Consider the following 72,089-nt stretch of genomic DNA (forward strand, 5'->3'; position numbering starts at 1 on the left):
AAATTATGTCTGTAATTTACAGCTCAATGTTGTTAGAAAGTGATACACTGAATAAGGTCAGCAGCAACCAACTCATAAATTCACCAGCCATGTATGTGTAAAGTAAATAAATGAAAAGACAAAATACAAAAATACAACAGAATTGAGATCTTATTCCAAACACATGTATAGCATTTGAATTTCTGTAGTGTGTGCTAGGATCCTTCTTCATTTCCATAACTCCTTCCCCTTGTAGCCTCTTCCCTTCCCCCATCAGTAACCCTTGACAACAGAAGTGTTACTTCAAGTCCAGGTTGCTTTTGCTGCTTTCCAGACCTACCTTACAGATTACATCCTTGTAGGGAACCGAATTAACTCTTACAAGACTGAGAAGTAAATGAAGAGTTTCCTTCAGCAGTTAGAAAATCCAGCATTCTTAGGTGTATTTCCAAAGTTTTCAACAAACACATATATTGGAAACATCTGTGACCACTAATTCAATGTGAAAAGACATGATCAATTGGCATTACATCAGAGTCAATTTGCTGCATTTCCCCATTACTATTATGTCTCTGGAATAGTCTTTTGAAATGACATTTTACACAGAGTTATTACAATCACTTTAGCCCAGGTTAAGAAATTTTCAATTTACAATAGAGTTAACATAAAAATATCAAGATCTGACTGTATTCGGTATAAGAGTTTAAAGGACTCATTATCTGTAAAAGAGAAAAAGGCTGTTATTTGGTCTAGTAAGGAAAGCACAATGACCATGCAAAGTTGAATGGAGATGACTGATAGTCAATTCTTTTTTTAAAACAAGTATATTATTGGTCTTTCAAGTTCTTGCTACAGGTGGACTTGAAAGAATAATCGTTTGCAGTCTCAGTGCAAATTAAAAGTTCTGCATTTAGTGAATATCTTTTCTAGAACTGAGAAAATATGTGTTTTATTCAGGCAGAGCTTGTACAAAATTAATGCAATTTATCTATGACTATAATTTAATAGAGAAGTTGAATAGTGGACAAATATGATACTGCATAAAAGAAAATAAATAAATAAAAACAAGCCTATTAACACATTTAGCATAAAATTGTTTGATCAGTTCTCACTTTCTGCATAAAAGGCTGAAGCAAATATACAGCAAGGTAACGAGAATCATAAATTCAACTTATGAGTTTTTCAGGAAAAATATATATTCTACATCTTTTCAATGAGTTACTGGTGTCTATCCCAGTTATTCTTATATGTTATGAAATATATAATATATATGATTGCATATAATATATATTTATAAATATTGAAAATATTTTACCTTATTGGATATTAGGGTAATAATTATTTTAAACAATAACATTGATGTCACAAGAGTTTTCATCCTCAGCTATGTAGGGATATCCTTGATCTATTCTTTACTATCTGAAGTATTGTTGGATCCCTCTTTTTGTTGGTGCAATTTTCAAGGACAATATATGCTCTGTCAGAAACTGATTTCCATTATGCCCTTGGATCATGATGACAATACCTTATTGTGGCTAATGTGAACGTCTATAAAAGTTGGAAAGCGAAACACACCTGGCATACTCCTGTATGCCATTACTATAATCAGCTTACTTTCTAAACTTAAATAGGTAAACACGCAATAGTATACCGTTAGGTAAAATTTAATGAGCTCTAATGACATTCAGCTACTAGGCAAGCTATATTTAAAAGTTCTTTGTGTCTTTAATAATTTTGAAATATGTATAGGTTAAAAAATTCCAAAGCCATAGACAATAATTCATTTGTCTACTTTAAATAGAACATTCATTTGTGCCTGATTTTTGACAGATGAAAAGGAATATTAGCAGACATATAAATTATACTTTGAAAGTACAAATATAAAAGTAAGAATGTGATTAAATGGGCATGTTTTTTTCGGGTGTAAATCAGCAATATGTATAATAATTGCTAATTAATATGCTATGATATATTAAATAATTTTGCTAAAATGCCTTCTAAATAATGTAGAAAGTTGCAAGAGGTTATGTTTACATACGCAGTTTATATACTAATTTGGATTAATTGCTAAATCAGGTAAAGAAAGTACAACTCAAAAGTTAAAAATAAATCTGCATAAGATAGTAAACTTGAGAAGAAATAAGGAACTTAAAAAAGGTGAACTAGGGGCTTCCCTGGTGGTGTAGTGGTTGGGAGTCCGCCTGCCAATGCAGGGGACACAGGTTCGAGCCCTGGTCTGGGAAGATCCCACATGCCACGGAGCAACTAGGCTTGTGAGCCACAACTACTGAGCCTGCACGTCTGGAGCCTGTGCTCCACAACAAGAGAGGCCACGATAGTGAGAGGCCCGCACACCATGATGAAGAGTGGCCCCCGCTTGCCGCAACCAGAGAAAGCCCTCGCACAGAAATGAAGACCCAACACAGCCATTAATTAATTAATTAATTAATATTTTTTTAAAAAGTGAACTAAATTTGATACTTAGTAAAAGAGATGAGAACTTCATGGTACCATAATTTTGGTAAGATAATCACCATGAATGGAATGTTCGTAATATGTAGAATTCTAATAAAAATTGGCAAGAAAAAGAGGCATGGAGGAGGATAGTTTACTCTATATCAAACAGGATTATAAAGCAAGTAAGATAAAAGTTGACAATAAAAATGTAGAAGTGAAATACTTTGGCAAAAGATGAAAGCACAAACAACAAAACAAAAGAGAAATTGGGTAAGAATCTGTTATAGTACCTTGAGATTAGAGAAAATGTTAATAAACATTGTTTTTATTCAAGTACTAAATTCTTAAGCATATTGTTACCTATTTTCCTACAAAATCTGTGAATAAAAGCTTCAAATATTTTTGCAAAAAATGACCAAAAATGTAAACTTACCTATAATGCTTATAAACTATCAGATAATTTTTAGTTACAGCAAACAAACAAATGAATATGGATGTAGATATCTAAAACACCACTTCTACATATTGGGGGATAAACATCCAATCAATTTTCTGTATGTTTGTTATAGCAAGGCTAATAGTCAGATGTGGTTTGCCCTTCAAAAGATAATTTAGAGGGAACTCTGTACTAATCAAATTCTAACATATTTAAAAGCCACTCATTTAGTCTGTTTTAAGGACTCCTTTAGGACTTGCATAATAAAAGAATTTTAACTATGTTCTATTTATATACCATAGTTCTTAGGCTGTTAAACTCAGTTAAATTGTAATGTTATTTGCTTTTGTCCTAGACCAACCTCTGTCTGTACAAAAGCTAATATTAAAGTTAAGGGTCACTTGCTCACTTAGTGAATACTAAGTCTACTTTCATATGGCATTATGTTGGACACATAACAGTAGATAAAGCTACAAAAGAAATTAAGAGCAAACATTTTTATTTAAAAGGAAAGAGAAATGAATACAACACCAAGATCCTCCAAGAAGGAAGGGATTGCAAAATATATATATTTTAGTGTTAAATAATAGTAAATATAGTAGTCTGTGTTTCCTATGCTGGGAGGTTAATAACAGAAAGTCTCCTTGCAAATAAGGTTCTGTTCCTTTCTTCACTACTTTTAAAATAACTTCCCCTATCATATCTCCCAGAAAGGAGCTTTTTTCTTAAGCAATGTTCAAATGTAGGTAATCAATGTGTACCTAGTTTAGAGCAAAGAATCAAATTTTAGTGGTTTTCAGTCGAAGTATCTGTGCAATACTTAGGCCCAACAAATCAGTTTTCTCACTATTTGGTTTCTTTTCTTCATGTAGTAAATACATCTTAGTCTTCAATTGTATGATCCACTTGTTAAATAATAGTTGCTCTAGACTACATAGGTAGGTAGGTAAAGAGGGAGAGAGAGAGGTGATGATGGATAAAGAGCAATAGAGAAATAATTAAGAAAGTAGATTAAGAGCAGATTTGGACTCTGGAATTGTTGATGGAAAATGACTGTGACATTTTGGTAATATGATTACATTCAGTAAGTTTTTTAGAAGTACTAAATATTCATACAATGTTTGTTTTAAACACAGAGCTCTAAAAATGGAACATGGGTTTTGAAGGGCTGGAGATCCTACTAATTCAGTTCTGACAGCCAAGCAAATTAATATCAAAAATAAAAAATAGGATAAGAATAACAAAATTTTAAAAATAAAGATTGGTTCAGACTGAAAGAATAGGTTTTTTTTGTTTTGTTTTGTTTTTGCGGTACGCGGGCCTCTCACTGCTGTGGCCTCTCCCACTGCAGAGCACAGGCTCCGGACGCGCAGGCCCAGCGGCCACGGCCCACGGGCCCAGCCGCTCCACGGCATGTGGGATCCTCCCGTACCGGAGTATGAACCCACGTCCCTGCATCGGCAGGCGGACTCCCAACCACCGTGCCACCAGGGAAGCCCTGAAAGAATAGTTTTGGAAAGGCTAAAAGCTAGAAGTAAGGCTTGGAGGATCAAAGTAGAGCAGCCATACTCTATTTCCTGAGAGATACAGTACAAAGTTAACAGGTACCTAAAAATTGGGGGCTACTTAGATACGAAGTTTGCTTTTACTCTATTCATTGAGGTAAAACAATTCCAAATTTGAAGAGATATAATACTCATGATTAAGAAGAGATTAAACATATTAAAAATCTTTGATATGTGTGTATTGTAATCATGGGTGACTTTTTTTCTTTTTCTGTTTTTTGTTTGCTTAACATTCCATAAGGCACATATATTAATTTTCTTGTTAAAGAAATAAATTAAAAAGCAAATATGAACATTAAATCAAATAACAAAACACATATTTCAGTTTTATTTCCTATTATCGTAGGAAGGTCACTAGCCTTTTGGACATCGGATCACTGCTCTCTAATGTGGGAATTAAATCTTATTATGGTAAGAATAAAATGTGTGATAAGGTTTTGTAGAGTCCAGATTTTAAAAGTAATGTTGGGACTTCCCTGGTGACTCAGTGGTTAAGAATCAGCTGCCAATGCAGGGGACAAAGTTTCGAGCCCTGGTCCGGGAAGATCCCACATGCCAGGTAGCAACTAAGCCAAAACTACTGAAGCCCGCACGCCTAGAGCCCATGCTCCCCAATGAGAGAAGCCACCGCAATGAGAAGCCCGTGCACTGTAACGGAGAGTAGCCTCCGCTCGCTGCAACCAGAGAAAGCCTGCAAGCAGCAATGAACACCCAATGCGGCAATAAATAAATAAATTTACTTAAAAAAATAAAAGTACGGTTAATCAATATTTAAAAAGCACCTAGCGGTGGAGCTTCAAGATGGAGGAAGAGTAAGATGTGGAGATCACCTTCCTCCCCACAAATACATCAGAAATACATCTACATGTGGAACAGCTCCTACAGAACACCTACTGAACGCTGGCAGAAGACCTCAGACCTCCCAAAAGGCAAGAAACTCCCCACGTACCTCGGTAGGGCAAAAGAAAAAAAGAAAAACAGAGAAAAAGGGATAGGGATGGGACCTGCACCAGTGGGAGGGAGCTGTGAAGGAGGAAACGTTTCCACACACTAGGAAGCCCCTTCGCGGGTGGAGACTGCGGGTGGCGGAGGGGGAAAGCTTCAGAGTAGCGGAGGAGAGCACAGCAACAGGGGTGTGGAGGGCAAAGCGGAAAGATTCCGTCACAGAGGATCGGTGCCCTCAGGCACACACCAGCCCGAAAGGCTTGTCTGCTCGGCCGCCGGGGAGGGCGGGGCTGGGAGCTGAGGCTCGGGTACCGGGTTTCAGTCGGAGCGCGGGGAGAGGACTGGGGCTTGCGGTGGGAAGAGAGCCTGAAGGGGTTAGTGCACCACGGCTAGCCCGGAGGGAGTCCGGGGAAAGGGTCTGGAGCTGCCGAAGAGGCAAGAGACTTTTTCTTGCCTCTTTGTTTCCTGGTGCGCGAGGAGAGGGCATTAAGAGCGCTGCTTAAAGGAGCTCCGGAGACGGGCGTGAGCCGCGGCCAGCAGCGCGGACCCCAGAGACGGGCATGAGACGCTAAGGCTGCTGCCGCCGCCACCAAGAAGCCTGTGTGCGAGCACAGGTCACTCTCCACACCTCCTCTCCCGGGAGCCTGTGCAAACCGCCACTGCCAGGGTCCCGTGATCCAGGGACAACTTCCCCAGGAGAACACAGGGCGCGCCTCAGGCTGGTGCAACGTCACGCCGGCCTCTGCCGCCTTAGGCTCGCCCTGCATCCATACCCCTCCCTCCCCCCGGCCTGAGTGAGCCAGAGCCCCTGAATCAGGTGCTCCTTTAATCCCATCCTGTCTGAGCGAAGAACAGAGGCCCTCAGGTGACCTACATGCAGAGGCGGGGCCAAATCCAAAGCTGAACCCCGGGAGCTGTGCGAACAAAGAAGAGAAAGGGAAATTTCTCCAGCAGCCTCAGGAGCAGATGATTAAACCTCCACAGTCAAATTGATATACCCTGCATCGGTGGAATACCTGAATAGACAACGAATCATCCCAAATTGAGGAGGTGGACATTGGGAGCAAAGATATATATATATATATTTTCCCTTTTCTCTTTTTGTGAGTGTGTATGTGTATGCTTCTGTGTGTGATTTTTGTCTGTATAGCTTTGCTTTTACCATTTGTCCTAGGGTTCTGTCCTACCATTTTTTGTTATTTTTTTAATTTTTAAATATTTTTCTTAATAATAATATTTATTTTAATTACTTTATTTTATCTTCTTTCTTTCTATCTATTTTTTTCTCCCTTTTATTCTGAGCCATGTGGATGAAAGGTTCTTGATGCTCCAGCGAGGAGTCAGTGCTGTGCCTCTGAGGTGGGAGAGCCAAGTTCAGGACACTGGTCAACAAGAGACCTCCCAGCTGCACGTAATATCTAATGGCGAAAACCTCCCAGAGATCTCCATCTCAATGCCAAGACGCAGCTTCACTCAACGACCAGCAAGCTACAGTGCTGCACACTATGCCAAACAACTAGCAAGACAGGAACACAACCACATTCATTAGCAGAGAGGCTGCCTAATATCAAAATAAGGCCACAGACACCCCAAAACACACCACCAGATGTGGACCTGCCCACCAGAAACACAAAATCCAGCCTCATCCACCAGAACACAGGCACTAGTCCCCTCCACCAGGAAGCCTACACAACCCACTGAACCAACCTTAGTCACTGGGGAGAGTCACGAAAAACAATGGGAACTACAAACCTGCAGCCTGCAAAAAGGAGACCCCAAACACAGTAAGTTAAGCAAATTAGAAGACAGAAAAAAAACACAGCAGATGAAGGAGCAAGGCAAAAACCCACCAGATCTAACAAATGAAGAAGTAATAGGCAGTCTACCTGAAAAAGAATTCAGAATAATGATAGTAAAGATGATCCAAAATATTGGAAATAAAATAGAGAAAATACAAGAAACGTTTAACAAGGACCTAGAAGAACTAAAGAGCAAACAAACAATGATGAACAACACAATAAATGAAATTAAAAATTCTCTAGAAGGGATCAATAGCAGAATAAATGAGACACAAAAACGGATAAGTGACCTGGAAGATAAAATAGTGGAAATAACTGCTACAGAGCAGAATAAAGAAAAAAGAAGGAAAAGAATTGAGGACAGTCTCAGAGACCTATGGGACAACATTAAACCCACCAACATTCGAATTATAGGGGTCCCAGAAGTAGAAGAGATAAAGAAAGGGACTGAGAAAATATTTGAAGAGATTATAGTTGAAAACTTCCCTAATATGGGAAAGGAAGTAGTTAATCAAGTCCAGGAAGCACAGAGAGTCCCATACAAGATAAACCCAAGGAGAAACATGCCAACACACATATTAATGAAACTATCAAAAACTAAATAGAAAGAAAAAAATATTAAAAGCAGCAAGGGAGAAACCATGAATAACACACAAGGGAATCCACACAAGGTAAACAGCTTATCTTTCAGCAGAAACTCTGCAAGCCAGAAGGGAGTGGCAGGACATATTTAAAGTGATGAAGGAGAAAAATCTACAACCAAGATTACTCTACCCAGCAAGGATCTCATTCAGATTTGATGGAGAAATTGAAATGTTTACAGACAAGCAAAAGCTAAGAGAATTCAGGACCACAAAACCAGCTTTACAACAAATGCTGAAGAAACTTTTCTAGGCAGGAAACACAAGAGAAGGAAAAAACCTACAATAACAAACCAAAAACAATTAAGAAAATGGGAATAGGGACATACATATCGATAATTACCTTAAATGTAAATGGATTAAATGCTCCAAATAAAAGACACAGACTGACAGAACTGATACAAAAAAAAAGACCTATATATATATGCTGTCTACAAGAGACCCACTTCAGACAAAGAGACACATACAGACTGAAAGTGAGGGGATGGAAAAAGATATTCCATGTCAATGGAAATCAAAAGAAAGCTGGAGTAGCAATTCTCATATCAGACAAAACAGACTTTAAAATAAAGACTATTACAAGAGACAAAGAAGGACACTACATAATGATCAAGGGATCAAAACAAGAAGATATAACAATTGTAAATATTTATGCACCCAACGTAGGAGCACCTCAATACATAAGACAAATACTAACAGCCATAAAAGGGGAAATCGACAGTAACACAATCATAGTAGGGGACTTTAATACCTCAATTTCACCAATGGACAGATAATCCAAACTGAAAATAAATAAGGAAACACAAGCTTTAAATGATATATTCAACAAGATGGACTTAATTGATATTTATAGGACATTCCATCCAAAAACAACAGAATACACATTCTTCTCAAGTGCTCATGGAACATTCTCCAGGATAGATCATATTCTGAGTCACAAATCAAGCCTTGGTAAAGTTAAGAAAATTGAAATCGTATCAGGTATCTTTTCTGACCACAACGCTATGAGACTAGATATCAATTACAGGAAAAAATCTGTAAAAAATACAAGCACATGGAGGCTAAACAAAACAGTACTTAATAACCAAGAGGTCAATGAAGAAATCAAAGAGGAAATAAAAAAATACCTAGAAACAAATGACAATGATAATGCGACTACACAAAACCTATGGGATGCAGCAAAAACAGTTTTAAGAGGGAAGTTTATGGCAATACAATCCCACCTTAAGAAACAGGAAATATCTCAAATAAACAGCCTAACCTTACACCTATAGCAATTAGAGAAAGAAGAACCAAAAAACCCCCAAAGTTAGCAGAAGGAAAGAAATAATAAAGATCAGATCAGAAATAAATGAAAAAGAAATTAAGGAAATGATAGCAAAGATCAATAAAATTAAAATCAGGTTCTCTGAGAAGATAAAAAAAATTGATAAACCATTAGCCAGATGCATCAAGAAAAAAAGGGAGAAGACAAATCAATAGAATTAGAAATGAAAAAGGAGAGTAACAACTCACACTGCAGAAATACAAAGGATCATGAGAGATTATTACAAGCAACTCTATGCCAATAAAATGGACAACCTGGAACACATGGACAAATTCTTAGAAACGCACAACTTTCAGAGACTGAACCAGGAAGAAATAGCAAATATGAACAGACCAAAGACAGGCACTGAAATTGAAACTGTGATTATAAATCTTCGAACAGGGCTTCCCTGGTGGTGCAGTGGTTGAGAGTCTGCCTGCTGATGCAGGGGACACAGGTTCGTGTCCCAGTCTGGGAAGATCCCACATGCCACAGAGTGGCTGGGACCATGAGCCACAGCTGCTGACCCTGCACATCCAGAACCTGTGCTCCACAGCAGGAGAGGCCACAACAGTGAGAGACCGGCATACTGCAAAAATAATAATAATAATAATAATCTTTCAACAAACAAAAGCCCAGGACCAAATGGTTTCACAGGCAAATTCTATCAAACATTTAGAGAAGAGCTAACTCCCATCCTTTTCAAACTCTTCCAAAATATAGCAGAGGGAGGAACATTCCAAAACTCATTCTATGAGACCACCATCACCCTGATACCAAAACCAGACAAAGATATCACAAAGCAAAAAACTACAGGCCAATATCACTGATGAACATAGATGCAAAAATCCTAAACAAAATACTAGCAAACAGAATCCAACAGCACATTAAAAGGATCATAAACCATGATCAAGTAGGTTTTATCCCAGGAATGCAAGGATTCTTCAATATACTCAAATCAATCAGTGTGATACACCATATTAACAAATTGAAGGAAACAAAAACGTATGATCATCTCAATTGATGCAGAGAAAGCTTTTGACAAAATTCAACATCCATTTATGATAAAAACCCTCCAGAAAGTAGGCAAAGAGGGAAATTTCCTCAACATAATAAAGGCCATATATGACAAACCCACAGCCAACATTGTCCTCAATGGTGAAAACCTGAAACCATTTCCACTAAGATCAGGAGCAAGACAATATTGCCCACTCTCACCATTATTATTCAACATAGTTTTGGAAGTTTTAGCCACAGTAATCAGAGAAGAAAAAGAAATAAAAGGTATCCAAATCAGAAAAGAAGAAGAAAAACTGTCACTGTTTGTAGATGACATGATACTATACATAGCATCCTAAAGATGCTACCAGAAAACTACTAGAGCTAATCAATGAATTTGTTAAAGTACCAGGATACAAAATTAATGCACAGAAATCTCTAGTATTTCTATACACTAATAATGAAAAATCTAAAAATGAAGTTAAGAAAACCCTCCCATTTACCATTGCAACAAAAAGAATAAAATATCTAGGAATAAACCTACCTAAGGAGACAAAACACCTGTATGCAGAAAATTTTAAGACAGTGATGAAAGAAATTAAAGATGATACAAATAGATGGAGAGATATACCATGTTCTTGGATTGAAAGAATCAACATTGTGGAAATGACTAAACTACCCAAAGCAATCTACAGATTCAATGCAGTCCTTTTCAAACTACCATTGGCATTTTTCATAGAACTAGAACAAAAAAGTTCACAATTTGTATGGAAATGCAAAAGACCCTGAATAGCCAAAGGAATCTTGAGAAAGAAAAACGGACCTGGAGGAATCAGGTTCCCTGACTTCACACTATACTACAAAGGTACAGTCATCAAGACAGTATGGTATTGGTACAAAAACAGAAATATAGAACAATGGAACAGGAAGGAAAAACCAGAGATAAACTCTAACACATATGGTCAACTTACCTTTGATAAATGTGGCAAGAATATATATTGGAGAAAAGAGAGCCTCTTCAATAATTGGTGCTGGGAAAACTGGACAGGTACATGTAAACTTATGAAATTAGAAAACTCCCTAACACCATACACAAAAATAAATTCAAAATGGATTAACGACCTAAATGTAATGCCAGACACAATCAAACTCTAAGAGGAAAACATAGGCAGAACACTCTATGACATAAATCACAGCAAGATCCTTTTTGACCCACCTCCTAGAGAAATGGAAATAAAAACAAAAATAAACAAATGGGACCTAATGAAACTTAAAAGCTTTTGCACAACAAAAGAAACCATAAACAAGACAAAAAGTCAACCCTCAGAATGGGAGAAAATATTTGCAAATGAAGAGACTGACAAAGGATTAGTCTCCAAAATTTACAAGCAGGTCATTCAGCTCAATATCAAAAAACAAACAACCCAATCCAAAAATGGGCAGAAAACCTAAATAGACGTTTCTCCAAAGAAGATATACAGATTGCCAACAAACAGATGAAAGAATGCTCAACATCATTAATCATTAGAGAGTTGCAAATCAAAACTACAATGAGATATCATCTCACACCTGTCAGAATGGTCATCATCAAAATATCTACAAACATTGAATGCTGGAGAGGGTGTGGAGGAAAGGGAACCCTCTTGCACTGTTGGTGGGAATGTAATTTCACACAGCCACTGTGGAGAACAGTATGTACATTCCTTAAAAATGTAAAAATAGAACTACCATACGACCCAGCAATCCCACTACTGGGCATATACCCTGAGAAAACCATAATTCAAAAAGAGTCATGTACCAAAATGTTCATTGCAGCTCTATTTACAATAGCCAGGACATGGATACAACTTAAGTGTCCCTCAACAGATGAATGGATAAAGAAGATATGGCACATATATACAATGGAATATTACTCAGCCATAAAAAGAAACGAAATTGAGTTATTTGTAGTGAGGTGGATGGACCTAGAGTCTGTCATACAGAGTGAAGTAAGTCAGAAAGAGAAAAAAAAATACTGTATGCTAACACATATATATGGAATCTAAGGGGAAAAAAAGGTCATGAAGAACCTAGGGGCAAGACAGGAATAAAGACACAGACTTACTAGAGAATGGACTTGAGGCTACGGGGAGGGCAAAGGGTAAGCTGTGACAAAGTGAGAGAGTGGCATGGACATATATAAACTACCAAACATAAAATAGATCGCTATTGGGAAACAGCCACATAGCAGAGGGAGATGAGCTCGGTGCTTGTGACCACCTAGAGGGGTGAGATAGGGAGGGTGGGAGAGAGGGAGACGCAAGAGGGAAGAGATATGGGAACATATGTATATGTATAACTGATTCACTTTGTTATAAAGCAGAAACTAACACACCATTGTAAAGCAATTACGCTCCAATAAAGCTGTACAAAAATAAATAAATAAAAAAATTAAATAAAAACATCTAGCTATTTTAACCATAGTCAACTATTTAGTACTGGAAAAAATTTTATATCCCTTTTTGTAAATTACAAACATGATCACCAACTCTGTCTTTAATATTTGTTTAAATCTTTACAAGGAGATATTAAAAAAACACCATGTTTCTAAAATAGTAAATAAACAAATAAGAATAATTCACTGCCAGGAAAATTTCAAGAATAAGCTCTTAAAATAATCTGTAAACAATTAGTATATTTTAGAGCAGAGAGAAAGAGCATAGGTTTATTGAGAAGGAATCATGTATAGCAAAACTTACTTTCTATTTTTTCTAAGTTTAGCAGCTTTTAGATCATGAGAATATCTTAGAAGAAATTTGTCTTGATTCCAGCTAAGCATTTGACCAGGGGTTGAATAATCTCATCGTAAACAAGGTAGAGAAAAATTGGCGGGATGATAGTCCATTTAGGTGGATTTGTAGCTAATGAAACAATTGGATTTACTGTGTTGATTCATCAATATCAACCTGAGGGGACCTCAGATGTCCTGCCACAAGTTTGTGCACTTGATCCTGTGAGGTTTAACATATTATCAGTGAAAGAATCTTCATCAAACGCACAGCTGAGGTATAGCTGAGACAGAAAGCCAACAACTTGAAAAACTGACTATGAAAATGGACACTCAGAACTTAAAAAAAAAAAAAAAAGGCTAAATGCATTAATGCTGAAATATAGCATTGAGTAATAGAATGTTTGAAAATTAAGTTCAGAGGTCAATGAGAAACCACCTGTATGGTTACGCCAGCCACAAGGTCAGTACAGGCTAATGGTGTGATGTGAGACCTAATAATAATAATCTTAGGCTGCAGTCAGCCAAGTTCTGTGTTATGATCAAGGCAGATAGTAGTAAAACTACTCTCCACAGTTCAGAGCATATCAAATTCTAGGCTCCATATTGAAAAAAAGAAAGAAAAGGAAGGAAGGAAGGAAGGAAGGAAGGAAGGAAGGAAGGAAGGAAGGAAGGAAGGAAGGAAGGAAGGGAGGGAGGGAGGGAGGGAGGGAGGGAGAAAGAAAGAAGGGAAGAAAGAAAGAAAACTAGACAGCAAGTTATAAAACAAGATAGTGATGGATCTGACAATGGCATGTAAAAAAGACTTAATAAAATAAAGATGTGTAACCCAGGGAAAATATTTTTAGAAAATATGATAGTTGACTTCTACTATTTGCAGAGCTATCATTAAGAAGAGATGGTAAGACACCCCCAGAAATATTACTCTGGTACTCTTCGAGTCTATGATTCTTTTTTCTATCAAAAAAGAGATATTGGCCATAGACACTCATATATTGAATATAATTTGACCTTCCAACCTAAGTACTTTTCAGATCCCATGCAGGGTTACAAAATCCATTTTACATTTGGACAAAAGATGCTTGTTTAAATTAAGCTGAGTGGCCAATTTATCTGTGAGAGCGTCTCAATTCTATTTATGCACATAAATGTGCAAAAATGCCTAGAAAGAGAGAAATGGTGAAGACAAGAAGGATGAAGACGTGATATGTGTGAGTTAAAATGTTAACTGTATCATTCTACAAAAATATGCAAAATAGCTTAAACATATTCTTTGGTCAGAAAGTTAATGATAAGGGCATGAATTATGATAAATTTCTGTAAATTCTTGGCACAAAATGATAATTCTAAGAAGGTTTACTTTTAAAAACTAAATATAAAATCTTTCACTAGGATAATTTATGTGTACTTTGCCAAATTAAGCCAGTAATTTATTTCTTTCTAACAAGAATATTTAATAATTTTAAAATATTGGTGTGTATTTCTATATCCATTCCCATTAATGAAGAAAGCTCTTGTTTGAAAACTTTACTTAATGAGGGCATTCTAGAACTCTGGATGCAGAATCAACATTAAATTATGATCAGATGGAAAAAAGGTAAAGACAATGGCATTATTACACATGGTATTTTATGATATAGATATGTCCAATTGACTGTTTAATCACATTATTCAATGAACTAAATTATAAAAGTCTTCACTGAAAAGGAATGGACCCCATAACTTAAATTATACAAAAGAGCAAGAACAAATTCAAGTAATAAACAAAGTTAGAACAAATTCAAGTAAGGATAAACAATATAAAACACATGCTGAAATGATATTAGGATGCTAGATTTAACAAAGGGAGTAACTTTTGTTTATGATTATACCTTGAAAATAATTAAATATCCTAGTAAAAAATATCAGGGGGAAAGCGGGGAGCGGGTGGTGGTGGTGGTATGATGAATTGGGAGATTAGGATTGATTTATATACACTAATATGTATAAACTAGATAACTGATAAGAACCTGCTGTATAAAAAATAAATGAATAAAATAAAATTTTAAAAAATCACCAAGGTTTGCAAGAATCATATATTTATCAAGAGAAATAAATAATTAAACTAAATAAGATAAACATACTTGTAAATTTTTTTAGTAAACATGGTTAGATAAAAAGTTCAATAAGCAGAATATCAGGTGAAAAAACTTTAGATTGAATTGCATTTTTAAATTTTAGTTCACTTAATAAGTATTTGGAAAAATATATAACATATATGTTACAACCTATTTATGTACACACATATGGGTTATAGGACACATATAGTGTGTGTGTGTGTGTGTGTGCATGTGTTTTAGATTGAATTATCTCTGTATTAACACCTTTGCATATTTGAACATCTATTATAGTATCCTTTTGCATGGAAGAGAAACTTGAGTATTCCAGGCACCTAAAAAATTGTAAGATACTTTAGCTGTATGTACTAGAGTGGATTAATGTTTGACAAATATTAATTTGCAGCGCTTCTCCCTGCAGTGCCTCTTCTTTCAAGAGGATCACACATCTCTATGTGAAAAGCTATGATCAATGAAATTTTGTCAGGATTTTAAGAATAGCATGTGGCTTATAATGTCTTTTCCCCATTACCTGATGATGGGTTGTGTTTTCAGTAGAGGCTGCTTGGCTTACATGGGTTGGGAATAAAGCCACAAATGACTCATGATGGACATATTGTATGAGTGAAAAATAAACCTTTATTATGGTAAGCACCTGAGACTTGGGGAGCGTTAGTCACTACAGCAGTCTAGGAAATCCTGATACAGTATGGAATTGAAGAAATTAGATTCTATGAACTAATAATACGTTCTGTATACAGTAACTAGAAATATATTCTATTCTCGGTAACCATTTCTTTGTTTTTTTTAATTTTTGTTGGAGTATAGTTGATTTACAATGTGTGTTTCAGGTGTACAACAAAGTGAATCAGTTATACATATACGTATATCCACTCTTTTTCTTTTTTTTTTTAGGTTCTTTTTCCATATAGGCCATTACAGAGTATTGAGCAGAGTTCCTTGTGCTTGGTAACCCCTTCTGAAAGTATTTGAGATGCAATGTCCCCTTAGCTACATCTGTGTAATTGTAAAGACAACAGCTCCAAATCAAGAATAGCCTTAACTCTCCTTTTAAGTCATTTCAAAATTTGCAGTATTTGAAGTTTCCATTCAGTATCTTAATTGAAAACAATATCTATCAAAGAAACACTTAATTTAGGGGCCACAATGATCATGCTACGTAATTTGGGCTCATCTTGGATTTGAATTTTCAAGACATTTATTTTTCCCGTACAAAGTGTAGAAGGCAGAGGAGATAGAAACATATTCAATTCATTATAAAATTCTGGTAATCTTAAAGCCATCATGTTTTGCTTTTAGATACAGGAAGAAATTCCCACAAATAATTTTATATACTATATTCAATATTTACTTTAAAATAATCACACAAAAACAATGGACTTACTGATGTTAAAAAATAACATTAACTTCCTTTCAGATTAAAAATTTATATGAAAATGAAATTTATCACATTATAGAATTATAGACTGATTACTACCCCACTAAAAAAAAGATCACTAAAGCCAACATGTTCAAAACAGAAGAAAATCGTGGAGGTAGTATAAAGGATTAACAATAAATCTTAAAGCACCTAGAATATAATGGAAACAAGTATAAGAAATAGATGCAGATCATGAATAATAAATCTCAACAAAATATGACCACTAATGACTTTGCTTGCTTTACAAAATTTAAAACACAAAGTTTAGTAGACACAACCAAATAAATAAGTCATATACAAATGTTTAGGTAAGTATTACTATGAAAGTATGTTTGATAATTGACTACAAGTAAAACAAAAGTTATAGAAAATCATATGATAATGTATTTCATAGAAATACAGTGTTCAAGAGTGTGCTGCAAAAATAGATAATAAACTCTGTTTCAGTGATGATTTTTGTTAAGGATTTATGAACTAATATAGAACATAAACAGCACAATGTTTAAATTTGCAAAATTTAAATGTTTTGCTTTTTTACTGGGTATATGTATTTTAATAGTAATTAGAGAAAGGTATGTAAAATGGAAAAAATCTATGATTTTGCTATTATCATCATCAAGAGCAACAATGTAGAATATCTCAACAAATTTTGAGAACTAATTTTGCAGAAAATAATTGATTAGGCTTTTATTAACGATTCAGCTAAAATATTTTAAATCTCATATGTTAATTATATTATTGCTCATTCAAGTTATAGGGCATTCTGAAATGAATCATTGACCCATGACAACAAATTACTGCTCTGAAATACCACTATTATTAATATCTTCTGTATCCATTGTGTGGTTTTCCATAGAGGGAATTCTACTTACAAAGAGTTACTAAAATAGCATAGGAAAAATCATAACCCCATCTTCTTATATTATCCGGGAAGGATGTGGTTCATACCATATGCTACTCCAGATTGAGTTTCCAACATGGTCAGCATTACTATAGATCATATTCACAATAGTATCATTACTGTATGGCTGGTCTACAGACAATGCACCAGAGAAAAATAAAAAGGACTTGCAATAGTTCAACCTGGGTTCTATCTTTTGGAATTTATCCTTGTACATAATTCTCTGAGCCTCTAGAAAATGAAGACATTTAGAAAGTTAAGGTAGAAGCATATATTAAAAAGGAATGGACATCACTTTTCTCTCTCCATTTTCAACATTTTTTAAGCCCTCAGTTTTCCTCCGACACTGCCCTTTATCCAGGACTGTGAAGAGTTACTTCAATGGAACACTCCAATCTTGGCTACTATCTTTCCCTACATGGAAAAGGAACTCTCTGGATCTGTCTCCACTCGACCTAACAAATAACCTTATGTACTTTCATTCTCATTATGAGCTGTGACCTCTCCATTGAGATCTAAATATTTCACTTGATAAACATCTCATGTTTTATGTCTGCTTCAAAGATTGGCATTTTATCTGGAAATCTTCATCAGATGCAATGGTCCTCTAATTTTAAGCAATAATTCTTGATAGGCTGTGAAATGCTAGATTCTATGGCTAAGTATGTTTTAATCTCCCTTGAGATTGCTCTAGGTTGGAAAGCCTGAGCATATTTTTTAGGTGGGAAGGAGGTCATTGTTACAGGAATTTAGATAGCTAAAACTACTCCATGATTCCATTCTTAAGTATGATATTCCTTTGGGGGCTTATGTAAGAGCAGTTCCAGGCTAAAGTTGATGAACCAGTTGCTTTTTAAAATTAACTGTACATAGCTGTTCAGTGAACTCTATGGGTCACAAAAAGGTGGGAAAGCAATATATCCTATTAAGAAGCTTATGAAATTGCATCAGGATGCATAATTAATAACATGGTTAGTAAAGTACAACTATGCATAAGTGTTATTGAGGACAACAGAAAAGAGTCATCTCTTGGAGGTGAGATTAGGCTAAGCAGAAATATAACCAGTGAAATTTATTTTAAAATTGACCACAATAGAGAGAAGAAATATAGATTTCTCAATGTGAGAAAAATGTGAACAAATGAAATTTCAGGAAGGAACAATAAAAATAATTAAGGGTCTAAATGAAATGATTAATGGGTGGAGACTGAAAAATAGCAGGCATTTAATTTGGTGAAAAGACTAATGGGAAACTCAATCACTTGAAAGTATCTGTAGAGTAAAAAAGAGGAGAGATGGAGTAAATTTTCTGTTAGTCAAGAGAAAATAACCAGAAGTAATGGAACAGAACTGAGTATAGGAAATTTTTGAGTGACTATCATAGAAAAGGAAGGCTTGTTAGGTCTATTAGGCTGAGGAATTATTTCCTAAAGGACATAGTAAAAAGCCCCTTTGCTTGAGCCATTTATGGAAACCAGACAACGAAGTGGGTAATGGTATAGGAAATAATTCTATATTCACAAAATTATGGTCATTATGATCTAATAGCTCCTACCCTCCCAGCACAAAAAGTCTCTAATGCATATAACCCTTTGTCTTCCAGCTTCTGTATTTTCTCTTTTTAGTGAAAACTGATAGAACACTGAACAGGATCCTGAAAATGAACTTCTTCAATGTACTACTTCAATGGCTTTTGTAATGGCATCACTTCCTTATATCTATATTATTTACTATATTAGTTTTTGTGAATTAAGATTCTTTAAGCAAGAGAGGTATTCAAATTTATGATTTCCAAATAAATTTTGATTTGCAATACAAGAATCTTAGTGACATATTTCATTGATCTACTAACGAACTTAAAATTCAATAAAGATTAGTCCTTTGGTTTGATCATTCCTTCAAGATATCTTACAATCATAATAAACCTGTAACATATCTAGTATTTAAACAACTGAAAAGTTTTTAGCATATAAAATCATTTTCTTTACACATTGCCCCACGAAACTGATAGTCATAAAAATGATTTTGTGATACATGTAAGATATCTTCAGAATCATCTCATTAACAACATGTATAGTTTGGGTTTTTCTAGTGTATTCAATCTGATTTAAAAAGGTGGAAATCTATGTATTTGATGAACATTGTAAAAAGTTATCATCTAAAATAACTTGGTCCCTAGATGTGCTGGACAAATAATAAATGTTTGTCTAAATAACCTAATAATTTTTTTGTTGTTGTTATGAGGGCTTTTATCCAGGAGCATAAAATGATTTACTTGACATTATATATGAAGTAAAGTAGGACTGAGCTGCTAAAATATAGTTGATAATATTTCAAGGTTTTAAAGATATATCTAATATTCTCCTGTGTAATCTTCATTACCATCCTCTAAGGAAACTCCAGCTCAAAAAAGTTAAGTGACTTGCTCAGTACCACTGGGTCAATATCAGAATAGGATGCTGAAATCCTGTCTTTAGACTGTAAACAGTGTTATCTTTAAACCGCATCATTTTATCTTTCATAACAAAATAAGCAGTAGACTTTCTCAAATAATCATTTCATTTTCAGTTTGTGGGATTATCCTTCTTGGATAGGCAACAACACGGAATAACTGAAGAAGAAACAGACTGTAAGTCAGAAGTCTGGAATTCTACCACTGGTTCTGCTGCTGTCATAGCCTGGGTAAATGGTTTAATTTTGTGAGTCTCAGTTTCCTCAACTATCACATGTTTGGTTACATAGAGTTTAAGAATATTATTCCACTCAAAATCTGATTCAAACTCTAATGGCATAGCTTTCAAATAATGTAAGACCATTTAAAAATTATGTATCTGATTTTATCATTACAATTTTGTATTTAACACTATCTTTAATTCTGAAAAGCTCGTCAAAAAACTTGAAATATTCCTCATTTGTCCAATAAATTAAATTAACTCACTAGATGATAGGCATTTTTAATGACTAAGTAAATTGCAATTAATAATGAATATTAAGAAATTTCTGTAAAAATATTTCTAACATTTTCATGTTTTAAATATTTAAAAATTTTCAGCTTTTGAAATGAGTGAGATCAATATTTGTATTTTCTCCTGTTAGATACTAAAAACATGAAGGAAGGGATTTATATTTTTCAAAATATAGGGATTTATATTTTTCAAAAGTAGCAGAGTGATAGAGTTTATGCTCTTGCTCTCGTCTGCATTATCAATTTCCAGACTTGGCACTTTAAGAGGAATATAATAACCTGGGGTATTTCTAGAGAAGAATGACTTGGAGGATAAGGAGAGCCAAAATATAATATGCTTACAATATTGAAGAAACTGGGGATGTTTATATTGCAAAAGTAGATTTAGATAATTTTTGGTAGCCAATAAGTTACTTTTGTCTTTACTATGATCAATATCCTGGAGAAAAAAATATTGTACCAATACAAAGAGTTGCATGCTAAGGCAAGGTCAAATTTTTTCTGTCCCCTTAGCATGAGGGTACACACTTGTGCAACATTAACTACTACACACAAATTCAGTATGATATGATAGTCATATATTAGTGAAAATCACAATTGTCTGTAATTTTTAAACTAATTTATTTATCTGAGAAAGAAAGAAATGGTACCTCTGGAAGATTCATAAATGTATGGAGCTGTCAGGCACTATGTTAGTCTCTGCAGGTACAATATGAAAGAAACCTACACATTTCCTGACCCCATGGATTGAAAGAGATAAATATGAAAACAAATAGAATTCAGAGTAACTACAGAACATGACAATTGATATGAAAAAATGCAGATAGATAATCAAGAAAAAAAAAGACCAGAGTACATAAGATGGGCAGAGAAAGACTCTTTGAGGAAATGACACTTAAGTGAATATCTTACACATAAAAACAAGTCAGCCATGTGTAGAACTAGAAGAAACACAACTCTACAGGGATGAAAGAGGAGAAAAAGTGGATTTAGGAAGCATGATGAAAAAATATCAGTAACTAGGGTAGAGGATTAGGCTAAGAGAGGATCTATATGAATGCATGGGGAAAAGAGCCATGGTGATAATGGATGGATAGGGGCTTGTTATTTTATTAGTGGCAGAAATAAACATGGAGGTAAGATATGAGTGAATGATTCCTGATATCTATGCCAGAGATAGGAGAAGAATGAATTTCAGAATACTATTAAGTCTTGGAAAATTATCTCAGAAGTACAGGGACTTTTGAAAATCATCTTCTCCTATGTCCCATATTCATTATCTACACAAAAACTTGCATACAGATGTCTTTTAGCAGCTTTATTCATAATAGCCAAAACTTGGAAGCAACAAAGGTGTCCTTCAGTGGGTGAATAGACAGATAAACTGTGGTACTGATACATCCAGACAAAGGAATATTAATCAGCATCAAGAAGACATGAGCTATCAAGCCATGAAAAGACATGGAGGAAACTTAAAAATGCATATTACTAAGTGAAAGAAGCCAATATGAGAAGGCTACTACTGTATGATTCCAACTATACAACATTCTGGAAAAGGCAAAACTATGGAGACAGCAAAAGCATCAATAGTCACCAGGGGTTGTGAGAGGGAGGGATGAATAGGCAGAGTACAGAGCATTTTTAGGGTAGTGAAACTATTCTTTATGATACTACAATGGGGACACATGTCACTACATATTTGTCAGAACCCATAAGAATGTACAAGAGCAATAGTGAACCCTAATGTAAACTCTGAACTTTGGGTGATTATGATGTGTCAATGTAGGCTCATCGATTTTAACAAATGTACCACTCTGGTGGGGGGATGGGTGTTGATAATGCAGGAGGCTATGCATGTGTGGAGAGCAGGAAGTATATGAGAAATCTCTGTGTATTCTTCTCAATTTTTCTATGAACCTAAAACTGCTCTAAAAATAAAGTCTTAAAAATTAAATGATAATACTTTATTAATAATTCAATTTTCAAATAATAATATTTAAATATGTGAAAGGCTATGATCTGTGTGGGTCTTGACCATTCTTCATTCATTCATTTATGCAATATTTACTGAATATTTCTTATGTGCCAGGGACTCTTCTAAGTAAAGGGAGTAACATAAACACAAATGCATTTTGTTATTGAGCTTGTCTTCTAGTGGAAGAAACATTCAGTAACACGTTAAATGTCGTATAGCTATGATAGTCATTTTCCTACTTAATTTCAGATCCATTTCCTGCCCTTCTCTCCCCTGATCTGTATATCAGGTAATTAATCCCCCAGGCTTCCTTAATCTCAGACTCCCAGGGAGGTTTTTCCAGTTGGGAGCACCTATTGAATGCTGGGTGTGAGGAGAGGAAAAGCCATGGTATATCATACCCTCTTTCTAACTTGGGGCTACTCTCACAGCAGCTGTACCTCTTGCTTCCTCCAGATCTGTCGCTCCTGCTTGACAGTTCCCTGAGAAATGCAAATTAGACGCAAATTAAACACATAATGAGATATCATTTCACATCCAGATTGACAAAAATTTAATAATCAGACAAAACCAAATGTTATCAAGGATTAGAAGCAATGGAAAAATTTCTACTCTTTCGGTGAGAGCTAAAATATTTTGAAAAAAACTCTGAATTTTATAGACAAGTTGAAGATAAATGCTACTACTCATCAATGCTAATTATACACTCTAAAGATGAGTTTGCACATGTGAACCTAGAGAAATGTACAAAAACGTCCCTAACAGTACTTACTTCTTGTAATAGAAAAACAACAAGAAAAAAAAAAACTGCAAATCATCCTAATAAGCATTTAGAGAATAGATAAATGAATAAATTAATTTTATTATGTGCATTCAATGGAATATTCTATCACAGTATAAATTAATAAATCAGAGATTCTTGCATTAACAAAGATAAAGTTTTTATTTTTATTTAAAAAATTATTTGAATTTTGTTTTATTTTATTTTATTATTATTATTAATTTTTGTGGTATGCAGGCCTCTCACTGTTGTGGCCTCTCCCGTTGCGGAGCACAGGCTCCGGACGAGCAGGCACAGTGGCCATGGCTCACGCAACGCAGCATGTGGGATCTTCCTGGACCGGGGCACAAACCAGTGTCCCCTGCATTGGTAGGCAGACTCTCAACCACTGCGCCACCAGGGAAGTCCTGTTTTATTTTATTTTTATACAGCAGGTTCTTATAAGTTATCTATTTTATACATATTAGTGTATGTATGTCAATCCCAATCTCCCAATTCATCCCCCCCCGTTTTTCCCCCTTTTTGTCCATATGTTTGTTCTCTACATCTGTGTCTCTATTTCTGCCTTACAAACCAGTTCATCTATAACCTTTTTCTAGGTTCCACATATATGCATTAATATACGATATTTATTTTTCTCTTTCTGACTTACTTCACTCTGTATGACAGTTTCCAGGTCCATCCCCATCTCTAAAAATGACCCAATTTCATTCTTTTTTATGGCTGAGTAGTATTCCATTGTATATATGTACCACATCTTCTTTATCCATTCATCTGTCGATGGTCATTTAGGTTGCTTCCATGACCTGGCTATTGTAAATAATGCTGCAATGAACATTGGGGGTGCATGTCTCTTTTTGAATTATGGTTTTCTCTGGGTATATGCCCAGTAGTGGGATTGCTTGGTCATATTGTAACTCCATTTTTAGTTTTATAAAGAACCTCCATATTGTTCTCTATAGTGGCTGTATAAATTTTCATTCCCACTAACAGTGCAAGAGGGTTCCCTTTTATCCACACCCTCTCTAGCATTTGTTGTTTGTAGATTTTCCGATGATGCTTATTCTAACCGGTGCGAGGTGATACCTTATTAAAGTTTTGATTTGAATTTCTCTAATGATTAGTGATGTTGAGCAGCTTTAGATGTGCTTCTTGGCCATCTGTATGTCTTCTTTGGAGAAATGTCTATTTAGGTCTTCTGCCCATTTCTTGATTGGGTTGTTTATTTTTTAATATTGAGTTGTATGAGCTGTTTATATATTTTGGAGATGAATCCTTTGTCTGTTGATTCATTTGCCAATATTTTCTCCCATTCTGAAGGTTGTCTTATCATCTTGTTTAGTTTCCTTTGCTGCACAAAAGCTTTTAAGTTTCATTAGGTCCCATTTGTTTATTTTTCTTTTTATTTCCATTACTCTAGGAGGTGGGTCAAAAAGATCTTGCTGTGATTTACGTCAAAGAGTGCTCTGCTATGTTTTCCTCTAAGAGTTTTATACTCTCTGGTCTTACATTTAGGTCTTTAATCCATTTTGAGTTTATTTTTGTGTATGCTGTTAGGGAGTGTTCTAATTTCATTCTTTTACATGTAGCTGTCCAGTTTTCCCAGCACCACTTATTGAAGAGACTGTCTTTTCTCCATTGTATATCATTGCCTCCTTTGTCATAGATTAGTTGACCATAAGCGTGTGGGTTTATCTCTGGGCTTTCTATCCTGTTCCATTGATCTATATTTCTGTTTTTGTGCCAGTACCATATTGTCTTGATTACTGTAGCTTTGTAGTATAGTCTGAAGTCAGGGAGTCTGATTCCTCCAGCTGTTTTTTTCCCTCAAAATTGCTTTGGCTATTTTGTGTCTTTTGTGTCTCCACAGAAATTTTAAGATTTTTTGTTCTAATTCTGTAAAAAATGCCATTGGTAATTTGATAGGGATTGCATTGAATCTGTAGATTACTTTGGGTAGTATGGTCATTTTCACAATATTGATTCTTCCAATATAAGAACATGGTATATCTCTCCATCTGTTTGTGTCATCTTTAATTTCTTTCATCAGTGTCTTATAGTTTTCTGAGTACAGGTCTTTTACTTCCTTAAGTAGGTTTATTCCTAGGTATTTTGTTCTTTTTGTTGTAATGGTGAATGGGATTGTTTCCTTCATTTCTCTTTCTGATCTTTTGTTGTTAGTGTATAGGAATGCAAGAGATTTCTGTGCACTAATTTTGTATCCTGCTACTTCTTCAAATTCATTGATTATCTCTAGTAGTTTTCTGGTGGCATCTTTAGGATTATCTGTGCATAGTATCATGTCATCTGCAAACAGTGACAGTTTTACTTCTTCTTTTCCAGTTTGTATTCTTTTATTTCTTTTTCTTCTCTGATCAACGTGGCTAAGACTTCCAAAACTATGTTGCATAATAGTGGCGAGAGTGGACATCCTTGTCTTGTTCCTGATCTTAGAGGATATGCTTTCAATTTTTCACCATTGAGAATGATGTTTGCTGTTGGTTTGTCATATATGGCCTTTATTGTGTTCAGGTAGGTTCCCTCTATGCCCACTTTCTGGAGAGTTTTTATCATAAATGGGTGTTGAATTTTGCCAAAAGCCTTTTTCTGCATCTATCTAGATGATCATATGGTTTTTATTCTTCACTAAGTTAATACGGTTTATCACATTGGTTGATTTGCATATATTGAAGAATCCTTGCACCCCTGGGATAAATCTCACTTGATCATGGTGTATGATCCTTTTAACGTGTTGTTGGATTCTTTCTGCTAGTATTTTGTTGAGAATTTTTGCATCTATATTCATCAGTGATATTGGTCTTTAATTTTCTTTTTTCATAGTATCTTTTTCTTGTTTTGGTATCAGGGTCATGGTGGCCTTGTAAAATGAGTTTGGGAGTGTTCCTTCCTCTGCAATTTTTTGGAAGAGTTTGAGGAGGATGGGTATTAACCCTTCTCTAAATGTTTGAAATAATTCACCTGTGAAGTCATCTGGTCCTGGACTTTTGTTTGTTGGTAGATTTTTTAATCACAGTCTTAATTTCATTACTTGTGATTGTTCTGTTCATATTTTCTATTTCTTCCTGGTTCAGTCTTGGAAGGTTATACCTTTCTAAGAATTTATCCATTTCTTCCAGGTTGTCCATTTTATTGGCATAGAGTTGCTTGTAGTAGTTGCAGGATGCTTTGTATTTTTGCGGTGTCCATTGTAACTTCTTTTTCATTTCTAATTTTATTTATTGAGTCCTCTCCTTCTTTTTCTTGATGAGTCTGCCTAAAGGTTTATCAATTTTGTTTATCTTCTCAAAGACCAGCTTTTAGTTTTATTAATCTTTGCTATTTTTTCTTTGTTCCTATTTCACTTACTTCTGCTCTGATCTTTATGATTTCTTTCCTTCTGTTAACTTTGGCTTTTGTTTATTCTTCTTTCTGTAGTTCCTTTAGGTGTAAGATTAAATTGTTTATTTGAGATTTTTCTTGTTTCTTTAGTTAGGCTTGTACAGCTAAAAACTTCCCTCTTTGAACTGCTTTTGCTGCATCCCATAGGTTTTGGATCATTGTGTTTTCATTGTCATTTTGCTCTAGGTACTTTCTGATTTCCTCTTTGATTTCTTCAGTGATCTCTTGTTTATTTAGTAATGTATTGTTTAGCCTCCATGTGTTAGTGTTATTTACGTCTTTTTCCTGTAATTTATTTCTAATCTCATAGTGTTGTTGTCTAAAAAGCTGCTTGATATGATTTCAATTTTCTTAAATTGACCAAGACTTGATTTGTGACCCAAGATGTGATCTATCCTGGAGAATGTTCCATTTGCACTTGAGAAGAAAGTGTAATCTGCTGTTTCCAGCAGAATGTCCTATAAATATCACTTAAATCTATCTGTTCTATTGTGTCATTTAAACCTTGTGTTTCCTTATTAATTTTATGTCTGGATGATCTGTCCATTTGTGTAAGTGAGGTGTTAAAGTCCCCCACTATTATTGTGTTACTGTCAATTTCCTCTTTTAATGCTGTTAGCATTTGCCTTATGTATTGAGGGGCTCCTATTTTGGGTGCATATATATTTATAATTGTTATATTTTCTTCTTGGATTGATCCCTTGATCATTATGTAGTGTTCTTCCTTGTCTCTTGTAACATTATGTATTTTAGATTCTATTTTATCTGATATGAGTATTGCTACTCTAGCTTTCTTTTGATTTCCATTTGCATGGAATATCATTTTCCATCCCCTCACTTTCAGTCTGTATGTGTCCCTAGGTCTGAAGTGGGTCTCTTGTAGACAGCATATATATGAGTCTTTTTTTGTTTTGTTTTGTTTCCATTCAGTGAGCCTGTGTCTCTGTGTTGGAGCATTTAATCCATTCACATTTAAGGGAATTATCATTATGTATGTTCATGTTACCATTTTCTTAATTGTTTTGAGTTTGTTTTTGCAGGTCCTTTTATTCTCTTGTGTTTCCCACATAGAGAAGTTCCTTTAGCATTTGCTGTAGAGATGATTTGGTGGTGCTGAATTCTCTTACCTTTTGCTTGTCTGTAAAGCTTTTGATGTTTCTGTCGAATCTGAATGAGATCCTTGCTGGGTAGAGTAACCTTGGTTGTAGGTTTTTCCCTTTCTTCAATTTAAATATATTGTGCCACTCCCTTCTGGCTTGTAGAGTTTCTGCTGAGAAATCAGCTGTTAACCTTATGTGATTTCCCTTGTATGTTATTTGTCATTTTTCCCTCGTTGCTTTTAATAAATTTTCTTTGTCCTAAATTTTTGTCCATTTGATTACTATGTGTCTCAGTGTGTTTCTCCTTGGGATTATGCTGCCTGGGACTCTCTGCACTTCCTGGACTTAGGTGGCTATTTCCTTTCCCATGTGAGGGAAATTTTCAACTATAATCTCTTCAAATATTTTCTCGGGTCCTTTCTTTCTCTCTTCTCCTTCTGTGACCCCTATAATGCAAATGTTGGTGCATTTAGTGTTGTTCCAGAGGTCTCTTAGTCTGTCTTCACTTCTTTTCTTTCTTTTTTCTTTATTCTGTTCCATGGAAGTGAATTCCACCATTCTGTCTTCCAGGTCACTTATCTATTTTTCTGACTCAGTTATTCTGCTATTGATTCCTTGTAGTGTATTTTTCATTTCAGTTATTGTATTGTTCATCTCTGTTTGTTCTTTAATTCTTCTAGGTCTTTGTTAATCATTTCTTGCATCTTCTGGATCTTTGCCCCCATTTTTTTCCAAGGTCCCAGATCATCTTCACTATCATTATTCTGAATTCTTTTTTGGAAGGTTGCCTATCTCCACTTCATTTAGTTGTTTTTCTGGGGTTTTATCTTGTTACTTCATCTGGTATGTACTCCTCCACATTTTCTTTTTGTTTATCTTCCTGTGAATGTGGTTTTCATTCCACAGGCTGCAGGATTGTAGACTTTCTTGTCTCTTCTGTATGCCCTTTGGTGGATAAGGCTATCTAAGAGGCTTGTGGGAGCTTCCTGATGGGAGGGATTGGTGGTGGGTAGAGCTGTGAGTTGCTGTGGTTGCAGAGCTCAGTAAAACTTTAAACCATTTGTCTGCTAATGGGTGTGGCTGAGTTCCCTCCCCGTTGGTTGTTTGACCTCAGATGATCTAGCCTTGAATGCTACAGGCTCTTTGGTGGGTCTTATCTTATGGCAGACTCAAGGAGGCCTCACGTCAAGGAGTATTTCCCAGAACTTCTGCTGTCAGTGTCCTTGTCCCTGCGGTTAGGCACAGCTGCCCCCCGCCTCTGTAGGAAACCCTCCAGCACTAATGGGTAGGTCTGGTTCGGTCTCCTATGGGGTCACTGCTCCTTCCCCTTGGATCTTGATGCACACATTACTTTGTGTGTATCCTCCAACAGTGGAGTCTCTGTTTTCCCTAGTCCTGTCGATGTCCTGTGATCAAATCCTGTTAGCCTTCAAAGTCTGATTCTCTGTGAATTCCTCCTCCCATTGCTGGACCCCCAGGTTGGGAAGGCTGACATTGGGCTCAGAACCTTCACTCAAGTGCTTGGACTTCTGTTGTATAATTGTTCTCCAGTTTGTGAGTCACCTACCCAGTGGTTATGGGATTTAATTTTATTGTTATTGCACCCCTCCTATCATCTCATTTTGTCTTGTCCTTTGTCTTTGGATGTGAGATATCTTTTTTGGTGAGTTCCAGTGTCTTCCTGTCGATGATTGTTCAGCAGTTAGTTGTGACTCCACTGCTCAATAGGGAGTGAGCGCAAGTACTTCTACTCCACTATCTTGAACCCAGGATAAATTTTTTAAGGTGCACTTTGAATGAAGCAAAGCAATCAATCTATCATAATACACACATACACATATTTTAAAATTCCTTTCATCTAGTGCTCAAACTGTATAAAAATAGATATTTTTCATATGTGCAGACAGATAAGCTAAACTATTTATTTATAAAAAATAAAGCAATGATAAGAACAAAAACCATGGTAGAATTTGTGGTGGTGGTAGGGTTTAGGGAAGAAGATGAATTTGAGGATGGAATCTCAGGCATTTACAAGATAATTGATATTCTCTCTTTTAAGATGATGAGTGGGTACATGATATTTATTTTTGAGTATTCTTTCTTTTACTTATATCTTATCTAAATATTATTTTGTATTTTTGTAATTTTTCATAATTAAAGTGGTTCATGTTGCAAGTGTAAAGTTCTATAAGATTAGTATCAGCACCATGACATTATAATTATTATTGATGATAATAATAAATAATATTTTCTGATACATAAAACACCTTTCAAATATATAAGATACATAAAACACATTTCACAAATATAAGAAACATATAGGCAATTCATAAGTCAGATACAGTAAAGACAAACCAGCAAAGCTATTCTAGAAGAGAAAATATTAAGTACCATGGACATTTCTATGCCTGTTCTGTCATTCTCATGGAAAGTGGTTATCTTTGGGTACTTATAATCTTCACTTTCCCATTTAGTTTTAAGTAGACTATATATCTATATCTATCTATCTATCTATATATATATATAGTTTTTTTCCATTTAGTTTTAAGTATATATATGGTTTTGAATAAGCAGGGATTATCATAATTACAAAGTATTTTCCTGTAAGGATTCTTCCTTTTTTTTTTTTTTTTACTAACAGTCAGAAATACAAACAAAATATTTTTCTAAGGGTTTGAATCCTCAGGGAATACATCAGTAAGATGGATCTAGTTGTCATCACATACGCCTGTTTTTATAATGCAGTGCATTCCTAGAAACCTCATCTTCGGCTATGCTAACAACAAGTAAAATGTTTAACACTATTAATTTATCTGTCTCAAGACATTTGACATTAATGGCAAAATTATCAACCAAATGTGTCAAATTTGACTTACTTGGCCTTTGATGGATATTGGTGTCTTGGCAATGGAAGCATGCATTCTATCAGAAAGAATAGCAACTCTTTAAAGACAAAATCTTCCCCAACACTGGAGGAGATGAAATTTCTCTGTTCTACCCCATTTCCCTCAACCAAAGTAGTTGTCATTACAATCTAGAACTTTCCCATGTGTGCATAAAGGATTCGGGGTGGCAAAGGTTTTGATATTTCTAAAGTATATTCAATATCTGGAATATCTCAGTGCAGTTAAAATGATATTAATAACATCAAATACTCTAATAGTATTTACGTTTCAGGAAATATTCTAAGTACTTTAAACATAATAAATCATTTAATTCTTAAAATTGCATGAGGTAGTAATATTATTAACTTTATTTTATAAATGAATAAACTGAAACACAGAGTAGTTAAGAAGACCTGCATAAGAGAATTTAAATGCAGGAATATGCATTTAAAATTTCTTACTCTTAATTGCTAAATGATACAGCTCCGAATGCATTTAGAAGGTGGGCTGAAGCTAGAGCATATGCAAATGTAGACAGGATAAAAAATTTAAACTGGTTAAAGTTAACTCTCTGGGAAACTTAATTATGGATGGGGGCAGGGGTAATAGATTGGTGCCAGCAAAATGCGTCATAGCTACTGTCAAGAGGATAGACTTATCAAAAAAAAAAAAAGACAGGTGGAAAAAAGAGGGCTTCAGATAAAAAGGTCAAAGTGAGGTTAGTTGAGTATCATTTAGTAACTTGGAAAGTTCCCTGGGAATGCTCAATCTAACCTCTGAAGAATTTGACCTGCTGTCTTTTAGTTTTACATTCTCCAGGTGCAGAATTAGTTTTCCTTCCTTTCTTACTCAGTATTTGTCTTTTTAAAATACTTTTGTTTTGAAAAATTCTCCAATTGAAGAGAAAGTTTTAAGTGCATAACAAAGATGTTTCCCCATCTCTAAAACATTTGAGAGTAACTATCAAATTGTGCATAATTTTGACTTGTCCCTTTGTTGATGATGTTAACTTTAATCAATAATTAAACTGATGTCTGATAAGCTACTCAATTGTATTACTCTTTTCCTCTTTGTAATTAACAAGGTTTTGTTGGGAGGTATTTTGAAAGTATGTAAATAATTACAGATGTAAAAGTAAATACATACAAACATATCTCCGTCATTCTATGAGTAACTCTTTGTGTCAGTCTGATCTTACAGCATCTCTGCCCCAACCCTAAAATCAGTATTTTCTTCAGAGTCATGACTCCTATTATCACATAATACATACATAAATGTATGTACATGTTTGTGTGTTTCTCTATGTGTAAATATATGTATAAATAGAGTTAACTCAATCCCTTATATATATCGAATCTCCCTTGACTTCTGCTGTCCTGTCCCCCATCCATGCAGACACCATCCTTACCCTACTAGTTTTCTGATACCCCATGCTGAGCTACAGTGCCATGGAGAAGTCCTCACTCTGCCAGGACTCTAATACTCCATATCTGGATGGCCTAGACTCATTTTTCTTTTTTTAAGACCAAATAACCATATTAATTCTTTCAAAAGTCTTCTTACGTTATATTAGATAGAAAAGATATTTCTCACCTGACTTGATTGGCTAAAATGTTGTATAAAACCCCAGAGGGGCAGGTCAGACTATTTTCTCAGTTTCATTATCCCCCTGATTATTAGGTTTTTCATATTCTTTAGGACAAAACTTCACAGGATTGTGATCCTTCCTCCTTTTGTAATACCACTCTGTCAAGCTGGGAGAACACGTGCATTCTTTTATTCATTGCTTATGGCTGACTTCATAAGGAAGTACTATGAAAGGGGCTGCAAACTTCCAATTACCAGATATGAAAATTCTTATGAACATAATAAATATAAGTAAGTCTTCATAGTTTTTTAAACTACAGAGTCTTCATTTTTCTCAGTAAATGGATTAGTGCAGGCTGTGAGGAATTTTGTAGTAGTCAAATTGGCAAGAAAGAAAATGAAAACATGAAAGTCTAAGTGCATGTTTCAGGATTAAGGTATTTAATGTTTAAAGTTTTTTTTTTTCTTTTAAGTGCTTGAAGGATGGAAAGTAATCAATGAAATGGAGCTAAAGCATCAGCAATTTTAATATTCTAGGCTCAGGGGTTTTCTTGAATTTGTAGAAGTCAGTGTGTTTCTTTTGTAAAATTATACTTTGATTCATTAAAATGTTGACTTCATCATAGGAGTTAGTAGTCTGCGCACAAAGTAATTATGAGAGAAGGGAGTAGAAATCATCATCAGGGCTATAAATTAAGACAAGTTATTTATTCAGAGGTTGCGTGAGAGATCATCCCATGGAAATGCAAAATCTCTTTAAGAGATAGGACTGAAATCATATTTTATCTTGGCATCTCCAGACCATGTTTGACTGACACATAATAATCATTTAACTGATGTGTATTGAACAATGACCATAATAAGCATATTAACACTAATGGGAATCTCTGGCATGTTGTTAAATGGACAAGATTCATGCACATATATGTGTTATCACAGTGAGTATGTGGGTGAAGTGTCATGGAATTCAGTGTTATGCCCCACAAGGACCATGGACCTTGCTCTAGCAGCAGTGGTTAATGTTAACTGAAGTCTTTACATTACAATGGGTCCTTATCCTCCAGATGGTGTCTGTGTTTGTGTGTGTGTATGTTTGTGTGTGTGTGTGTGGTGTGTGTATGTGTTGTGTTTTGCCTCTGTGTGTGTAAGACCATTAACTACCTAGCGCACAACCTCCTAGAGTCATGATCACCAACAACCAGGATATTCTGATGGGTATATCCAGCATGAACCACTGGAAGGAAGTACGTCATAGCTTTGTTTCAGAAAAAAGATTCAACTTATACATAAGCAAACCACATATCCCTTAGTTAAGTATTATGCTTCTGGATCTGAGTACAGTACTAAACTAGTCATTTTTAGTATAAAAATACTCGTAGGAAAAATGACCATAGTTTAAATGGTATACATAAAATCCATCTAAACCTACTACTTATCTTTTGCTCCTGCCCTAATTCCTATATCCTCTAGCCCCAGTCTCCAGAGGTAGCAGAAGACATTTTTCAACTTGGTAGAATAGAATTTCTAGTGATAAGGATGAACGTGGATGTCCTATTCTTCAGTGACTTTGAGTTTCCAAATAATCCTGGTTATCAGAAGGCACTGCATAAAAAGAAACATTACAAAACTGAATCCTGCTAAGGCTAAGATTATCATATTTTAGATAATCCCATCCTGATATGGAAGAGTATATTTGCTCAGTGTTAATGATAAAAAGAAAGAAGTGAACAGAACTTTATGTAGATGAAATCTTGCTTTAGTAGAAGATAAATATATTTTCTCATTTAGTTGATAAGCAGGCAAAATAACAGGAATACAATTATACTGTTTTTTGGATTTTCTATTGAGGTTCCTTCTAATGAACTATGTAGGATCTTTAAGATATATTTGACTTTTCACCTGAATTCAGTTTGAATAATTGCGTTAGGTGGTCATCCTTATGTAAGCATTCCATTCACTCACTCACTCACTCATTTGTCCATTTTTTAAACAATTATTTATTAAGCCATTCTTTGAAATTTCCCAATTTAGTGTCCTTCTCATCCTGTGCTGTTCAAAAAGATTAGGAAAAGTTAGGGAGTAATATATGTTGCAGACCATGGATTTTAGTTCAAATATTTCCTTATTTAAGAATGAATAGTCCTGAAAAAGAAATAGTAGCTTTATTACAATTGATCTCCTCAGCTGTATTTGGGTCTGGGCCCATTGCTCTCCTGGGAGAGAACTTTGGCCTGTGGCTCTGCTGAGTTACCAGAAACTGTGATTAAGGATGTGAGGCTGTCATTCTGTCCCAGGAGCTGACTTTAGAGCCAAGATTAACTGGTGCCAGAATGAGAAATAAAATTCAAGAACCTTGAACCTTAAATAAAACTCAAGAACTCTGTAGACTTGCCTGGGGTTAAAAAATGTTACTAAGCATCTTTTCTTTAGGGTTCAAAATACCTTCAAAACTGCTTTCTTATGGCGGTATCTCATTTTTAAAATTTACATAAAATAATTTTTAGAAAGAAATAAAATAAGGACAAAAAAGAAAATAGATGAATGAAAAGATAAATTTTCCATGCAAAATTACAAATGCAAAGAAAAATCTAAAAAGGCTGCAATTAAAATTTTCACCTAAATGATATCATCTTAATATCATGACTAGCAAAAGTCCTGTGTCTCTGTGTTTAAAAGCCTCAGATTATTTTTCTGGGGGAACACAGTATTATATACCTTTTAGAATTCTGAGATTTCTAAGCCACAGGCAAGAATTGTTAGCCTACCACTAATTAATTAATCTGTGTGTTCATACTGTGGTTTACCCTGTGGGTGATAAAAATTTGTGCCACTATTTATTTTGCAGATGACTTTAGGATCCACAGTCAAATCAAATGAGATGGAATTAACTGTCCCAGCCTTCCAAAGAGCAGGCTTATACAAATGACATACTGTTTTAGCTCTTGGAAGATGACATTTGTCTTAGTAATTTTGAAATATGAATGTGTTCTAGATAGCAATAAATGCACTGTAGTGTTCACATAGGAAAATATAATAAATGTGATGTTTGAGAGAAGCTCTCTTTCAGTTATAAAGTCTTCTTGTCTCACACTTCTGACTTTTCCATCTACACAACTCATTATTATAAGTTCTATCTGCATTTATTTTTTACTTCTATATGGTCCAAAGTTTCATAATAGTTCTTTACTTTCAACTTTGTCCTCACTGTCAGTTTTCTCATTTTCTTGGGTTATCTTGTTTGATATACTAACATTCTTCTATTCATTGCCTCTTCATTGCCAGAGTTCTCCTCATCCTGGTTTACAGGGCTGTTTCCACAATCCACACGTCATTGTAATAAGATTAATTATTTATCCATAAAGGGTCTGGGCATATTTATTTTTCAGGTTAATAATGAAAATGTAATAATTGAGTCCTATATAGTTCACACTTAGGAATGATGATCAAAGCTATTTATTATTAAGAAGAGTTACTATTTTCCAGTAACTGTGGACTATATAAACTAACCCCAATATGAATAGTCATTAAATTCTTTACACTTCTGGTTAAAATTAAGAAAGTAAGCTATAATAGAAAATAATAGCTCTGAACACACCAATACATTTTCAGGAAAATTCAAAATGAATGTTAAGGGTAATGACATTAAATGTTGATGCCTTTTCATGATAGATTTATAGTAATCAAAAAGTCCAAATAATTCACTTTTAGATGAAGCATGCTTTGATTTTACAAAAAAAAGGAATCATTCCTACAGATAATAAAAATATCAGTATTACAAATTTAATCTTAGAGGTTAAAACTTTATTTCTGAAAATGTCAATCATTTGGGTATATAAACTAAATTACAATTTTTCTATAATTCTAAAGATATTTGCTTTACCTCTTCAGTAACTTGTTATTTTCCAGAAAATCTAAAGGACAAATGCTTTTCTGGATTTCTTCCAAATCAGTACATTAAATGACCTTGATTGTGCTTAGAATTTCAATTTGAAACCTCTAAGCTTGGATATGAATTCCAGTATAAGATTTTTGTGAAATTTCTACTGAGGCAAGATGTGTAACAATACAAAACAAATAGTGGCAAAATAAGCCTCTAAAATAAGCTGTTTGAGGATAAATGAAAAAATAATAAATTGATTGAACATAGTAAAAGAAGGATATATACATATATAAATATATATTTTTACATTTAAGATTCCTTCTAACTGTAACATTTAATCAAGAATTCCCTTTAATATTTAATTGGATTGACTTTTTTGATTTTAGATTTTTTTTTTTCTGAGTACTAGAAATAGTAAATCACCTGAGCTGGTCATGAAAGAAGAGGTTTTCAATAAATCATTTTTCTTATTTTAATTTCTTTTCTTTGTACATTTTACTAAAATCCTATTTTTAACAAAGCACCTACATTTTTCATGTTGATCCCTTGAAGTTTGCCAGCAAATACTATATAGAATTTAATTTAAAAATATTTCACTGGGTATCCCTGTGATTATTGCTGAAAAAATAAAGAGAAATGAACACTGGTTTGTGCTGTCTCAGAATATTATGCCTCTTAAATTGCAGTGATGAATGCAGTTGGAAGATACATACACATTCTTGGGAAACAAGTGACTTATGCTTACAAATGTTACCACAAACTGTGTTAGAATAGAATCCAAATCAATAACTTTGAAGAGTCTATCTAGCAAAAGCTTTGAGGTCTTGGTAAATACCTGGTGAATGAGTAAAGTACTGACTTTGCAAATCACTTTCATAATATTAAAAGGATTAAGCAGTTACCTTATGAAACATTTTAATTCACTGACAACAACAACAAAAAATGTGCTGAGTAGAATGAATTTTTCGTATTGTGAAGTATACAAAGAAAGTGTAAACTTATGTCCTTGAAATGCTCACAAACTTACTAGGAAAAAAATAATTGGTTTAGAATGAGACAAAAATAATTGGTTTAGAATGAGAAAATACTCTGTTATTATGTGTTAAATTCATATATTCTGTGCAATGACAATCGTTAACTTTTATTGAGAGCTTTACCTTCTTTATCACAACAGCCCTATGATATGATAGGCACTCTTCTGATTCCTGACTACATGGATGGTAGCTGAATCAAAACATATTCATAAGCTTGCCCTGATCAAAGACTCATGAACTCAAGCAGGCTTACTGCAGCATCTAAGCTTTCATACACTGTGCCACAGCTCAGCCTATGTTAGATGGTCAGGAAAAGTTTCATGCAATATGTGGACCTTGATTTAGGTTTCAAAGAAGAATGCAAATTTGGACAGTATTAACAAGCCTGGAAAGCCTATGGCAAAGACCAAATTTTTTACCATATGGGCATGGTAAAACTGGGGGCAGAGATGAGTCTAGATTGAGTAGGATTAATAGGGTCAGAATTTTATTGATTTTCATGACAGTAAAAACATTATAGATTCTACACTCAGAAGTGGGAGATATTGACTATTTGGGAGACTTATACAAATTATCTATAAACATTTCATGCACAGGCCCAGCAGTCAATGTTAAAGAGTAGTCTAAAGTAAATTACTGCGATATAGCCTATAAGATATAATAACAGATACATATAAATATGCACAACTAAACCAGATAAATTGCAATCAGGCCTCCAGAATAGGTGATATCTGAGTTTTGTCTTGAAAGAAAAAATAATGTTTTAAAATATTCTTCTGACACTAATGTAAGAATGAATTAAAGAGGAGAAGAACTTGATATTGGGTAGAAAAGATAAGAGACATTGTAGTAAAAGATATAGTTTGTGGTAGAGGCATAATCAGATGCCAATTTCTTTTAAGCATGATAGATTATTGGTGAGAAAGAGTTATTCCTAAAGAATTATAGCTTTAGATTAATCTTATGCATAAATAAGATGACTCTGGGACAGTTAATTTACTTATACTAACATGATGTTAATAAGACCAGGGTTATAGGGTTACTCATTCTGTTCTGTGACCTTGGAGTAAAGGCCAGCCAGGAATTTTAGAAATCTTTCACAGAATGACAAAGACAGATAGTGTGAAAACCTTCATAAATTTCATGCCTATGGTAGTCAACATTGAAAAAATAAAGCCCTCAAAAACATTTATTCAATTAAGTGCAGACCAAGTGTGGGTATCGTCACACAGAATTCTAGTGTAATAATAAGATTTCCTCTGAGCTTTCCAGATACAGGTGAATATTGACTTTTATTTACATAAGGTTTTATTTGTTCATGCATAGTACCTCCAGCACTATCACTTAGGTGATCTTTACTATTGCTGCCTAAAGACAATGATAACAATCACAGTAATAATAAAGAGGAAAATATCTATCATTCCTCAAATAGATTTGGAATTAGGTAGAGAATGAACAAATAGCTATAATTCATTTAGCACATAACATATTGGCATAACATAATTTAATTTTTACATTTCATGAACTAGGAATTTTTATGTCTATTTTGCAGATGAATAGACTGAAACTCATAGCTGGTGGGTGTCGAAGCTAGGATTCAAACCTGGGAATATCTGCCCTCAACTCCAATCCTTTGAACAACATAAGATACATCCAATGATCCTGTCTTACGGGCTTCCCTACTATAGACCCTCAGCCTCCCGTTTCTTTTACCTTGGGCTGTAACATTGGGTTTTAATTTGCAGTGCAGGGAGACAGTAGAGTTAACACTCTAATGCAACAGCATTTTGTCCTAATTCTTCACTCTGCTGTCACCAGAACTGGCTTCAGTAGTTTTCCCAACTGCAGTTACTCTCTCCATGTGCATCCTCTTTAGGCATCCCATCAAGGCAGGCAGAGGTAAAGCTGCATGTTCTCCAAGGTCCAATCCATCTCTAAAAATTCTACTCTTTTAAGAAAGTTAATGAATGAAGTTGACCCAGTACTATTGATGTTCAGGGAATTCAAAGCATCTGGAAATTCTCTCTGGAATTTCTCTTCCCTTAAAATTTTGTTATTTACAGAATTTATCTTGCTGTCTGAAATTTTTGTCAGTGGTTTCAAATATTTACTATTAATTTGTTTAAACAAGTGATAAGTAATATGTGTCAGGTCCAGTATAGGCATTGGGGATAAAGACCCAGGAGAATTTATTGCCCCAGGAATCCAGGGCATATTTGCCATATCTATGGCTTATGACCTAAAAGTCTTAGTAGGGGAGTGAGAAAAGTAAACTGAAATTATATGATATGTTTTCATTGATTTTTTTTTCTCCCAGATAGAACAGCTTCTGATGATGAGCAAGGCACCAAGGGACATACCGTTTGGGTGGGGATGATCGATGATTGGCCACCAAAGTTTGCATTATAAAACTAACTTCAACTTTGTTGTAAAAGTATTGCTTTGAATGGACTTCTAGTTAGCTACCAACAAAGTTTGTTGAATCAACGTTCTGATTAATTGATAACAAAGAGATTCCAGTATCAGCTGCCTTATTAGAGTACTTATTTTTACTGGTACCAGTCCCAGCTGGCTTTCATTTGCTGGCTGAGCTTGGATGAGGCATGCCATCTAAGCCTCATTTTTCTCAATTGTCAAATAACCCTAGCAATATTACTATGAGAACTAAATAAGTTCATGCATAAAAAGTACTAAACATACTATCTTATATATCAAGGCCTTTTAATTGTCTATATTTCAACCCAAATTTCAATTGCTTTTTCAGTGATATTTGTTGGACTCTAATAGTCTATACTGTATTAAAAAATTAATTCTAAGAGATAAATGCATTTAAGTAAAATGAAAAATATTAAAATATGAAGCATGGTACATTGAGACAAAAATTAATTATTGCTTATTCTCTGGAAATTGATGAATTAAATATTTTAGCTAGCTCTATCTTCTTTTTTGTGTGTGTGGCTGTTTTTCAATCTGATTTCACCTGAATAACCACAGAAACCCCATGCTAAGTGATGACTCAGACACACTTTGCTATAATAGCTATGTTAACTGACTTTTAATGCTATTTTACTTCCCAGTTGCTCTCCACATGTCCCCAAAGTTTAATAAAGCTGAAAACATTTTATATTATTGTCTCAAACTATTGATTATCTTTAATGTAATGTTGAAAACTCTGTGATATATTGCCTTTGCCACAATGATTAAATGAATTATCTTAAAGAAATAAGAGTTCTGCTTTAAAGCAAAGAACCCTAATGTAAAATAAAATTGTTTCATTCCGACATTACTTGGGGCTCCATTAGAAAGCATACAAATCTTATTCTCAGTATTGCAAAGAAAAGGAATTTGATTGTTTTACAACTGATTTAGATATTCCTAGGGGCACTGCACGACAATTTAGATTTCTACTTCTTGATTTTATTGCCAACATAAGCTTATTTAAAGAAATGAATAACAGAGTCACCGACTTCAGAGAAATGGAAACATAAGAAAAAAAAGTCTTTGAATTTTGACCTCATAAACAAACAAACAAGCAAACAAACTATTTCAGCCAAAAGAAAGCACTGTATTTGAGCAAGACAAAAGATATGTCACAATTTAAACCAATCTTAAGAGTTATCTAATATTATTACATAGTAATAAAGAAACAAATATGCGTGAAATACTGTGTTTGCTAGAGCTGCTGTAAAAATGTACTACAGACTAGGTGGCTTAACCAACAGAAATTTATTTTCTAAAAAAATAAATTCTGGTCTAGAAGTCAGAGATCAAGATGTCCACAGAATTTTTGTGTTTTTGTGATGTCTCTCTTTGGCTTGCAGATGGCCATCTTCTTCCTCTGTCTTCACATGGTCTCCCCTCTGTGTTTGTCTGTGTCATAATCTCTTCTTATAAAGACACCAGTCCTGTTGGATTAAGACTGGCCCTAATGATCCCATTTTAATTTAACTACCACTTTAAAGACACTATCTCCAAATGTTTAGGGTTTCCATACATGAATTTTGGCAGGACACAATTCAGTCCAAACAACTACTTAATGTAAAAATGATGTATGTGAGTCACTTCATCTAACTTGAGAATGTGGCGTTGAGACATGGTTTTTGTTAACAGACTTTATTTGCAGGCATGACAAACACTGCAGGAACACATTCCCCTGACCACATAGCCCTGACTGTGGACATTGCTTTTCCTCCCAATACCTCTTCCTTATCACAGGAATAGTATATACATTTTTCAGGGAACAACTCCTCCTCCTCTTTTCACTGTAGTATCTAAACATGTCCAAATAGGATTATCCTCTTCTTAAATATATTCACATGCCTGACCAAACTGATTGCTTAAGGGGAGAGCATGTTTACTAAATCATCCCACTACATTTTTAGATCCAGAGCTGAGGGAAGGGACTGCTTCTTTCTGGAGAGAAAGCTGAGAATATGTAAGCCCAGAAATTCCAAAGTGTGCCAGTTCTGGTCTTCTGGAAAACACCAGTCTGCAGGGGGAGAGAATGAAACTCATATGCAAAGATTACAGACAATGGGCAGAAAGTCTAGAAAATTCAAAATTTTTGATCATCTCTAACTCATCAATGCACATTGTGGTCATATTAATCAAAAAATTCTCCGTTTTTCCAATCCTGGCTTAAATTTAGATTTAATAGCTTCCAAGAAAAGGTTATAGTTTTGGCTCCAATGAGACAAAAATGAAGAAGCACAGCAATAGAAATATAATCTCTTGCTACTTTATTTTGGAAACAATTTTTGAAAATACTGTGACCAGTGTCTTTACTGTGAGTCTTTCTATGGGAAAGTGTTTCTACTGGTTCTGTCTTGAAAAAAGCCTCCAGAGGTACATTGTATTTATTTAATTTTGCTAATATGGAAGATGAAAAGAAGCAGCCTCATCAAGGAAATGTGAGTTAAAAAAAAAAAAAAGGATAAAAAGAATGAGTCAGTCTGTGTTTCCCCATCAGGGCCCCTGATGCTGAGACCTGACCATTTACATGGTTTCACTTAAAGTTACACACTCAACAAATAATTTACTAAAAAAGTAAGACAGTTGCTGAATATATCTGTGAATACTAAAAAACTCTTTTACTTAAGTTGTGTTGCAACTTTCTCTTGTTAACCTTAATAATAACACCCTCCAGATCATGCTACCAGAAAGAGTTGCATGAACACATCCCATAGTGTGAGCAAGGTACTTCTGGTTATATTTTGCTGGATAAAGTGAAAGTCAAGATTTCTAATACATAATGGATGGGTTGACATGGCTTCCCTACTTAGTCTCAGTGGCAAGTATCCATGTGTTTTCTATGCTAGATGATTCATTTTAAGGAAAGTGTATGAATTCCAGAATGGTGAGAATTGATAGTAGTATCCTGATTCATTCATCCACTTTCAGCATAGTGCAACAAGTTGCATTTTTTGTATAATACTTTAATTATGTTTTTAAATTATATTATCTGGTTTTAAATAACTTAAAACTGGAAATAGACACTTAGAAAATGCAGGTTAATACCAACTATAAGAGCACAAGCAAACAACAATGGCAAAGTTGACATTGCTAGTGTGGGTCATTCTTAAGTCACATTAGAAAGGTAAAAATAAATCTTAAAGTAAAAATGATCAAAAATATTGGCAAATAATTTGGAAAAATGAAATTTTTAATAGGACACTTTGAAACAAAATTACATGCCTTATAGCAAATTATAAATTTCACCCTAACACTAATATTTATTCTCATATCTAATACTGGTATGAAGCCATAATGACTATCAAAATATTTTTACAATTTTGCTTATAATATTTTAATCTCCTCCTTAGAAGTATATCATCCGTGTATGTTTAATAATATAAATAATATATTAATATTGTAGTACCTGCTTATAATTTACAAATAACTATGCATATTTTTGCACATGTTCAAAACGTTTTATTATTCTGGTACACAACTAGAGGTTAAATTCCAAGGAATCTAAGTAATGTCAATATTATGCATAGTGTACCTACAGAATTTATTAAAAAGTTAATCTTATTTAACTGAAAAAACACTAGATATACATTTATGTGTGCTCCTTTTTTATAAAGTAACTTAAAAAGATAATAAGCAAAAGGTGCATAAGACAAGAACAAAATTAAGAAGTAGTTTTCTATAATAGTGTTTGTATTTAGGATTTTACAATAGCCATACATGAGGAACCCACTTAAATGTTCAGATACCAGGGCCTCATCAGAAATTTTGATCTTAATCTAGGCCCCAACAAATGTAGTTCCAAAAAACTTCCCTGGTGTTTCAAATCAATAATTCCCATTTATAACATTATGAAATATTTATTCAGATATTTTCATGTATTGATGTAGAAAATCATCTCTCTCTTTTTTTCCTCTCTCTCTTTATTCACTTTGTTTCTGGAAATACACCAGAGACAGATCTGGTATTGCTCTGTAATCCTTAGACTATAATGAGTCCTCTGTTGGACGTAGTATTGCATATATCATTTCTTACTCTGTGACTTTTTTTTTTCCACTCTGTTAATAAAGCCTTTTGATGGTCAGAAGTTCTAAATCAAATGCAGTCCAGTTTATACATTTTTTGCCTTATGATAAGTGTTTTTGTGTCTTGCATGGAAATCTCTGCCTATTACATCATGAGAAGTTTGCCTATTTTTCTTTTAAAAGTTTTGTTTCTTACCTTTTTCACTTAGCTCTGCAATCCAATCAAAAAGAATTTCTAGTGTTCAATTCTAGATACGCATAAAACAGTACAGGGAACCCAGAGAAAAGAGGTAGGATAGTTGGCAGGTAGAGATGGGGCAATAGACTGCTATATTTCAAAGGCCAGTGAAACAAACAGAGGGCATTTATTCTTCTTTGTTACTCATTATTTATTTATTTTTTTCAGTCAGTGTCATTTGTTTTAGAGAATTTCCCACATTCTGAATCTGGTAAATTACATCCCTGTAGTAAGCCATCATTATTTTTTTATCCCAAATTTACTATACAAGATAGATCCAGAAGAATGATTAGATTTAAGTTCTCTGCCTCTTCCTCCATCTCTTCTTTATTCTACGAGAATACTTTGTAGATGAGCTTTTTGTTTTACCTTCCTTCACATTAAGAGTTATACAATTTCTAGATGTTTTGCTTTTACATCTGGATGTTTTCTGTCACTTGATGTGAAATTGATCAGTGGATCCAGTTTTCATGTGCCAGTTTCATTCGTGATAAAATTCTCTATTAACCTTCCACCACCTAATGGTTTTATTTTTCTTTGATGATGTTGCCTAGATCTGTTATTTCACAGTAGCTTGTTGTTGCTGTTGTTATTGCTTGTTTTATTTTGTTTTGTTTTAGTTCTACCTTTTCTTCCACATTTATTATTTGGAATTCTTCTCTAAACAAAGATTTCCTCTCATCAACTATTTGGGTATAGTAAAATACAGGACAAACAGGAGGAGCAGGATGCATTTTTATTATTTCCCTTTATTTACTAATTTTTAGAATAGAGTTAAGTTATAACAGTTTTCAAAGTTGACCAATGATATATTTTTTAACATATTAACTCAAGGATTTTTAAAATATAGTTGTTGATATGTTTAAATTTAATGTACACATTCTTTCTGATGCTCAAGCTATTGCATCTTTGGCCAACGAGAGTTATTTCAAGTTGACTTTTGTGTCTTTTAACTAATCTTGGGTAGTGTTTGAGAGCTTTGTTTTCTGGAATGAAATTTTCTTTTTTTCATGGAATCCTGATTCATTTTAGTGGAAATTTTATTTATTAGAGTCTACAATCTAGGTACCTAGGGGTTAGAAATTCTCATTGCTACTTAATATTTTATTTTATTTTTTCTAGACCTTTTCAGTGTACACTGAAGAATCAACATTGTGAAAATGACTGTATTACCCAAAGCTACCTAGAGATTCAATGCAATTCCTATCAAACTTCCACTGGCATTTTTCACAGAACTAGAATAAAAAAAATTCACAATATGTATGGAAATGCAGAAGACCCCGACTAGCCAAAGCAAACTTGAGAAGAAAAAATGGAGGTGGAGGAATCAGTCTCCCTAACTTCAGACTATACTACAAAGCTACAGTCATCAAGGCAGTATGGTACTGGCTCAAAAGAGAAATATAGATCAGTGGAACAAGGTTGAAAGCCCAGAGATAAACCCACACACATATGGTCTTATACTTAATATATTTTTAAATTTATACTTATGTTTGCATTTAGTTATGGTAAATTGGTTTTGTCATCTTAGTTTTGATTTTTTCTATGACTCAAAAGATATTTACAAGATTGTTCCCTTGTTTTTGAATTTCTAAGTTGCTAAAGTTTTTATTTGCAGTGTAAGAATTTTTTTACTCCATTCTCTTTGACCTCACTGCATAGTATCATTTAAGTATGAAACCAGGTACAATAATAAGCTATGCCACAATAATGCTGCATAATAAGATACTTCAACACTCAGTGGATTTTAACAACCTTCTTTTACTTATTTGTTCACAGCACTTATCCATGCTGTGGAGTGGTGGGTTTGGTTGCAGGCTTCAGACTGCTCTCAGGCTTCTTCCTGCTTCAGGTCTACTTCACATGTCTCTTCAATTCTTCTGGGAACTCTGTTACCTGGGCATGTTTTTCTCATGACCACAGATTGCACACGGACTAACAGGAATACCTGATGCCTGCAGCCTTGGCTTTGAACTGACTGACGTATTGTTGTTTCTGCCAATACCCTATCTGAGCATGGGTCATGTGGCAAAGTCACATGAAAGTGGCTGGAAAAGGAAAAGTGATGGGAAAGGACATCCACCCTGCCCAAAGAGGAGTAGCGTCATTTGCTGAATAATCTGAACTGTTACTTTTAGTGATTGGTTAAGTTTGCATTATTTTATCATTAAGTGTTAATATTTGGGGACATTTATCTTTTTGGTGAATAGTCCACTTATGATTCAGAAGCCTAAAAAGTGTATGTATTCCAGTCTACAAAACATTATTCTTTAGGATTTCTGACACACATATAATTTTTATCAGATGCTTCCTTATCAATATACCATGTAAATATTTATTTATAATTTTTCTGGTTTCCTAAAAATTACATATTGTTACTGTTGCATAATATACGTTTAAACATTTACTTCATCTTAATGTGTTTTTGTATATGTTGTGAGATAGGAAATTGGTTTAAAAAGTTACCAGTTATATTAATTTATTAAATATTTAATTTATTATTTATTTATTTGATTGATATATTTAACAATTCAAACTACCCACTACAGTTTTGCTAGTTTTATTTTATTAAAAACTATATTATGCATATTATTGCTGCCTGCATTTTTGTTTCTTATTCCTCTTGATCACAATAGCCAGAAGTCTAACTATTGCACCGGTCTATTCAAATAATTCTCATGTAAATTCATAAATTCTACCTTCTTTTCTTTCCTCTTTCTCATTAATGACTTAATTCTAATATCTATATACAATAAATGTTTTTGTCTTTATTAGCTCTTTCTGCTTATGTTGCTTATTTATTTTTATAGCTTCTTGAACATAATGCTTGTTACTTTCATTCATTTAAAATATAAACAGGTTTAACATGAATTTTTCCCTATGATATTGGAAGTGTCCAATAAATATTAGCATTAGTGCACCTAATGTGCTGTCATTAATATCTAAATCTTTTATATATAGTTTGGCTTTCTTTATAAATCAGAAATTATTTAGAGCATAGCTATCAACTATGTATGACCTTGATTTTAACTCTTATACTTAATATATTTTTAAATTTATACTTATGTTTGCATTTAGTTATGGTAAATTGGTTTTGTCATCTTAGTTTTGATTTTTTCTATGACTCAAAAGATATTTACAAGATTGTTCCCTTGTTTTTTAATTTCTAAGTTGCTAAAATTGTTGGTCTTACTTTTGTTACTTATTTCTAATATTTGTGTGATATGATCAGAGAATGTGACTTGTAATAGTTTTATTAAAGTTGCTGGAATTTTCTTTGTGGTAAATTACCTTAGATTCTGTGAAAGTATGATACACAGACTTTCTATGAAGATGCATATTTTCTATTTTTGTGTGCAGATTTATCTATAGACCTAATTAGTTATTTTACTATTTTATTGCAACCCCGTGTCCTTATTTATATTCTATTAAATATATTATTTTACATTCTGATAGAGGAGTTTGATAGCTATTGGATTGTCTTTATTTGGGGCATGAAATGAAATTGCTCTTTCCTATTCACGTGAAATTAGACTCGCCCAAGTCACTTGTATTGAACAATGAAATATTAGGGAAAGTGATATGTGTCACTCATTTTTGGTTGAAAAATTTAATTGCTTAAACTTGATTCCTATATTTCCTTTGAATATGGTGATCTTAGAAGAATGAAAAGAGATTGAATTTTTTACCCCAGATACTTGAATGAATACAATGAGCAGAAGATTTTGCCAACCCTCTTTGGATAAGTGGCATGAGAAAGAATGAAATCTTTGTGGTTTTAAGCCACTATCTCTCTCTCTATATATATATATATTTTTGCGGTATGCAGGCCTCTCACTGTTGTGGCCTCTCCCGTTGTGCAGCACAGGCTCCGGACACACTGGCTCAGCGGCCATGGCTCATGGGCCCAGCCGCTCCGCGGCACGTGGGATCTTCCTGGGGCACGAACCCGTGTCCCCTGCATCAGCAGGCAGACTCTCAACCACTGTGCCACCAGGGAAGCCCTACCTAAGCCACTACATTTTTGAGGTTATTAGTTTCCACAGAAATTTTCATTGTTGTCCACTGAAATCTTGCCATGGATTTTAAAATATAGGCAGGCAATCAAATTTAAAGTAAAACAAAAGATGAAGGGTAATGTAAGGCAGATAGAGCAAAGATAATAGTGGGCCAAATTTGATCCATGTGCCACAAGATAAATATCTCTGCATCATTTATCCCCCTGTGACTGATATTTTGCCAGCTTCTTTGAATTTCAAATAGATCTGTTTTATATATATTTATACAAAAGTTTTTGCTGGTTAATTTTTCAATGCATATTTACTAAAGTATACTAATTCTTTGGCCAAGCAATTTATAAAACACAGAGTGTTTAGAAATGAGAAAAGTACTCACAATCTGTAATGGAAGATAGAACATATGTATATGTAATATGCATATTTGTATATAAAAATGCATGTAATACATATATATGGGAATTTTTTTAACATCTTAATTGGAGTATAATTGCTTTACAATGGTGTGTTAGTTTCTGCATTATAGCAAAGTGAATCAGTTATACATATACATATGTTCCCATAACTCTACTTTTGTGCATCTCCCTCCCTCCCACCCTACTTATCCCACCCCTCTAGGTGGTCACGAAGCACCAAGCTGATCTCCCTCTGCTGTGCAGCTGCTTCCCACTAGCTATCTATTTTATGTTTGGTAGTGTATATATGTCCATGCCACTCTCTCACTTTGTCACAGCTTACACTTCCCCCTCCCCATATCCTCAAGTCCATTCTCTAGTAGGTCTCTCTTTATTTCCGTCTTGCCCATAGGTTCCTTTTTGTGTGTGTGTGTGTGTGTGGTACACGGGCCTCTCACTGTGTGACCTCTCCCATTGCGGAGCACAGGCTCCAGATGCACAGACTCAGTGGCCATGGCTCACGGGCCTAGCTGCTCTGTGGCATGTGGGATCTTCCCAGAATGGGGCACGAACCTGTGTCCCTTGCATCGGCAGGTGGACTCTCAAACACTGCACCACCAGGGAAGCCCCGCCCCTAGGTTCTTAATGACTTTTTCCTTATTTTTTTTTCTTTTTTGCTTAGCATCCATATATATGTGTTAGCATATGGTATTTGTTTTACTCTTTCTGACTTACTTCACTCTGTATGACAGACTTTAGGTCCATCCACCTCACTACAAATAACTCAATTTCATTTCCTTTTATGGCTGAGTAATATTTCATTGTATATATGCACCCCATCTTCTTTATCCATTCTTCTGTAGATGGACACTTAGGTTCCTACCACGTCCTGGCTATTGTAAATAGAGCAGCAATGAACATTTTGGTACATGACTCTTTTTGAATTATGGTTTTCTCAGGGTATATGCCCAATAGTGGGATTGCTGCATCTTATGGTAGTTCTATTTTTAATTTTTAAGGAACGTCCATACTGTTCTCCATAGTGACTGTGTCAATTTATATTCCCACCAACAGTGCAAGAGGGTTTCCTTTTCTCCACACCCTCTCCAGCATTTATTTTTTGTAGATTTTTTGATGCTGGCCATTCTGACTGCTGTGAGATGATATCTCATTGTAGTTTTGACTTGCATTTCTCTAATGATTAGCGGTGTTGAGCATCCTTTCATGTCTTTGTTGACAATCTGTATATCTTCTTTGGAGAAATGTCTATTTAGGTCTTCTGCCCATTTTTGGACTGGGTTGTTTGTTTTTTTTGATATTGAGCTGCATGAGCTTCTTGTAAATTTTGGAGATTAATTCTTTGTCAGTTGCTTCATTTGCGAATATTTTCTCCCATTCTGCGTGTTGTCTTTTGGTCTTGTTTATGGTTTCCTTTGCTGTGCAAAAGCTTTTAAGTTTCATTAGGTCCTATTTGTCTATTTTCATACATTTACATGGACCTGTCCAGTTTTCCCAGCACCACTTATTGAAGAGACTATCTTTTCTCCACTGTATATTCTTGCCTCCTTTATCAAAGATAAGGTGACCATATGTGTGTGGGTTTATCTCTGGGCTTTCATCCTTGTTCCATTGATCTATATTTCTCTTTTTGTGCCAGTACCATACTGCCTTGATGACTGTAGCTTTGTAGTATAGTCTGAAGTTAGGGAGACTGATTCCTCCACCTCCATTTTTTCTTCTCAAGTTTGCTTTGGCTAGTCGGGGTCTTCTGCATTTCCATACATATTGTGAATTTTTTTTATTCTAGTTTTGTGAAAAATGCCAGTGGAAGTTTGATAGGAATTGCATTGAATCTCTAGGTAGCTTTGGGTAATATAGTCATTTTCACAATGTTGATTCTTCCAATCCAAGAACATGGTATATCTGTCCATCTATTTGTATCATCTTTAATTTCTTTCATCACTGTCTTATAATTTTCTGCATACAGGTCTTTTGTCTCCTTAAGTAGGTTTACTCCTAGATATTTTATTATTTTTGTTACACTGGTAAATGGGAGGGTTTTCTTAATTTCACTTCCAGATTTTTCATCATTAGTGTATAGGAATGCTAGAGATTTCTGTGCATTAATTTTATATCCTACTACTCTACCAAATTCATTGACTAGCTCTAGTAGTTTTCTGGTAGCAATTTAGGATTCTCTATCTATAGTATCATGTCATCTACAAACAGTGACAGCTTTACTTCTTCTTTTCCTATTGGGATTCTTTTCTTTCTTTTTCTTCTCTGATTGCTGTGGCTAAAACTTCCAAAACTATGTTTAATAATAGTGGTGAGAGTGGGCAACCTTATCTTGTTCCTGATCTGAGTGGAAATGGTTTCAGTTTTTCACCATTGAGGATGATGTCAGCTGTGGGTTTGTTATATGTGACCTTTATTAAGTTGAGGAAAGTTCCCTCTAAGCCTACTTTCTGCAGGGTTTTTATCATAAATGGGTGTTGAATATTGTCGAAAGCTTTTTCTGCATCTATTGAGATGATCATATGGATTTTCTCCTTCAATTTGTTAATATGGTGTATCACAGTGATTGCTTTGTGTATATTGAGGAATCCTTGCATTCCTGGGATAAACTCCACTTGATCACGGTGTATGATCCTTTTAATGTGCTCTTGGATTCTGTTTGCTAGTATTTTGTTGAGGATTGTTGCATCAATGTTCATCAGGGTTATTGGCCTGTAGTTTTCTTTCTTTGTGATGTCTTTGGTTTTGGTATCAAGGTGATGGTGGCCTCGTAGAATGAGTTTGGAAGTGTTCCTTCCTCTGCAATTTTTTGGAAGAGTTTGAGAAGGATGGGTGTTGGCTCTTCTCTAAATGTTAGAATTCACCTGTGAAGCCATCTGTTCCTGGACTTTAGTTTGTTGGAAGATTTTTAATCACAGTTTCAATTTCATTACTTGTGATTGGTCTGTTCATATTTTCTATTTCTCCCTGGTTCAGTCTTGGAAGGTTATACCTTTCTAAGAATTTGTCCATTTTTTCCAGGTTTTCCATTTTTATTGGCATAGATTTCCTTGTAGTAGTCTCTTAGGATGCTTTGTATTTCTGCGGTGTCTGTTGTAACTTCTCCTTTTTCATTTCGAATTTTATTGATTTGAGTCCTCTCCCTCTTTTTCTTGATGAGTTTGGCTAATGGTTTATCAATTTTGTTTATCTTCTCAAAAAATCAGGTTTTAGTTTTATTGATCTTTGCTATTGTTTTCTTTGTTTCTATTTCATTTATTTCTGCTCTGATCTTTATGATTTCTTTCCTTCTGTTAACTTTGGGCTTTGTTTGTTCTTCTTTCTCTAGTTCCTTTAAGTGTAAGGTTAGATTTTTTTATTTGATATATTTCTTATTGCTTTGGTAGGCATGTATAGCTATAAACTTACCCCTTAGTACTGCTTTTGCTGCATCCCATAGGTTTTGGATTGTTGTGTTTGCAGTGTCATTTGTCTCTAGGTAATTTTGATTTCCTCTTTGATTTCTTCAGTGATCTCTTGGTTATTTAGTAACATATTGTTTAGCCTTATGTTTTTGTCTTTTTTACATTTTTTCCCAGTAATTCATTTCTAATCTCATACTGTTGTTGTCAGAAAAGATGCTTGATACTATTTCAATTTTCTTAAATTTACTGAGGCTTGATTTGTGACTCAAGATGTGATCTATCCTGGAGAATGTTCCATGCGCACTTGAGAAGAAATTGTAATCTCCTGTTTTTGGATGGAATGTCCTATAAATATCAATTAAATCTATATGATCTATTGTGTCATTTAATGCTTCTGTTTCCTTATTTATTTTGATTTTGGATGATCTGTCCATTGGTGTAAATAAAGTGTTACTATCCCTCACTATTATTGTGTTACTGTCGATTTCCTCTTTTTTAGCTGCTAGCAGTTGCCTTATGTATTGAGGTGCTCTTATATTGGGTGCATATATATTTATAATTGTTATATCTTCTTCTTGGATTGATCCCTTGATTGTTATGTAGTGTCCTTCCTTGTCTTTTGTAACATTCTTTATTTTAAAGTCTATTTTATCTAATATGAGTATTGCTACTCCAGCTTTCTTTAGACTTCCATTTGCATGGAATATCTTTTTCCATTCCCTCACTTTCATTCTGTATGTGTCCCTAGGTCTGAAGTGGGTCTCTTGTAGACAGCATATATATGGGTCTTGTTTTTTTATCCATTCAGCAAGCCTGTGTCTTTTGGTTGGAGCATATAATCCATTCATGTTTAAGGTTATTATTGATATGTATGTTCCTATGACTATTTTCTTAATTGTTTTGGGTTTGTTTTTGTAGGTCCTTTTCTTCTCTTGTGTTTCCCACTTAGAGAAGTTCCTTTAGTATTTGTTGTAGAGCTGTTTTGGTGGTTCTGAATTCTCTTAGCTTTTGCTTGTCTATAAAGCTTTTGATTTCTCCATCTAATCTTCATGAGATCATTGCTGGTTAGAGTAATCTTGGTTGTAGGTTCTTTCTTTTCATCACTTTAAGTATATCATGTCACTTCCTTCTGGCTTGTAGAGTTTCTGCTGAGAGATCAGCTGTTAACCTTAAGGGAGTTCCCTTGTGTGTTATTTGTCATTTTTCCCTTGCTGCTTTCAAGAATTTTTCTTTGTCTTTAATTTTTGCTAATTGGATTACTGTGTGTCTCAGCGTGTTTCTCCTTGGGTTTATCCTGTATGGGACTCGCTGCCCTTCGTGCACTTGGGTGGCTATTTCCTTTCCCATGTTAGGTAATTTTTTGACTATAATCTCTTCAAATATTTTCTCTGGTCCTTTCTCTCTCTCTTCTCCTTCTGGACCCCTATAATGTGAATGTCGTTTTGTTTAATGTTGTCCCAGAGGTCTCTTAGTCTGTCTTCATTTCTTTTCATTCTTTTTTCTTTATTCCATTCCACAGCAATGAATTCCACCTTTCTGTCTTCCAGGTCACTTATCCGTTTTTCTGCCTCAATTATTCTACTATTGATTCCTCTTAGTGTATTTGTCATTTCAGTTATTGTATTGTTCATCTCTGTTTGTTTGTTCTTTAATTCTTCTAGGTCTTTGTTAAACATATCTTACATCTTCTCCATCTCTGTCTCCATTCTTTTCTGAGGTCCAGAATCATCTTTACTATCATTTTTCTGAATTCCTTTTCTGGAATGTTACCTATCTCCACTTCATTTAGTTGTTTTTCTGGGGTATTATATTGTTCCTTCATCTGGTACATAGTCCTCTACCTTTTTATCTTGTCTATCTTTCTGTGAATGTGGTTTTTGTTCCACAGGCTGCAGGATTGTAGTTCTGCTTGCTTCTGCTCTCTGCCCTCTGGTACATTTATTTTTGACTTGGTTGATTCTTTGTGTTTGTGAATATATGCTTACTAGTCTTTCATAGTGATATAATAAAAGCTGACAGTTTACTACACCATTTACATTTTAAAAACCTAACATGGATGGTATGAAAATAACAATTGCTTTGGAAGAAGAGAAAAAGAGAGAAACGACAATGATGGCATTATTTAGAAACATTTGTAAATTTAACTAAAAATTTTTACCCTATTCCATCTAAGTTTACAGGTTGGAACTGCTCTTTAAAATAATTACTAGTTCAATATCCCTGGTGATTTTTCTACTGCAGAGAAGAGATATTCATACCACTGTAAAGATATAATAGCTACCAGGTCCAAATAAATGTCTGAACAATTTTATGACAGACATTGACATTCTTAATACCTAAGTGGCATGAATCTGTAACTAACTGACTAATTAATAGGATGTTAATGTGTCCAATAGCTGGGTTGTGATGGAGCAATTTTGTATGGCTTATTTGGATTTGTATCTGCTTCTTAAAGAATAAAGACAAAATATAAACCAAAGGCAAGAGAACATTGCTAAATAATAAATTTTATTTTACTCCATTTTAAAGGAAAAAAACAATGCAGCAGCAAAGTGGATACGGTCATTTAATAAGATATTTTCTCAGTCTATTTTTAAAAGAATAGTTGTGAGTCCTTAAGACCAAAAGTTTTTTAATACCCCTGTTCTTACATAGTGATTAGGGAAAGATGTGACAAATCTGATTTTACAACATCGTATAAGATATTATAGGCAAAAACAGTCAATGAAGGAAGGACAAATGGCATCCCCTTGAAGATCTTGGATGGAGCCAAGCTTCCCACTTCCAGGATCCATTCTGTGGCTCCCTGGTGCTTCAAGTGCAAGTATGGACATAAGTCCATAGATCTTGTGGACTCAGTGCTTGTGACCATTCCCATATAGCCAAAGAAGAAAAACAAGAGTTAGAATCCACCTGTTCTATAGTCATATGTGCATGAGTCTTTCCATACCCTGCGCAACATCTCTGAGCTGAATCTGAGTGATGTTCCCTCCTTATCTCCCAGGACATACACTCTCTGATATTGCATATAATTCTGTAGATGAGGGAATTCTGCCTGAACCAGGAGTAACATAAGACACACCTAGAAGTGCAGCCTCTTATTTGTCGTGCAGAGCAATGTCTTGGTGCCCAGCTTACACAGCTAAGGAGAAGTTCTTGGTACTGAAGAAGCTAAGGTACCAGTGCTAAGCCAATCCTAAGAATTGTAGGAGGAGCTGGGCCACCTGCACAGCCAGCTTGCTAAAGAAATGGCAGCTGAGGGGTTCAAACGTTTCCTCTCTTATGTTTTGGATCCTATGTTTACAGCTCTATAATTAGCAGCATCATAGAAGACATCTCCATACTGGTGCCTGGGCTTTTACAAGAAACCTTCTTTTTATATGCCAGACCTACTGAACTTTGCAGTCATGATAGAAATCCTAAAGGCTTTTTCCCAGATGACACAGTGTCAAGTTCTAAAGCAGAGTTTATTACAAGAAGAAAAATACCCCACCATCCTCATATCAGAGGCTTAAGAAGGAATTTTGCTCACTCTCGGAAGTTCTCCAATTACTAAGTTCCTCATAACTTTTTTTTTTTTTTTTTTTTTGCATCTAACTTAGGAATTTTCTTCTGCCAAAGCTTTGCTGACAGACTAGAGCTTGGGGCATAACAAAAGACGTGACCTATGTTTCCCCCACGGCCTAACTTAGCAGAAGCCTAAAGCCAATATTTTGAACTAAGACTTTTTTTTACAGGTAATTGTGTTGCTTGGAGTGTTTTAACTTAAAGGATGAGAGAAGTTTCTGATTTTTCCATGCCCTGCATGAAAATAGATCTTAAATGAATGACTTGTGACACACGCTACACTCTGTAACTGGTCTCATTATCCACTTTGTGTCTAGCTATCACTTATTCTCACTTAATCCTTTGTAGCTTAGCAGACTGAGAGAATACTGCTAGATATATGTATGTGAACATATGTACATGTACGTAAGCAGAGGAAATTCTTTTCTGCTACGTTATAATCCCACACCATTGCTCAGCAATCCTGTTTCTCCCTACTTGCCCAACATCAAGATAGGGGTCAGGTTAGTCTACCATGCATATTCCTGGATTACTGATGGGAGAACTCTTTTTCTTAAATCTAACATTTAAAAACCAAGTCTCCTTTCTAAAGGCTCTTAGGTCTTATCAGTTCCACTGCACAGAAAAGTCTTGTTATGGACTTTGTACTATAGACAAATTCAAGACTAGCTGTGAAACATTCAAGAACAGTTAGGAAAGTACTGAAAAATAGAGGTTATTAGGAGGGGTTTACCTTACAAGATAACCAGAATATTTTATGAAGCCTGTGCTATGTAAACAGTATGCTAGGCACAGATATGAACATATAAACTTGTAAAATAGACTAGAAAATTCCAGAAATAGAGTCATACATATTCAGAAATTTGGTATATAATAAAAGTGTCATTCAACAATGAGAGAAAAAACTGAATATTTTAAGAAATGAGTCTGGGACAACTGAATAGCCACTTAGGAAACAATAAGTTTAGACTCATATTAAGTGTCAAACCTAAGAATAAACCTCAAAATAATCAGGGATCTAAATGCAAAGAATAATACCATGAATTAGAGAAAAATGGACAAATTGCTCTATAATTTATATATTGGAAAAGTATTCTGACTATGACTCAAAATCCAGGTGCAATAAAATTAAGGATTAATACTTATAACTATCTAATAATACTATTAACGATGATAATAAGAAATTTTTCATGCAAAAACACCTGAAACAAAGTCAAAAAAGAAAAAAAAAAGAAAGAAAAAAATACTGGCAGAAAATATTTGCAGTATATGCTACCGATAAAAACCTAATGGCTCTAACATATAAGCACTCTAAACAATTTACTATTCAAGAAATAAAATAAAACCAACAAATATGGGTTTAAAAAGTAAAATATTTTCCAAACAGTAATATATAACTTTGTTTCCAATAAATCGTCACTACATTGATGGGGACAAAACAGTATTCTAAATAAATTATGAAGAATTTATTTTTATTTGTAGTCATAAGGGTTAGCAATTCTCATAATATTTTCTGCATAGTCTATAATTAAGTACATAAGTAAAATATATTGAGAATAATGGAAGCCACATTCTTGCTGTTGAGGAAAAGTATTATAAAGAAGGGAGACTAGAATGAATCCTGTGCTATTGGATTGGAATGGGAGGTATTAAGATGATCTTATGAATTCATAGTACATTTATCTGTATCTATATAATATTTATCTGTGTCTATCTAATACCCATATGTATGTGTTTTCATGTGTGTGTGTAAGTGTGTGTATGAGAATAATTTCCAAGCTCAGTTCACTAAAAGGGCCTAAAACCAATGACATACCAATGTCACTGAATACACCTAATAGTCACTTAAAATAATAAGGGTTTCTTGGAGAAATGGACTTATTCCTGGACTAGAGCAGGAAAAAAATAAGCCTGAAATATCAAATTCCAGAAATTAGGTCAGAGAGTAAAAAGTGCTCAAAAAATGCTGAAAACATGTCAAAGGACACAGTGATCAGCTTGTATGGGCTCTCACTAGCCAAATGTGGATTAACTTGAACAATTAAATAATGATAGTAAGAGGTTTTAACCCCCCACTGAATAAAATAATCTATCAGTCTACACTGACATAAGCAAAGAAATGAATACATGAATAAATGGGGATGGGGAAAGCTTTACATTACAAACACACAACAATAAATTTAAGTTGAATGATGGAGTTAGAAAATCATATTTTATCTTAATCACAGTACTAATTGATGCTGGCAAGAATAAGTAACAGATGCTAATATTAATGGGTAAAAATATGATGAGGAACAGGATATTTTTGTGGTCTCAAAGTATCTTCCCACAAGTTATTTATTCATTACAAAGAGGAAACACATATTCGTGTGGAGAAACCTGGCAGACACTACTTTGTCCAAGTGATTACTATAACACTAACAATATTGGAACAATATGTCGAAGTTATATACCTCCTGATGTGAAGCGCAGAGAAAGACAACATCACTTCTGTGGTATTTCTTCCAAAATTGTGAACATAAATCTAATTATGGTGAAATATAAACTAAATGGATCAAAAATGTTAACAAGTGGTGAATCCCAGTTAAGGATACACCTGTATTCTTTGGGCTAGTTTTGCAAATTTCCTCTAAGTTGGAAATTACAAAAAAAAATAAAAGGTACAAAAACGACAGGCATAACTACCAAGGGTTACAAATAGAAATGATTGGTGGCTGGAAATAAAACTGTATGTATGAATAAGCATATAATTTTACATTCCAGTAGTTTGTTACAGATTTAAGGCATTTGTAACATGAAATTATTCAGTGAGAGAAATGGTGTTTTTCTTGTGTGAGAGATGAGTAACCTGAGGCATGTGGATATTTTAAACCCAGATTAAGATCACACTAAATAATCATATGATTTAATATTAAATATCCTGATTTCAAATGCGTTCTTTTACTTTTCTATACGGCTATGTCTTTTGGGTGGGAATTCTCACCGAGGCTTTTTCCCCTACCATCCAGAGCTGAGACCTAGTTAAGCAAGATTTCTTCTCCCTTGAACAGAACAGATTTTTTTTTTTTTTTTTTCCCCACTTTAAACTGTTCATGTCAAATTTGGAGTTTTGGGTTTTACTCAGGTCTCTGATATAAGTTCCCAACTTTTTGTGATACTCAGCCTTTGTTCTATTCTCCAGAATTGGTCCGTTAAATTTTCAAACATAGTTTACAAGGAATTGACAGCTGCCTGCTTGAACGCTCATCTCTCTGGACTCAGGCTTTCTTACTACTGTATTCCGTCTGCCTTTGAGAATTTCGGTTCTTTCCTATTAGCTCAGCAATGAATTTTAAATGTTTTCTTTAAAGTCTTTATCCAACATTTTTAGAGGTTTGACAATAGAGAGTTTCAGAAACATTAATTTGACATACTGCCTAAAATGGAATATTCTGTTTGTTGTTGTTGTTGTTTTGCGGCACACGGGCCTCTCACTGTTGTGGCCTCTCCCGTTGCGGAGCTCCGGACGCGCAGGCTCAGCGGCCGTGGCTCACCGGCCCAGCCGCTCCGCGGCTTGTGGGATCTTCCCGGACCGGGGCAGGAATCAGTGTCCCCTGCATCGGCAGGCGGACTCTGAACCACTGCGCCACCAGGGAAGCCCCTGTTGTTGTTTTTTAACAATAGTCGTGTATTAATGGTCAGTGGTGGCACAGTTTATCTGGTGATTTGGTACATTTATTATATGGACAAAAGTAAACACACTACATGATTTTCTTAAATTTTACTTACCCACACTAAGATCTAATTAGATTGATTGTAGCTATCAGAAAATGTGCTAATCATTTTCATTTAATTGTTTTCAAATGTTTCAGGTTTGTCTTACCAATATAATATTGCAAAATGTAATATGTATGTATATGTTTAATTTTAACAAAATCTACATAGACATTGTCAGAGGAAGTTAAGAATTTCAATGAACCATGAGCTCTTATAAATTGCTAAGAGAAGCACAACAATCTAATAGAAAAACTGCTCAATGTTTATGAAGAAGCTTTTTACAGAAAATTAAATCAAAGCAAAATAAATATGTATAAAACTATGACTAATGACTATAAATCATGTCCTATATTTTCCTGAAAAACAAAAGAAGACCAAATATACCATATTTCTGCCAGGGCTTAGGAAAAACAATACTCTCCCATACCCAGGTGCTAATGACAATTGTTAGTTTCTGGAAAACAGTTTGTTATTATCCATAAATTAAGTTAGATTTCATAAATTAAGTTAAAGTTACAAATATTCTTCAACAAAGAAAACCCATTTCCAGGGAATCTACCACTCTTAGAAAAGTAAGCAACAATAGGAGAAAATATAGATGCAAGGATGTTTACTGCAGAATTATTTTTACCAGCAAGAAACTGCAGACATTGGCAAGTCCAAAGCATGTGAGTAATTGAAAATGTTGATATAGTTGCAAACTGGCATATTATGTAGCCATTAAAAATAATCATTTTGAAACCTTCATTTAATGACAAGACATATCCATAAGATATTGTTAAGTAGAAAACGATAGTTACAATGGAATTTGTACAAGTATGTTACTATTTTAAAGGCGAGAATGTCAAGATTTTTATATATAAAATATTCTATATTCATATAACAGTTACTTAGATGTATACAGGATATGTATGTATGGTATATAAATGCATGTCATATATTTGTGTAAAATTATATGGACTTGGAGAAAAAATATGGAAATATACTTAAGAAGTAGTTTTAAAAGTTTATATGAAGAAAAGGGAAAGGTAAGATGAAAAGAAGACAAGCAAAAAAGGAAACAAAATCTGTATTCTTTAAAAAACAGAATTACTTGAGAATTACATACATTATATGTAAAATATATATGTATGTATGTATGTATGTATGTATGTATATATATGATACTTAGAATGCCCCAAATATGCATTATATTAAACATTGTTTAAAATAAGTTATCTTAAAATGATCAATGCTCAATTTAAAATGCATTTCTTTTAAAACTTTATTGCATTTTCTCCACAGAGTGTTAGCTGTTGAGTCTTAGAGGTGGAGTAGACCTTAGTTTACAAGTAGATTGATTTGACTCTCTGTAATTTTAAGGTCCAAATGGTTAAAAAATTGCATGGGTAGATGAGCTTTTTACATAATATCTTTGATAATGCTATAAATGTCAATCAGCTATACATTTTTTAAGGGAGAAATTAAAAACCTTGCAGACTTAAACTTAATTCAGATGTCATTAAAAGTAATGTGAGCATAAGTGAATGTCGGGCTGTGCCCTGCAGGCCTAGCTTTAAGAACAAAAAATAACCTGGATTCAGCAATAAAGACATCAATGGTTTAATGGATGTGGGGTTTTACAGGTCTGAAGCAAGGTCCTGAGTGAGACCCCACCAGGTGCCGTGGACAGTGGGCAGGACATGGCAGTGGTCTTCACTCTTGGGGGGAAGGGGAGATTGCCAGTTATAGGCACAATTGACATCAGGTTGGATCATCGGTTACCAAGGGAACCAGCAGAGGGACACTTCCCTCACTGCTCCTTTGATAAGTTCTATCTGGGGCCTGGGGCAGGTATGTGCAAAGGTCAGTCATGTGAGTAGGATATAGGTGAAGCAAGCACTGGTTGGGAGGGGCTGTACAGAGAGCAAGAGAGTAGACATCTTGAGTGGCCTGATCATGCAGTGAGTTTTACCCCACATTTTGGAGACTTCTCAGCTCATATCTCCATGGCTTCAGGCTCTCTCTCCTCACCTCCTCTTAGCAGGCTTTGTAGAGGGAAGTGGTCAGCAGTACTCAGGAACTAGTTATTAACTCCTTCTCCTGCCCTGATGTGCTCCTCAGGTTTCACTGCCTACAAGATAATGGGAAGGGTGGATCTTGCCATCCCTTTGCTGGCAGAGTCCTAGATGAAAAGGACTTTGCTTCTCTGCCTGAGCTGCGTACTTCTGTGGCCTCAACTTGGTACAACCCTGTGTCGCATGTCACTGCACCCTTTCAGTCCTCTGTGCTCAGGCTTCTGTACAAAAATACCATGCACTGGGTGGCTTAAGTAACAGAAATTTATTTCTCACACTTCTGGGGCTGGGAAGTCTAAGATCAAAGTATCAGCTGATTAGATTCCTGGTGAGAGAGCTCTTCTTGGTTTATAGAACCACCTTCTTTCTGGATCCTCACATGGTGGAAAGAGAGAGAGTGAGCAAGCTTTTGGGTGTCTCTTCTTTTAAGAACACTAATCTTAGGGCCCTGCCCTTATGGTCTCATTAACCATAATTACCTCCATATAGGCCCTAACTTCGAGTATAATTACATGGTGTATTGGAGGGTCAACATGTGAATTTTGAGAGGACACAAACATTCAGTTCATAGCAGTTACCTGAGGCTTAAAGCAGTATTGCTCTTACTTTCAGTCTGACAAAAACTCTCATAAAAACAGTTCTTTGCCATCAGTACTCAAAACTACAACACTGAGTCTAGCAGAAAGTAGATGTCATACTTTTTGTTTGATTGTCCTTATCACTCTCATTGTTTTGTTCCATGAGTTTATGAACCATCTTTTCATCTTCAGATACATATATAGTACATATATAAATATATACATATATACATACACATCTATCTTGTAAATAGAGGCATAAGTGTGGATGGGGATGGGGCAGGTGTAAGGACTCTTCCTGTCCCCAGGATATTTAATCTTGTTTATGGATCAGCCAGAATAGCATTTTACATGTAACTAGCTAACACTATTTGAGAGTGTGTATATAAACTTAAAACAAAACTAAATCAGCTTGTCCCAAGGGAAAGCTCCATAATCAGACCATTGGATCTTTAGAGCCTAAAATGGAAAGTTGAAAAAAACCGAGTGTATAAAACATAATATTGTAATCATGATAAAGAAATATAATTATTACTTCCTTTAAGAAAAAAAGAAGAACATATATCCTAAATACTAATGTAAGTAGCAAAAGTATTAGAAAAATCACAACTATGATTCTTAGGGCAAGCGTTATATTATTTTGTTCTTGATTTGGTACATTTCAAAAGAGTCGACAATTCTTAACAAAATTGTTATATAATATAATGGTATACTCAAAAGTGGCAGAATAACTTGAATGACAAAACTTATTCAAATTAAATATCAATAGTATGAAGCATTGTTCATTTATGAAGTCACCATTATTACCAATTAGAATACTTGACCAAAAGAATCCAATACTAGCAATGACCTTGAGAAAAGTGACATGTGTGTTTTATATCATAACATTTCAGAATTAGCAATAAGTAATGAGGTTGGCAAACATAACCATCAAATAAAAAACATAAGTAATTAACTGCAACAATGTTGAGAGGATACATGAGTCTGGGAAATGGGCCAAGATAAAGGTTACAGTCAGTGTGTTTTTTAAAATGAAGGATAGGACCTAGAAAGTAAAGGAAAAATTTGGTGCCAAGAAAGTACATTGGTGCTAACTATTAACTCATGACTCTAGATAAAATAGAAAATGGGTAAAGGAAAAAACTCATTACAACTGGCCTGCAATCGAATTTCAAAATCCCCAAATTAATTTTACTTTCCTAATAAGTATATGACTTCTTTCCTTATTTTGTAAAGTCAACTGCAATCTCATTGATTTCAAAACAAACAACTGTAAGTTATGACACATGCATTAGGCAATTTCACTTAATGTGTTAATTCATGCCTTAAGCATAGTGACCTTAAATTTACAACTTAACATGTAAGTAAGACAATACTATGCACCTCTAAGGCAGCCTGAGATGCTTCATGATACGTAAAGAGGAGGGCAGTTAGTAAAGAATGAAAGTCTTTCAATACGTTAGGGCACAGGAGGACTGTGAATGAATCCGAAACTCAGAGGTAAATGAAGTGTTGACACTCCAAAGAATCTGGAAACTAAAAAGAGAAGGTCAAGGGGGCAAAAGTAGGGCAAGAGAGAACCTACCGTAAGGAAGTAAGCATTCTGGGGGAATTATAGAACTTGTGCAAGATAGCAAAGGTTTAGGTGGAAGTACCCCCCAGGAATCTAGAGAAATGGAGCATTCTGCTTACTTTTCTCACCACACACACACACACACACACACACACACACACACACATACACACACAGGCAAGCACCCACACAGGAGCAAGCTACTATGATAACAATGTAAGAACTATACTTAACTCACTGAAATTCTAATACTTTGAATTGAGGAAAATGCCACAAGGAAGGAAGGAAGATGTAGTAGATTTTGAATAATAACATAACAAGAAACCCCAAAGGACACACATTATTTGGCTTTTAACCAAATTTAACTTCAACTTTCAGTAAACTTTTCTGTGAGGAGTGACCTGGACACTCAGCTTAGCAGACTATTACTAGAGCTCAAAGTGAGTTTTAATGTGAGTGTGAATTCACATTCAGCCTTCTGTCAGCTGAATGAGATGAGGCAAAGGAGAATATTGGTGCTACATCTTGTGAATTCATAATTCTAACCTTCATCTCTGACCATGGATAAGTCATTCAAGCTCTGTTGAATCATCTTAGTTAAATGAAAGAAATTATTATTATTTTTAATTACATTATTTTACAGGTTTATATTTAATCATACTTTTGGCAGTACAATTTTACAGTTTTACACACTTTTATTTATTGAAATAGCACTTAAAACAAGGGTTGTTGTAATTAAATAGACCATGACCTTGAACTGATAGGTCTATAATTTGGAAATTACACTTCCTAATATAATTATTAAATAAATTTTGCATATATCAAAACTCCATCTTAAATACAGTCAGCTATTATCCTGGAGTTGTATATCCAATTTACACATGAGGTCTATAACTCTCCCTACTGGCTATATTATTTTGGCCCTTTAGCTGTTTAATTATTCATGAATCCACCACTTTGAAGATCCTTTTCCTGTTTGCAATTGTTATGACAAAGTTGTGTACATAAGTAGAGCAAATTAATAGCAAATATTTTATGCATTAGTATTTCCATTATTGTTGGCTACACCTGTTGAAAATTTCTAAACTAAACTAATAAATGAAAATTAATTTTATTTGGGTTTAAGCATTCTTTAACTATAAAAATCTGCTTATGTTTTGAATTAGAAAATTGCAGTTATTTTTCATGTGCTTGTAAACTTTTTATCATAATTAATACAAAGTAAGACAATATCAAAATTGTAATAGAGTTATGGTACTACTTAGGATATAGGAAGCATTGTTTAAAAGATGATTAGAAATTAAACTGTAGGGTTTTAAAGTCTTTTTCATAACATCACCGACCTTTATAAATTACTATGTTCTAAGAGGAGAAAAGGTTTTTATGTCCTATACATCCTGTATCTACAACTCATAACATAGAGAAGGCTTTTAACATTAGTTGAATTACAATACAGCTTTTTACTTATCCAAGTAAAGGAGGCTGTCAGTCATTCTACTATCCCCATATTTGGGTCAGAATTAGGATTAGGGATAAGAATAGGTTTAGACTGAAAAATCTGTGTATCTTTGAAAAAGATTATTATAGACTATAAGGAAATAATTGCTTTTTAATTCTTTGGTGTTAAATATTTAGGCAACTGAAAGATTTGAATAAAAACACAATACAAATGATAAAAATGGCTACTTCAAAGGTATTACATTGGGAAAAAAATACAACTAATGGCAGTATCTTGAGAGAAAAAGTGATGGTTTAGATATGATAATTCCAGTCCTCAGCAACATGGAGCACAGGAGAGAAGGCACCTGCTGTCTGATCTGGGATGTGGATCAATGTTTATGGCTGCCAAGAGATCCAACTATGTAAGCACTCCCTGTGGTTGGAGGAGAGCAATAAAACTAGCCAACATCAGGGTTTTTAATTAGCTGAGTAGAAGGTTTCTTTCTCAGGAATCAGGTGAAGGAGGCTCCATTTTCTTAGATTCTTCAACGTCAGTAGGTAGACAGTGGGTTGTGTTAGGGGTTATACTATAATCACTGGGAAGAATGTGGCATGTCCTAGTAGGGATCAAGTTCTATGGATTGACAAATACAGCAAATGAAAATAGTGCAGGAGAGCTGTGACAATAGGTGCTTGTTGACATTAAAGGAGACCTGGAGGATTGTATGGAAACAGACAGTTAATATAAGTCTCCCAGACATTAGACCTTAAAATATTTTTGAATGTTTAAAGAGAGCATAAGTCAGCACAAATGGGAAAAGATGTCAAGGTCAATTCAGTTAGAAAATAGAATCTTTGCCCTTGGTCTTCTTTCTTACTTCCAGCTGTGCATAGAAAATTCAAGAGCCACAGGTCTTAACTGAAGCCAAAGTCATTTCAAAGTTTCTCCTTAATTACGACAGAGATGTTAGGAAACTTCTCCTCCCCACATTTTTTTTTTCCTTCCAGTTATCCTGAGAGAGAGTACATGTCTTATCCACTGGCTTTAAAGGAGAAACAAAACAAAAGAAAAACTAAGCAAACCACATCTTGGCAGCATCCTGAATAACATAATATCTTTGATAAACAAACCAAAAAATAATTTCCTAGGATGCTAGAGCTCTGGACCTTAATTCTGAAACAGCTTAGCAGTGATTTTTATTTGTTTATTTCCTAATGGAAGTGTTAGTTTTCCTACTGATTTTCAACCTCTCCTGCTAGTATTCTCAAATGTCTGTGTAGTCTGCCATATAAGGTATAGGTTCATGCTGATAGAGTCATCTACACCTATCAATGAGAAAGGATTTACTAAACACAGGCTAGGTACCTGGTATTCTAGGAAATAAGAAAGATGTGTAGGACACTCTTCTTCCTCTAAAAGGATGAACCAATATTTTGTCATAATCAATAATAAGACAGTGTGAGTATAAATAGAAAGTATATTATCTGGTAGAGGATATGATTTCTCTAGATGCTTGAAGAGAGTGTGGAAATGGAAATGGTAAATTTGGCATATTGGGTCTTTGAGCATAGGACATTTTGCTATTCTATGTTTTTTCTTGCTTTTAATTTATCAAACTTTCTAGAATGTATCTTACTCTGTTTATTTTTTCAACTACCTTTTGACTAACACTGAATTTTACTCTCTCCTTGGTCTAATTTTTAGATTGTAACTTTACATATGTTGGTACTCCTGGTTTGGGGACCAATGTGATGTTAGCACATGTGATAAAATGAATAGACATATTTGCTGACCCTAGCATGATTGCTTATTTTTCTATTCTTTAGTGACTTGGGAGAAATTACAGGATACAAATATCTTCAATTCTAATCCCTGGAAGCTTAAAAATATAAATTAGAACTTCAACTAAATAGACTCATTTCAGTTTCAGGATATGTTTGGCTATGTGCATTGGGGACATGGTATGAGGTGACATCCTGTATACAGTAACACCATGAGTAGGATAAAACCTTTAGTTACTATTATCTCTTTTTTTATTTTTTTTTTATTTTTTTATTAGTTTCTGCTTTATAACAAAGTGAATCAGTCATACATATACATCTGTTCCCACATCCCGTCCCCCATGCACCTGCCTCCCACCCAGCCTCCCCATCCCACCCCTCCAGGCGGTCACAAAGCAACGAGCTGATCTCCCTGTGCTCTGCGGCTGCTTCCCACTATCTATCTACCTTACGTTTGGTAGTGTATATATGTCCATGCCTCTCTTTCGTTTTGTCATGGCTTACCCTTCTCCCTCCCCATATCCTCAAGTCCATTCTCAAGTAGGTCTGTGTCTTTATTCCCGTTTTACCCCTAGGTTCTTCATGACATTTTTTTTTAATTCCATATATATGTGTTAGCATACGGTATTTGTCTTTCTCTTTCTGACTTAGTTCACTCTGTATGACAGGCTCTAGGTCTATCCACCTCATTATAAATAGCTCAGTTTCGTTTCTTTTTATGGCTGAGTAATATTCCATTGTATATATGTGCCACATCTTCTTTATCCATTCATCCAATGATGGACACTTAGGTTGTTTCCAGCTCCAGGCTATTGTGAATAGAGCTGCAATGAACATTTTGGTACATGTCTCTTTTTGAATTATGGTTTTCTCAGGGTATATGCCTAGTAGTGGGATTGCTGGGTCATATGGTAGTTCTATTTTTAGTTTTTTAAGGAACCTCCATACTGTTCTCCATAGTGGCTGTACCAATTCACATTCCCACCATCAGTGCAAGAGTGTTCCCTTTTTTCCACAACCTCTCCAGCATTTATTGTTTCTAGATTTTTTGATGATGGCCATTCTGACTGGTGTGAGATGATATCTCATTGTAGTTTTGATTTGCATTTCTCTAATGAGTAAAGATGTTGAGCATTCTTTCATGTGTTTGTTGGCTGTCTGTATATCTTCTGTGGAGAAATGTCTATTTAGGTCTTCTGCCCATTTTTGGATTGGGTTGTTTGTTTTTTTGCTATTGAGCTGCATGAGCTGCTTATAAATTTTGGAGATTAATCCTTTGTCAGTTGCTTCATTTGCAAATATTTTCTCCCATTCTGAGGGTTGTCTTTTCGTCTTGTTTATGGTTTCCTTTGCTGTGCCAAAGCTTTGAAGTTTCATTAGGTCCCATTTGTTTATCTTTGTTTTTATTTCCATTTCTCTAGGAGGTGGGTCCAAAAGGATCTTGCTGTGATTTATGTCATAGAGTGTTCTGCCTATCTTTTCCTCTAAGAGTTTGATAGTTTCTGGCCTTACATTTAGGTCTTTAATCCATTTTGAGCTTATTTTTGTGTATGGTGTTAGGGAATGATCTCATCTCATACTTTTACATGTCCCTGTCCAGTTTTCCCAGCACCACTTATTGAAGAGACTGTCCTTTCTCCACTGTACATTCCTGCCTCCTTTATCAAAGATAGGTTGACCATATGTGTGTGAGTTTATCTCTGGGCTTTCTATTCTGTTCCATTGATCTATATTTCTGCTTTGGTGCCAGTACCACACTGTCTTGATTACTGTAGCTTTGTAGTATAGTCTGAAGTCAGTGAGCCTCATTCCTCCAGCTCCATTTTTCATTCTCAAGATTGCTTTGGCTATTTGGGGTCTTTTGTTTTTCCAAACAAGTTTTGAAATTTTTTGTTCTAGTTCTCTGAAAAATGCCAGTGGTAGTTTGATAGGGATTGCATTGAATCTGTAGATTGCTTTGGGTAGTAGAGTCATTTTCACAATATTGATTCTTCCAATCCAGGAATATGGTATATCTCTCCATCTATTTGTATCATCTTTAATTTCTTTCATCGGTGTCTTATAATTTTCTGCATACAGGTCTTTTGTCTCCTTAGGTAGGTTTATTCCTAGATATTTTATTATTTTTGTTGCAATGGTAAATGGGAGTGTTTTCTTGATTTCATTTTCAGATTTTTCATCATTAGTGTACAGGAATGCCAGAGATTTCTGTGCATTAATTTTGTATCCTGCTACTTTACCAAATTCATTGATTAGCTCTAGTAGTTTTCTGGTAGCATCTTTAGGATTCTCTATGTATAGTATCATGTCATCTGCAAACAGTGACAGCTTTACTTCTTCTTTTCCAATTTGGATTCCTTTTATTTCCTTTTCTTCTCTGATTGCTGTAGCTAAAACTCCCAAAACTAAGTTGAATAAGAGTGGTGAGAGTGGGCAGCCTTGTCTTGTTCCCGATCTTAGTGGAAATGCTTTCACTTTTTCACCATTGAGGACAATGTTGGCTGTGGGTTTGTCATATATGGCCTTTATTATGTTGAGGAAAGTTCCCTCTATGCCTACTTTCTGCAGGGTTTTTATCATAAATGGGTGTTGAATTTTGTCAAAAGCTTTCTCTGCATTTATTGTGATGATCATATGGTTTTTCTCCTTCAACTTGTTAATATGGTGTATCACATTGATTGATTTGCATATATTGAAGAATCCTTGCATTCCTGGAATAAACCCCACTTGATCATGTTGTATGATCCTTTTAATGTACTGTTGGATTCTTTTTGCTAGTATTTTGTTGACGATTTTTGCATCTATGCTCATCAGTGATATTGGCCTGTAGTTTTCTTTCTTTGTGACATCCTTGCCTGGTTTTGGTTTCAAGGTGATGGTGGCCTCATAGAATGAGTTTGGGAGTGTTCCTTCCTCTGATATGGTTTGGAAGAGTTTGAGAAGGATGGGTGTTAGCTCTTCTCTAAATGATTGATAGAATTCGCCTGTGAAGCCATCTGGTCCTGGGCTTTTGTTTGTTGGAAGACTTTTAATCACAGTCTCCATTTCAGTGCTTGTGATTGGTCTATTCATATTTTCTATTTCTTCCTGCTTCAGTCTTGGCAGGTTGTGCATTTCTAAGAATTTGTCCATTTCTTCCAGGTTGTCCATTTTATTGGCATAGAGTTGCTTATAGTAATCCCTCATGATCTTTTGTTTTCTTCAGTGTCAGTTGTTACTTCTCCTTTTTCATTTCTAATTCTATTGATTTGTGTCTTCTCCCTTTTTTTCTTGATGAGTCTGGCTAATGGTTTGTCTATTTTGTTTATCTTCTCAAAGAACCAGCTTTTAGTTTTATTGATCTTTGTTATCGTTTCCTTCATTTCTTTTTCATTTATTTCTGATCTGATCTTTATGATTTCTTTCCTTCTGCTAGCTTTGGGGGTTTTTTGTTCTTCTTTCTCTAATTGCTTTAGGTGCAAGGTCAGGTTGTTTGCTCGAGATGTTTCCTGTTTCTTAAGGTGGGATTGTATTGCTATAAACTTCCCTCTTAGAACTGCTTTTGCTGCATCCCATAGGTTTTGGGTGGTCGTGTCTACATTGTCATTTGTTTCTAGGTATTTTTTAATTTCCTCTTTGATTTCTTCAGTGATCACTTCGTTATTGAGTAGTGTATTGTTTAGCCTCCATGTGTTTGTATTCTTTACAGATCTTTTCCTGTAATTGATATCTAGTCTCATAGCATTGTGGTCGGAAAAGATACCTGATACAATTTCAATTTTCTTAAATTTACCAAGGCTTGATTTGTGACCCAAGATATGATCTATCCTGGAGAATGTTCCATGAGCACTTGAGAAAAATGTGTATTCTGTTGTTTTTGGATGGAATGTCCTATAAATATCAACTAAGTCCATCTTGTTTAATGTATCATTTAAAGCTTGTGTTTCCTTATTTATTTTCATTTTGGATGATCTGTCCATTGGTGAAAGTGGGGTGTTAAAGTCCCCTACTATGATTGTGTTACTGTCGATTTCTCCTTTTATGGCTGTTAGTATTTGCCTTATGTATTGAGGTGCTCCTATGTTGGGTGCATAAATATTTACAATTGTTATATCTTCTTCTTGGATCGATCCCTTGATCATTATGTAGTGTCCTTCTTTGTCTCTTGTAATAGTCTTTATTTTAAAGTCTATTTTGTCTGATATAAGAATTGCTACTCCAGTTTTCTTTTGGTTTCCATTTGCATGGAATATCTTTTTCCATCCCCTTACTTTCAATCTGTATGTGTCTCTAGGTCTGAAGTGGGTCTCTTGTAGACAGCATATATAGGGGTCTTGTTTTTGTATCCATTCAGCCACTGTGTGTCCTTTGTTGGGAGCATTTAGTCCATTTACATTTAAGGTAATTATTGATATTTATGTTCCTATTCCCATTTCCTTAATTGCTTTGGATTCGGTATTGTAGGTATATTCCTTCTGTTGTGTTTCTTGCCTAGAGAAGTTCCTTTAGCATTTGTTGTAAAGCTGGTTTGGTGGTGCTGAACTCTCTCAGCTTTTGCTTGTCTGTAAATGTTTTAATTTCTTCATCAAATCTGAATGAGATCCTTGCTGGGTAGAGTAATCTTGGTTGCAGGTTTCTCTCCTTCATCACTTTAATTATGTCCTGCCACTCCCTTCTGGCTTGTAGAGTTTCTGCTGAGAGATCAGCTGTTAACCTGATGGGTTTTCCCTTGTGTGTTATTTGTTGTTTTTGCCTTGCTGCTTTTAATATGATTTCTTTGTGTTTAATTTTTGACAGTTTGATTTATATGTGTCTTGGCATATTTCTCCTTGGATTTATTCTGTATGGGACTCTCTGTGCCTCCTGGACTTGATTAACTATTTCCTTTCCCATATTAGGGAAGTTTTCAACTATAATCTCTTCAAATATTTTCTCAGTCCCTTTCTTTTTCTCTTCTTCTTCTGGAACCCCTATAATTCGAATGTTGGTGCATTTAATGTTGTCCCAGAGGTCTCTGAGACTGTCCTCTGTTCTTTTCATTCTTTTTTCTTTATTTTGCTCTGCAGCAGTTATTTCCACTGTTTTATCTTCCACCTCACTTATCCATTCTTCTGCCTCAGTTATTCTGCTATTGATCCCATCTAGAGTATTTTTCATTTCATTTATTGTGTTTTTAATTGATGCTTGATTCATCTTTAGTTCTTCTAGGTCCTTGTTAACTGTTTCTTGCATTTTGTCTATTCTATTTCCAAGATTTTGGATCTTGGAAATAGAATCTTGGATCATCTTTACTATCATTATTCTGAATTCTTTTTCAGGTAGACTGCCTATTACCTCTTCATTTGTTAGGTCTGGTAGGTTTTTATCTTGCTCCTTCACCTGCTGTGTGTTTTTCTGTCTTCTCATTTTGCTTATGTTACTGTGTTTGGGGTCTCCTTTTTTCAGGCTGCAGATTCGTAGTTCCCATTGTTTTTGGTGTCTGTCCCCAGTGGCTAAGGTTGTTTCAGTAGGTTGTGTAGGCTTCCTGGTGGGGGGGACTACTGCCTGTGTTCTGCTGGTTGAGGCTCGATCTTGTCTTTCTGGTGGACAGGTCCACGTCTGGTGGTGTGTTTTGGGGTGACTGTGGCCTTATTATGTTTTTAGGCAGCCTCTCTGTTAATGGGTGTGGTTGTGTTCCTGCCTTGCTAGTTGCTTGGCATAGGGTGACCAGCACGGTAGTTTGTTGGTCGTTGACTGAAGCTGGGTGCTGGTTTTGAGATGCAGATCTCTGGGAGATTTTCACTGCTTGATATTATGTGGAGCTGGGAGGTCTCTTGTGGACCCGTATCCTGAAGTTTGCTCTCCCACTTCAGAGG

This window comes from Mesoplodon densirostris, chromosome 5 (genome assembly GCF_025265405.1).
Source record: "Mesoplodon densirostris isolate mMesDen1 chromosome 5, mMesDen1 primary haplotype, whole genome shotgun sequence".
NCBI classification, from domain to species: domain Eukaryota; kingdom Metazoa; phylum Chordata; class Mammalia; order Artiodactyla; family Ziphiidae; genus Mesoplodon; species Mesoplodon densirostris.